This window comes from Mus caroli, chromosome 12 (assembly GCF_900094665.2).
Source record: "Mus caroli chromosome 12, CAROLI_EIJ_v1.1, whole genome shotgun sequence".
NCBI classification, from domain to species: domain Eukaryota; kingdom Metazoa; phylum Chordata; class Mammalia; order Rodentia; family Muridae; genus Mus; species Mus caroli.
This window is the reverse complement of record NC_034581.1, coordinates 109,138,275-109,206,692: the sequence shown is the minus strand read 5'-3', so window position 1 is coordinate 109,206,692 and position 68,418 is coordinate 109,138,275. Positions and strand designations below refer to the sequence as shown.

Genomic DNA, 68,418 nt, shown 5'->3' with positions numbered 1-68,418 from the left:
AGATCTGCAACCCTGTAGGTGCAACAACATTATGAACTAACCAGTACCCCGGAGCTCTTGACTCTAGCTGCATATGTATCAAAAGATGGCCTAGTCGGCTATCACTGGAAAGGCCCATTGGACTTGCAAACTTTATATGCCCCAGTACAGGGGAATGCCAGGGCCAAAAAGTGGGAATGGGTGGGTAGGGGAGTGGCGGGGGAGGGGGATTTTTGGGATAGCATTGGAAATGTAATTGAGGAAAATACATAATAAAAAATATTAAAAAAAAAGAGAGAGAGATGAGATGGATGGGGACGGTACTCTGTATAATCTGTGGTTTCTTTTCATAATTGTATTAACTGATCTGCCCGGCTTTGATTGACTTGTGATATCTCCATGCCCAAACACAGTAAAGATTCTTTATTAAACATTTCACAGTTTTATGTTTACTTGTTTTATTTGCTTTTTATAGCTTTTGAAAAAATACACGAAATGTATTCTAATAACTGATTCCCTTATCCCAAACTTATTCCAGATCCTTCCTACCTACCAACTCACTAAACTACACACATTTTATTCTTTCTGAAAAACCAAAAAATGAGAAATTAATTTAAAAGGGATTTAAAAGCAACGAAAAACTAAAGAAACTAAACTAAACATACACATACACACACACACACACACACACACACACACACAAACACACACATGGAAACCAGTAAAACCACAAATTTCTAGCCATCATATATATGCCAAACGTCAGTGAGGCAATCAGAATTGAAAATGATATTAGAAAAAAATGTCTGCAAAAATACCATTGTTTTGATTTTCTTTTGTGCTACCAACTGCTAAGCAGATTTTGCATGATTAATTGTGCTTAGTGCCCCCTATGATCTCCATTGGGGAAAACTAGTTTTTCCTTTGCGTGTGAGTATTGGATGCAGAACTTCTTGGTTAGCAGTGAGAGCCCTTGTTCATTTCCATCTACAATTTTATCTGAGTTGACTTGGATCATGCTCTGAGTCTGCAGTTACAGTCTCTGTGAATTCACATGTCAGCAACCGTCCAATTGTGTCTGGAGTACATTCATTCTGTGGAGTTATCCACACCCTCTGGATCTTATAATCTCAATCTAAAACTTTTTTTATTATTAATATCTCTGTTTTGCTTTATCATGTTTTTAAATTCCTCATACTTTACGGTTCCAATTCTAGTCTCTCTGCTTCTACAATTCAATATACCAAACAAAATATTTAAATCTTTGAACACATATAAGTGAGAGTGAAGCACTTGGTTTATAGATAGGAGTGATTTATTCAGTATATTTTTTCAGTTCCAATGAGACACTTATAGATTACATAATTCATTTTACAGCTGAGTGATATTCATTTTACTGTGTGTACCATTTTTTCAAGTTTATTTATGCTTTGTTGGAAATCTAGGATGATTCTTTCTTCTTTGTGCTGTAAGTTGAGCATGAATAACATGCTCAACTATTCACATCAATTTATGTGAATAAATATGGATGTATGAACCTCGGTATAATAATATGTAGTGCCATTTGAGTACATGTTTGGGAGGGTTTTGCTGGGACAAAGCAATTTTATTTATTAGTTTTTGGTGAACATTCCTAGGAAAGTCTTCATCCTAGGAAAGTGTGGTTTAAGAGGATATTTAGTGATGATATATGCCCTCGCTCTATTGCTAAGGGTCATGCTGTCAAACTTCCTTATAAATATTTACCTTTATATCCAGTAGACTGTCTGAGCCTTGATCACAGAGGTTCATATGTGCTGTGTGTAAAGATCAATGCAGCCAATCATGAGTGGTCAGAGTGCTGAGAATGATTGACAGAGTACTCAGGCACAGACGAGTAATAATACCAACCTCTCACCCAAAAATCAAAATCAAGAACCATCATAAAACAGGGAAAGAGATATAGAAAATGGGGTCAAAGGATATCAATCTATCTCTAGAGATTTAATTGTTTTATTGCATGTAAGAACTCTCAGTAGATATATTTAACAGTATAAGATACACAAATCAATCCAGTAAAAATTACCACATGTGAGACCTCTAAATAGCTGAGCAGGTAAAGATGTCTACTGGAAAGCTTAGGAATATCAGGTAAATCTCATGAAACTGAATTACATAAGTAGTCCTCTGAGGTTAATACATCCACTTTGATACACAGGTACCCTCTCCTCACCCAAAAATAATATAATTCATTTTTAATACCATTACAAAATTGATGGTGAAGAGCACTTGAAGGCCCACACCAAGCTGAAGGTCTTTTGGCATGTGATGCCTGATAGGCAAAATATATTTTTTTGGGGGTGGAATATTTCTGAAGATTTACTCTTTAGTTGTGATAAACCTATCAGTGCATGTAAATGTAGCACTAATTAAACTCACTGTGTTATTAGGTAATGAAACAGAGGAAATGGGATTTTGGGAAAGAGACTTTTGTAAGGTCCCAAGGGGAACCACAGGAACCTAGTAGTTGTAAATTGTGGTCTAAGCCCTGGAAGTCATTGTAGATCATAGCATATTTCATATGTGATCGAGAATTTCAAAGAATAGAAATCTTTATGAAATGTGGAAATAACATCTTTACAAATGTACAGTTTTCATACTTTAATTTTGTATAACTTGCATATTTCTCCTGTAATATTCTCTTGTCCCTACTATTGCCCCTTATTATACTAGAGAATTTCACTAATGCAATGAAACATAAAAAAGCTGATAATGAGGGTCTCTTTTAATATTTGTGATTTTGAGATTGTCTTAATTAATACATTTATCTCTAATTACACCCATTTTTCAAAAGCAATGTAAATTTCTTATTTGTTTCCCATCAAAACATACTGTTCTTTCACTCATGTTAATAAGTGATAGCTTTCACCTATCACTTAGAGTAGGCTTTGTCCATCTTAAAATTAAGGGACTAAAGCAAGTACAATATATTTAATATAAAATAAAATATATACAAAATAAAAAAAAAACCAAACCAAAAACCCCAAAATGTTCTCTGTATACACACACACACACACACACACACACACACACACACATATATATATATATATATATATATCCCTTAGTGATAAAATCCTTTCTTGACACATCTAAAGCTGTTGCTATAATTTAGTTATTAATGATCCTCCTGCAATGATCATTTATAAGTAAGTATTTTTGAAGCACATTTACTTTTAGTCCATTTATTGAGTTTTGAAGCAGTATAAAATCTGTTGGAAAGACAAATATTAATTGCATATATGCGAAAGAAGTCTATAAAACTAAAAAAATAATCGCTGTTTTTAGAAATTTCCATTATCATAATCTCCTCCTCCTCTTCCTCCTCCTCCTCCTTCTTTGCTTTCTCCTTCTTCTTCATCATCATCACCATCATCACACTACACCCTCTGTAAATCAACTTGTCAACATATCCCCAAATGGAACAACAGTCTCAGGACAAAATCTATTGAGAGATTTATCCCTGTAGTTATATCCACAGCATCTGTCTAGAGTTCACAGAAAGTTACGGAATGCATTTCCTCAGACAGGATTATGAGTTGGACTTGAGCATTCTGCTGCCTGATCCATTCACATTTTCAGTCCTTATTCTCCAGTACTTCTCCAGCTGGACTAGGTCCTTCTCTAAGAAATACCCTGCTAATGAATATGAAAATTGTGTCAATTGATTGTAGTAAATACAGGGAAGTTTGCATCCTGTAAACAACCTATGTTCAGTGTCCTCTCCACAGTGCCTGAACACACTGCCTCTAACCATGGGATGGAGCTGGGTCTTTCTCTTCCTCCTGTCAGTAACTGCAGGTAAAGGACTCACCCATACCAAATCTGAAAAGAAGATATGGCCTGAGATGACAATGTCATCCATTCTGTCTTTTTCTCCACAGCTGTCCACTGCCAGGTCCAGCTGCTGCAGTCTGCAGCTGAGCTGGTGAAGCCTGGGGCTCCAGTGAAGCTGTCCTGCAAAGCTTCTGGCTACACCGTCAATGACCACTATATGGAGCAGGTAAAGCAGAGGCCTGGACAGAGCATGGAATGGATTGGACAGATTCATTTTGTATATGGTGGTACTGAATACAATGAAAAGTTCGAGGGTAAGTCCACAATAACTGTAGAAAAATCCTCCAACACAGCCTACATGGAACTCAACAGCTCAACATCTGAAGACTCTGTGGTTTATTACTGTGCATGTCACAGTGTTATAACCATATCCTGTGTGTGTCAAAAACCCTGAAGGAACAGCAAACTGCTCTGGGACTGAGATGACAAAAAAGACTAAACTTTAGACCTGCTCAGAAATAGTATTTTTGAATGACCATGTATTGCCTCCTCCTCACAGTTTTATTGTGCCTTTGTTGTATTTATAAGAGGATTTCGATGAGGAAAGTGATGCTGATTAGGGTAATCCTACAGGACACTGTACACTGTCAATCTCTTCACCAGTGACCACCTCCATTTACATGCTTCTTTTTAATAAAACAATAAAGAGGGGAAACTGTGACGATGCACGATAAAAGTATCACTGGATTCAGAGGGACAAGAAGTTTCTTGAAATAGTTGCAAATAAAGTATGAAAGGAATTTGATCTATAAAATCCAAATCATCAACATTTGGGCAAACAAACTCTCCCTTCATAGTCTTAAGTATTATGTAAGGTATGTTGATAATTCTGGCTGTGTGTTCCATCAGAAGTTCCTGTCTCTTAGAATATGAGAAATATTTATATCAGAATGCACAGACATGTAAATATAATTCCCGTAGGTTAGTCAAAATATTATTAAATCTCTTTTCATTGAACTCCTTTACCAATACAACCATATATAATTGTTAATTGAAGTAGGTTCTGAGATTACACATAAGTGGTTGATCCCATAGTTACTTCCTTTTCAGTCTTAGTAATCATCCCTACAGTCAATAGCCTTTTTTATTATATGGGCATATACTGATACAGCATCACCTCTCATAGTTAATTGCATCCCTGTTGCCAAGCTTTGTTCTGTAGAGTATATGTTAACATGTGTCTTGCATCCTCATGTGTTTCTTATGTTTGTTTTTGGTGATTTTTTTCTCCTGTTTGTTTCATTCTATTCTCATTTGTTTGCTTTTCCTTTATCTTACATTGTTCTTCTTTTTCATTATGCTTAGGTTCTGTTTGTTTTCCAATTAGATAAAGAAACAGAAACAAGCAGGGATAAAATTTGGAGGTGTTGAGGAAGGGAAATAAATAATCAAAATGTATTGCATGAAGAAATCTATTTTCAATAGAAAATACCAATTAGAACTTTAAAAAGTTAATAACTAAACAATTAATTCTGGTAAAATCTTTGCTGTGCAAACTTCACATATGCTCAAGTGCTTACACTTTAAGTCTCATGTCTTTGTTTAAATTGTTCAAAGTGTAATCAGAAGCCAGGTCTGAAAAGATTTAAGGATAAGGACTTACTTATGTAACATGCATAATTCTAAGGCTTAGTGAAATACATAGGTAAAATGTTTGGGTTTAACCTCTCTCATTCTCTCTGTCTTTGTCTCTGTCTCTGTCTCTCTGTGTGTGTGTGTGTGTGAGTGTGTTTATGTGTGTATGGTTAGTAATGAACTTTTCTATTGTTAATCTCAAAGTGCACAGAGTAATTTCTACTAGGAAAACTTTAACTTTCTTGACTGCCTCTCGGCAGGTGTCATAGACTTTGATAATCTGTAACAGAATTTGGGGATTCAACGCACAGACAGTTTACTGTAGATATATTTCAATGCAATGGAATTTGGAAAAGGGTCTCCAGGCAACAATAATTTCCATAATCATTCCAGATCCTGTTTTACAATAAAGTTTAAGGTATGATGATACACAAGCCATTTTATGAAGTTCTTGTGATCATAAGAGTGGGTTCTTTTAGTAAGTCCAATTTCTAGTGTGCTCTATGACCAACAGCATACAGGCCAGCCGTCCATAAAATACATGTGACAGCTCCCCTAAAGATGGGTAATAGTCTAATGATGGAAGAGTCTGGCTTAATCATCCTGGGTAATTAGGGTGCAATCTGTCCCTATTTCCCCAGATTGACAACCTCCACTCTCACCTTTCTGGATGATATGCAGGTGTTTCATTTCATCTCCTCCCTCAAGGACACATCTCTGTGTGACAAAAATTCCTGGTTCTCTTAGTGCATGTCTGTGAGTACAAGTACAGAGCCCTCATGCTCTCTACAAACTTTATATCAATATCATGAATATTACTTATAATATATTTATAATATTTGTTGCCTTGTGTTTGTGAAAGAAGAATACCTCAATAAATTAACTGGGCAGAACCTAGAGGATGGTGCAGAGATAGGTGTTTTCTGACTCTGTGGAATATTTATTTTTCTCAGTTACATGTTCGAAAGCTGAGAAACCATCTCCTATGTTAGTTAGTTCTTGTCTTTAAGGATAAAAAATCTGAAGCACGTTACTGGTATTAGTTCCTAAAATCTATGTCTATCATCTGGAAATGCTACAGAAACATAAATGACAAAATTTGTAGGTTCTCTCTATCATCATGAAGCCAGGATATCTTATATTCAAATCAATCCCTCAATTGGAAAATTAGAACTTTCTTGGAACTTTAGCCAAGGAAATTTAAGACTGGTATGATAAAAACTTCAAGACTTTGTGGAAAAAAAATAAGAAGATATCAAAAGATGGAAATATGTGCCATCCCGGATTGGTAGCATTAACATAGTAAAAATGATCATCCTAAGAAAAGCAATCTACGGATTTAATATAACACAAAACAAAATTTCAGAACAATTTTTAAAGATCTTGTAGGACACCACTCAACTTCATGTAGAAAATCAGTAAAATCCTGGACAACTAAAAATCTCCTGTGCAATAAAGGAATATCTGGAGATTTCAGCATCCCCTATTTCAAAGTGTATTACAGAGCTATAGTAATAAAAACACCATGGTAATGGAATGAAGCAAGAATGGCTAAAAATCAGAATAAAATAAAAATTCTAGACACAAACCCACATATTTATGGACCCCTAGGTTTTTGATAAAGAAGTCAGAAGTCACAGTGGAAGAACAAAAGCATCTTTAGCAAATAGTCCTGGATATATGTTCCCATGCACAATACCCAAGACCAACAAGATCAAAGACCTCAATATGAATCCAGATATCTAAAGCCTAAAGGAGAGAATATAGGGAATAGCTTAGAACTCTGCCCAATGGTTGGGTGTAAATATTTGCATCTGACTCTCTCAGCTGTTTTTATTGGATCTCTCAAAGGGCAGTCATGATGGGCCCCTGTTTCTAAGCACACCATAGCATCAGTAATAGTGTCAGGTCTTGGAGCCACCCCTTGACCTGGAACACAATTTGGACATGTTACTGGACCTCCTTTTCCTCCGACATTTATCTTTTTGTGGCCCTGCAGTTCTTTTAGATAGGAACAATTCTGGGTCAGAGTTTTTGACTATGGGATGGCAACCCCATTCCTCCAAATGATGCCCTGACTTTGTACTGGAGGTGGACTCTACTAGTTCACTCTCCCCACTGTAGGGCGTTTCATCTAAGGTCCTTCCCTTTGAGTCCTCTTTTTAATTTCTTAATGACAGAGAGGCAGTTAAAGTAATGTTAAATGTTGTAAGTCAACAGTGAAATAAAAATCAATAGGAGTCTGCTAATGCTGGTGGGGATGTGGAGCAATGGGAATATTCATATGTTGCTGGTAGCACTGCATATATTTATATCCACACTGGCACACACATTTATATTAAAATTACCATTACAAGTAAATATAGTTTGTTAATTAGTATTGCACATATTTATTTCATTCATTACCTATGAACTTTGTTGAAACCATAAACATCAATTGTGTATCCATTTAAAAGAAAGCCACAAAATTTCAAATATGAGATGTTGAACTTCTACTTAACATCATTACCATCAGCAGCATACATAAATCTATCTGTGAATTTTTCCACTGAAAGGAGAGGTTCCTCAGATGGAAAATTTGATTTTGACTTGAGAGCTCAGTCCTCAATGTTCCATTCACAGGTCTGAGTCCATGCAGTTCTTCAGGTCAGGAGCTGTTGACCTGGTTCCAAGGTGTCCTCCAGTGCCATGTGAAGCCCTCAGTTCAAGAAATTAGTAGATGTAGAACCTGGGTATTTTCTATCATGTGGACCTCATTACATTTTTAGTCTCATCATTCTTTTTTGTTCATAATAAAATTTTAAGAGTTCAACGTTCAAATCTGTACTATTAAGCCCTTGTATGGTTTTGGTGACTCAGGATAAGTGATAAGAAGAAAGTAACTTAATTAAAGATTGTTTTTGTGGATACCCACAATTCAGAAGATAGAAAAGAAATGATGTCCTCACACCAACACATCACTGTGCCTTATATTTGAATTTAGACAACATTTACTACAAAGTCCTGAATTTGAAGTCAATCTTTATCTGTTCAGAAATTTGGGGACTTCCTTGTATGAGTTACATAATTGTCCTGTCTTGTGATTAGAGTATGAGAATCCTACAACTATGTGTGGTGTCCAAGGTTCATGAACCTCAACTATCCTAATTTTCAGATTTTCTTGCAGAAAATCTTCTGCCTCACTCTTCTGTCTTCCAGGATGCCCAGCATCTGATAGAACTTAACAAACAAGCAATATTTCTCTGATTTTTAGATTGTACCAAATAGAGGGCAGGAAAACGATTACAGCACAGGCCAGTGAATAAACAGGAATCAGAAAATGTGATCCAGGAAATTGACAGATGAATAAAGTCAATGAAACATGACTCGTTTCTGTGTAATTATAGCATTCATGTCTGACAGCTGGGGATGTCACTTAGTCTTACACTCTACAATAAGTCTAAACTATCCCTACATTTTATTTTATCTGTGTGTATTTGAAAGAAAACATATTCTGACAAGATTTACATAGGTAGCAATCTCAGGCACAGATGAAGACTAAGGCAGGTGATATTTCAATGCTTTGAGTTCTTCATGTGTCCTTTATGCAAAAATACAATGTAATGATCTCTGGATTAGTGAACAAGAACAACCTCATAAAGGCAACAAAGACCCTGACCTCTCTTGTTTACAGGTTATTACAAATGAGAACTGCTAGAGGTGGAACAAACTGCCATTACCAAAGAGGATTACTTTAAGAGCATCATTGATGATACTGTAGAAACTACTTAACTTCATATGCTAAGAAATTAGTCATCTTGTCCAGATAAACAAGTGCCATTTCTCCCTGCATCTGAGCCCTGCAAGCACACTAGTTGCAAGGATATGTTATTATTAAAGTCAGAATGGGCAACTTCAGTGTTAGAATGGGAAATCTATCTGCAGGTGTGCTCAGGGCCAGAAGCTGTGCCATCGGGTCCAAGAATCCCCAGCAGAAAAATGTGGTGGGTATGTGGGGGACTCTGTTTCTGCTGTGGTTTCCTTTCTTAACATAAATGTACCAATTATGATTGACATGTAACGTTTCCAAGCTCAAACACTGAAGATTCTGTGTCAAACACTTCAAAGATTTATAATTTCTTTTTTTTATGTATATAAACCCAGACTCCTGAGATTTCTCAGACTTTGAATCACATCCCAGTATGCATGCCTGAGCTGGACAGAGGTCCCAGACACATATATGGCAGAGGACTGCCTGGTCTGGGCTCAGTGGGAGAAAAAAATGCCTAACCATCTAGATACTTGTAGCCCCTGTGTGGGGAGGCCTGGTGGTGTTGGGGCATCCCCTTGAAGACTAGGGCAGAGAAGTAATGGGATGAGGAACCATAGGAGGGTGAACCAGGAGAGGGGGCATGAGTGAACTATAAAAATAAAAATTAAAATGTATAGAATGTATTCTGATAACAGTATTTTTCAAACTTATTCCTGGACCTTCAAAACTCACATAAAATATACAGCCTATAATTTTTCTCTATAGGAACTAAAAAAAAGAAAACACATGAAGAAGGGTTAAAAAAATTAAAATTCCATGACTAGAGATGACCTAGCCTTCTGTAGACCCTAGTCCTAGCTAAACCTAGCTGCATGGCTAATAGTCCAGTTGTTAAACTGCCTTATAATATTTATGCTTATATGCAGTAGATTATTGCTGCTCTCATTTTTGATCACAGAAGCTTCCTAGTTAAGTTTTGGGGAACTGTGAAAGGCAGCCTATTTTGGTTGAACAAGCCTTGTTCCAGAGACCCAGTAGGAAATTCTATACAGGATGGACAAGTGAGCCATTTTTAACCATCTAAGTATCTAGATCAGGATTAGAGTTAGGGTTAGGGTTAGGGTTAGGGTTAGGGTTAGGGTTAGGGTTAGGGTTAGGGTTAGGGTTAGGGTTAGGTCTAGGGCTAGGGATAGGGTTAGGGTTAGGGTTAGGGTTAGGGTAGTTACATAAGTGTCTGACACCACAGTGCCCCCAAATCCATAATTCTGTGACTATCAGTCATGCAGACAAAGCTCAAAGCCCTGGCATTCTGTCTAGACTCCACCCTCACAGTTATCTGACAATAGCCATGTATGCTTCTCCCCACAGTTATCTGACAACAACAAGGTGGCCATCCCACTCTAAAGGGGACTTCTTTGGACCCCCTCTCTCTCTTAAGCTCTCACATTTCTTACTCTCATCTATAGCTCTCCTTCTCTCCCTCACCACTTCGCTCCATGTGGCTATGGCAGGCCTCTCTCTCTTTTACCCTCTCTCTTTATCTCTATCTTTCTGTAATAAAGCTTTAAAACCATAGACCATCTCTGCCCATCAATGCCTGCCATACTTGAAGAATGGGAAAGTCTTTCCCCTAAAGAGTCCTGTCTAACCTCCCTCCAGAAGGCCTTCCTGTGCTCTAGCCGTGGACTGTACCAAGGAATCACCCAGCACCCCCTCTTTCTCTGTCTTCTCCTCTATTTGGCCCAGAGGTTGGCTGAACTGTCCATGGGTCCTCAATTTTGTTCTCATATCTTCTGTGGTGTCCAAAGTTCTCTGGGATACCCGAGACTGAAAGCCCATTATCTCAATCCTCTATGAGGCTCAGAGACCTCAGATTGCCCCCTGTCCATCTCCACAGACTGGGATCTGTGGCTTCCCATAGCCAGACAACAACCAGGTGGCATGTGAAAAGTGTGCAGCAGTCTTCCTTGTCTGCCTGCCCAGAGCCCCAGAACTCTGGTGGGACACAGGATTTCACCCACTCACTTTATACCCACATGCCTGCTGACCTACAAAGTTTTTAATAATTGATGTAGATACCCATCACTAGGCTACTTCAAAGAATGAATGCCTGAGTACTAAACCACAGATGAGCCATCTATATAAATGTTCCACCCCAAATCCAAAGACAATCACAAAACGTGGGTTGGAAATAACATAAGATAACATTGTGGCATGAATAGACATTGAATACAATCTCAGGACTTGACCTTGTCACATGAACTCTCAGCAGCTATAGTTACCAGCACAAGACCTGGACAAATCAAGACAATCAAAGTTACAGTCTGAGTGACTTTGAAAGAGCTGAATGGTGAAAAAAAAAGTCTTCTTGTCATCTCAGAGGAACTGTGATTATGTATGTAAAAATATCTCTGTATTCTGAGATACATCACAACTTTTGTTTGTATAGCTAGGATTAAAGTATAATACAAATCTGTCTTGTAACATCCAAGTAACCTCTGGGTAAAGACAAACTCTTTACAAAGTCTTAAGTCTTAAGTGACTCCCTACTGTGTTGCCAAATTTGGCTCTCTTTTCTATCAGAAGTTCCATTCTTGTAGAATATAACAGATTTTTATATCATAATGCATAGTCACATAAGGTAATTTTTGTAAGTTGGACAAAAGTATGGCTAAATTACTTTTTAACTACCCCATTTATCAATTCAGTGCATGTACATGGTAGCTATGTTAGGCTCTGGTGTTGTAGGATAATATTTGGTCTCATATATACTTCGCCAAGTCCCAGTAATCATCACAATAGCTGCTAGCCTTTACTGAACAAGAACCTATACTGGAACAGTATTAAATATCACAATAGGCTGCATACCTGGAGCTTAGTATTGTGCAACTGAGTATGACTACGTGTTTCTCTGCATCTACCTGTGTTCCATGTGCTTTGTCTGTGCTGCTTTTCCTTTTGCTTGTTTTCTTTGTGGTATTATAGAATTGCTATTCTGTTAGCTCATTTTGTTTTTCCTTTTTTATTATTTTTATGTTCTGTTTGTTTTCTAATTAGGTAAAAGAAGGTAGTTGAGAGGGGAAGATCAGGGAAGTGCTGGGGAAGGAAAAGCACTAATCAGAATACAGTGTATGAAAAAAAAACTATCTTTCAATAAAATATACAAAACAAAATATAAGATCTAAAGTGTGTCCTATCTACAAGAAACACAGGAACAACAATGGAACAGAGATTGAGAGAACTGGTAACCAATTATTGGCCCAATTTGAAATGCATCCCAAGGGCAAGCACCAATCCACCAGTCACTGACTGTATTAATGATACTTTGTTATGCTTGCAGATAGGAGCCTACCCTTACTGTCCTTTGAGAGGCTCCACCTAGCAGTTGACTGAAACAGAGTCAGGGACCCATAGCCAAACATTGGATGGAGCTACAGGACACTTATGGAAGAGACGGGAGAAGGACTGAGGCCCATGAAATGGACAAGAACTCCATAGGAAGTCCAACAGTCAATTAACTTGAACAATTGGCAGGCTATCAGATACAGAGCCACCGACTAAACAGCATATATTGGCTGGACCTAACCCTCTTGCACATATATAATAGATATTTAACTCTGTGTTGTCTTCATATGTGTGCCTCAGCAACTTTATCAGGGTCTAAAATATATAGTGCCTGACTGGAATCTGCTCAACTGGCTCGACTCCCTAGTCTGGCCTCAATGGGAGATGATGTACCTCCTGAGGCAGAAGCTTGATGTGCCAGGGTGGGCGATAACCATTCATGACCCACACTCTCAGAGGAACAATTGGTGGAGGAACTGCATGAGGGGAGACTGGGAGGGTGCAGCAACCAGGTTGTAAAGTGAATAAATAAAAATTAAAAATAAGCCAAAATTCCGATATTACTTTTGTGTAAATCTTACATAGGCTCAAGTTTGTCAATTTTATGTTTCTTGTCTCCGTTTAAATTGTTGAAAGTTTAATCAGAATCCAATAGTTAGTAAGGATTTAAGGCAAAGGTATATGTAAAATGCATAATGTTAATGTGTTATGAAGAGGTAAGTAAAATATTTGGGCTTTAAACTGTGTGTGTGTGTGTGTGTTTCCATGTTTCTGTATTTTCAGTAATTAATTTTCTGTTATCAAGCTCTAAGTGCATATAGTAATTTCTCCTTGTAAAATGTATTATTTCTTGAGGGCATCCCTGCAGATTTCAGAGAGGAAAGCAGCCCTTGTGAAGAGAGAGAATGGAACATTTTGCAGATTGACTTTGACTGTTTGGATCAGACTCAAAGAATCTAAGCACAGGCAATTTATTTTAGGAATATTTAAACATAGTGGAACTTGGAAAATATTTTCAGGGTAACACTGATTATCATAACAATTTTAATTCTAGGTACATAATAAATCTTAAAGTGTGCCTACTTAGATAACATTAAAAAAACTCCTCACCATCAGGTGGGTTCTACAACTAAAAGATGTAGAGCCTAATGTGTTCTCTGACCACATCATAGATGTCAGCAGGCCATACAGTGCATGTGACAAGTACCCTAACAAGGGGTAAGGGTGAAGGTAGTGAAAATACTGGAGTAATCATTTTGGGGTATTAGGATGAGGTCTGTCTTTATAGATAACAGAAGTGTTACCAGGTTGTTAAGAACTTCCCCTCTCAGCTTTCTGGATCTTGTACAAGTCTTTGATTTTATCTTCTCAGTTGAGGAGATACCCTTCTGTGATTAAAATTCCTGGTTTTCTTTGTGCTTCTCTGAGTTCCAGGCACATGGAATCTATATCACTATCTATGTAAATGTCAATAATATTGTAAAATACTCATTGCCATGAGTTCGTGAAAGAAAAACGTCTAAATGAGTTAGTCGTGCAGAACCAGAGGATCGGGTGATTTCTGAATCTATGCAGTGTATATCCTTCTCAGTTAACCAAATTTAAACCCAGGACAACATTTCCTATGCCAGTGAATCCTTGTAATGATGAACACTAGATCTGACAGAGCTCAGTGCAGATATTTTCTGAAATTTATATCATCTTCCTGGACCTGCTACAGAAACAGGAATGATACAATTCAGAAGCCCTTTCTGTCACCATGAAGATTATATCTCTTTTTAGCATGAATCCAACTGGAATATTAGAACCTGGTGTAAATCCAACCAATCAAGTGAAAAACTTGTATGAGAAAACTTCAAATATTTGAAGATAGAAATTGAAGAAGTTATCAGAAGATATATATATATATATCTTCTGATAACTTCTTCAATATATATATATGTATGTATATCTTTCATGCTTATGTATTGGTAGATTAAGATATGAAAAATGGTCTTCCTACAAAAATCAATCTAATGAATCAATTAAATCTCTATCAAAATTTCAAACACAATTCATTGCAGAACTTGAGTGGGTCACCTTAACTCATAATGAACATACAAAATGAACAAACGAAACAAAATAAGAATAACAAAAACAAAATCCAAGGACAGCCAAAAGAGTTTTATACATTTCAATCCCTCATTTTAAGCTGCAACAAAGTCCTATAGTAACATACCTAGCATGATATTGGCATTAAAACAGGCAAGTTGATCAGTGGAATTGAATCAAAGGCCCAGGAATACATCCAAACACCTGTAGTCACGGGGATTTTTAAAAAATTATTTTACTTTTTATACACCATATTTTATTCTCTCCCATTGACCATTCAACTGTTTTACATCCCTTACCTCCTCCCCACCCACTCCCTGTGTGTAGATGTAGGTACATCCACCTGACCTTTAAACTTCCTGGGTCCTCCAGTCTCTTGAGGCTTAAGTGCATCATCCCTGAATGAACTCAGACATGAAGTCCTCTACTGCATGTGTGTTTGGGGCCTCATATCAGCTGGTGTATGCTGTCTGTTTGGTGGTCCAGTGTGAACCACTCTGCCTCATTTCTATGCATTCTCTGCATTCATTTTATCTCTATTACACCATCTGTATTAATTCATGTGACCCTAGTGGCCCATTTCTACTTTCTAGGTTTCTACAAATTAAACATACTTAAAATAGTGAAATAAGTGATCATTATGAAAGAAAACATGAAGTATTTGTCTTATGGACATAGCTTATCCCATTCAGCCATATTTTAAAGGCACCTTTAAACTTCATAATTTGTGTTCAACTGTGAGTAGTTTTCTGTTGTCTGTACATCCCACATTGTCAGTATCTATTTGTCTTCTCTTATAAATCTACATGGATTCCATTTCCCACCTCCTGTAATGGAACAGCAATAAATATGGATGTGCAAGTGTCTCTGTAATAATATAGAGTCATTTGAGTACATGTTGGGAGGGATAGAGCTGGGACACAGGACAGGTTTGTTAATTATTTTTGGTGACATTTTAAAACTGATTTCCAAGGTCACTACACTAGTTACATTCACATAAAAAGCAAGCAAGGATTATGCTTTTTCCATATTTATGTCCTTATTTGGCATCATTTATATTCTTGCATGTCATCATCTTACTCAGATCAAATGGGACATTACATTTCTGTTTTTAATGCTAATTTTTATCAATTAATTTATTTATCCACTTTACAATTCCAGTTCCCTTCTCACACAGTCTCCTTTGACAGGGTGGGGTACCCCTCAGGTTATTCCCCTACCATGGCACATCAAGTCTCTTCAGGACTAGACACATTTTCTTCTATGAGGCTAGACAAGAAAGACAAATTACAGGAACAAGATCCATTGGAAGGTCACAACTTTAGATGTAGATCCCACTCAAGTTGATGGGGAACCCATATGAATTTTGCGCTACACTTATGCTACATATGTTCAAGAGCCAGGGTCCAGGGATTTATGTTTTTTGGTTCATGGTCAATTTCTGAGAGCCCCCAAGGTTCCAGCATACTTGACTCTATTGGTCTTCCTTTGTTGTTTCTATCCACTCTGGAGCCTTCTTCTACCTGTTCCATAAGCCTTCAAAAACAAAAAACAAAAAACAAAACAAAAACAAAAAAACCTTTAATTAATTAATAATTTATTCTAAACTCCAGATTTTATTCCCCTCCCCGTGTCCACTCTCTGACTGCTACATATCTGACAACTCATTGTCCACCCCTGTCTCCACAAGGATATCACCAACCCCCAACCCCACCCCACCAGACATATTAATATGAATACATACTGTGTGACTAGATTGGATAGATCTACCACTAGACTACCATCTTCTCCATCTGAGAGACACCTTAGAACTTGCAGTTTCTCAGTCCATGTGCTTCTGCTCCACTTTTCTTCTTCTTCCTCCTCCTACTCTGTGTCCTCTCCCTCTTCCATTTTCTCCTTCTCTTCTCCCCACCTTCTATTCCACCTTACAGTTTTTCATTCCAATCATCAGCTCTCCTTTATTTTACAAATTAAGGTGAGAATCAGGTTTATAGGAAATCACCTGAGTGCTGACTCATTCCTTGATTGCAACCACTCACAGGAGAACAGAATTAACATCAAATATAATTAGCCCCAGGGCTATCCATAACATCCCCCCCTTTCTGTCCAATTAAAAGACTATTTTATCTCAGATATAATTGAACATAACTATTACTATCTTGTAATTTATAAAGTACAAGTGACCTAATACCCAGTCCATCATGTTTGTTAATTAAACAGAAACTATGTCATCTATCCTTACTTAAAAGGCTTACAATTCTACATCTGGCTATGTATTGGCTTTAGATTGAATGCCATCTAAAAACCATCCTCTCAAAACTGTTCCTCTCCAAATGAAAAGCATGAGTTGGCTAGGAGACTATGTAGTTTTTCTTTTTTTTTTTAAGATTTATTTATTTATTATATGTAAGTACACTGTAGCTGTCTTCAGACACTCCAGAAGAGGGCGTCAGATCTTGTTACAGATGGTTGTGAGCCACCATGTGGTTGTGGGATTTGAACTCCGGACCATTCGGAAGAGCAGTTGGGTGCTCTTACCCACTGAGCCATCTCACTAGCCCGACTATGTAGTTTTCCCACCCTATCTGAAATCCAAGAATGACTGCTATTAATTGAAAATATATAGGAAGCTTAAAACAGCTCCCAAAACTTAGCCAATCCATAGAGACTGCTGATCACCTGGAAAGTCACTTATTTCAACAGGTTAGAGCATTGGTCTTCAGTCTACTGGCCAGAGTCATCTGACAGATTTAGAGAAACAGATATATTAAGGACTAGCCTACTCTGTCTCAGCAGAATCAAACTGTCCTAATATGTAATTCTGTCCTTTCTTTGGACAGTATTATGTCTGTAGATGAAATGAGGCAATTCTTGCCTAGTGGCTGTTTCACCAAAACTGGAGTAAGTCAAAGTTGTTCAGTTTCTTCTTTGAATCCAACACAGGAAAATCTGTCAGGAGCAGACTAGTCTCAACAACAAGTGAATAAATAATAAATAACAAATAATAAATAATAATTACATGTCACGTTCTGTGGACTTCTGATGTTTTTGAAAACCAACTATGTGAAGAAATCAAGACTGCTGTCTGTTAACTACTCTCAGCCATTTCTAATTAAAATTACTGAAAGCACCCTAATAGTAAACTCAGAGCCATGAATTTCCTATTTGTCCCTTAACTCACAGGCTTAAACATCGCAGATCTGTTTGTAATAGCAGCAATAGAAGGACGGGGTCTAAGCCCTATACTTTACAATTTTTAGTATCAAAGACAATCTATAATAACCACCCCCAGTCTCAAAGCCTAGGGAACTGGGACTACAACTCTTCATAATTTCTTTGAGCTGAATATGGCCATTGAGATATTATAAAGGGAGGGAAAGGGGTAGGAAAATGGAGAGTTGGTTGGCCTTAAGAAGGCCATACCAATGATTGTATTCTTCTCTGATATCTGTGTCCTGACTGGATCTGGGTGAAAATACAAGACATCAGTTCAGGCAGGTCAATTATGCATGTCTGATGATGAAATTCACCAGAATTTAAAAACAAAATTTTAATATCATCAAGATAACCTTTTTGTTTGATGGTAAATGCTTCTTTATTTTCTTGTGCCAACATTCTCTTGTGATTCAGAGTGGTACAGGTTTATATCAGAGAAAAAGAACTATAAAATCTCAAACATAAAAGTTTTGAAGCAAGCACAGTTTTTTTATATCTTCGGACCCCCAGTCTCCAGTGAGGTTGAGGGCAGCCATTATGTCAGTTACAAAGTCAACATCTTCCAGCCATATGTAAGATAGTATGGTTCCATAAAAGGACAGACATGAGATCATAAAGATAACCCTGCAGTCTTTGTAATTCTTCCTGGGCTAGACAAGTACATCATCCATTTAACTCTCCTGGCTGTTCTAATTTTCTATATTTTAATTCTTCTTGTAGATACTTATCTTTTCTTTGAGAATACAGTCCCATGTCAATGTGTTCCAAGGTGATGTTAAAATATATCAAAGGCACATTTCTTTGCCAGTATCCCTTTCTAGTACTGGCTCCCAAATCTAATCCCACAAGATCTCCAATCTGCATCAAACATTCAGGATTCCATCTCTCTGTCTACAAAATCAACCTCACTTAACTTATTTGGAGAGTTTTTATGGGTCTGCATACAGAAAATAAGGTTTATTTCTCAGAATAAAGTGTTATAGGTAAATATACAACAGAAAATTGGCCTATCCATATGTAAACCATTTGTGTCACTAGAAATGTGCAGTATGCATGTGAAAGGAGCCAGACTTTAAGGGCAATACCACTATCCTATAAGCACTGAGAGCAGGGAAACAATGGATGTTATGTGTCCTGAGAGAGGCAGGATATTATCAGGCACAGGACTGGAACATAAATTTTGTGGAAAGAAAATAATAGAGAAAGTATAAGGTAACCACATGTATAATGACAAAGTCATGAAAGCATGTGCAGTTTTTACTAAATCTTTAGATACAAACAAAAAAAAAAAACAAGATATAAAAAGATCAAGTAGAAATCTACAGTTTGTTGATGGACCTATGCCTTTGTTACTTCTATACAGAGTTTCATAATCTGTCCATAATTCTATCTCCATATCCCCTGATGTACAAAGACACACACATACACACAAACCACACATGCACATGCATGTTCATACACATACATACATATACCTAAACATAGGTACACGCTCATATACAAACACACACACACACACACACACACACACACACACACACACACACACACGTACATAAATACACATAAACTTATAGTATCTACACTTGCATCTTGTATATGTTTGGACTGAGTGGGAATTACTCTCTGTTGGGCAGGGGATCATGAGAGGAAGCCTCTAAGGTTGAGCTTGGCTTGAAGCCCCAGGGACACAGAAGGGACACTAGGAGCTTTGTCTGTTCCTGACACCAGCCCCATGTCAAATAGCCACAGATCCGCCATGAAGAGAGTTGTGGAGATCAGTCACACAGGGCCAGTGATCCCAAACCTCTCCACAAGTAGATGATCTCTCCTGTTTATACTTTATTACAAATGAGAAATGTTAGAGCTAGGTTCCACTGCTAATAGGAAAGCAGATGTCTTTGGGAACTTAATTGATAATTATGTACTAACAATATAGACTCAGAGTATGAGACTTCAGTCATCATCTCCCTGTAAAGGAGAGTCAATTCTCCCTGCATCTGAGCCCTGCAAGCACATTGGTTGCAAGGCTATGTATGTTATTGTTGAAGTCACACTGGGTAACTACAGTGTAAATGATGGAAAATCTACCTCCAGGTGAGTTAATGAACAGCAGGGGTCACAATGGGGCAAAGAATACCCAGCATAGAGATGTTGGTATGGGGTTAAGCTGTATCCTCTGTGGTTTCCTTTATTAACTTACACATACCTACTCTGATTGACATGTAACATTTCCATACTCAAACACTGTGAAAATTCTGTGTTAAACACTTCAAAGATGTATATTTTCTTCTTTTGTTATTATATATAAACCTAGACTCCTGAGATCTTTCAGACATTGAGCCACTATCACAGTATCATACAGGATCTGTTCCAAGGATCCTGACACATATATTCAGAGGACAGCCTGCTTTGGCCTCAGTGGGAAAAGTTGCACTCAAATCTGGAGATACAAGAAGCACCACAGAGTGGGGAAACCTTCTGAAGGGGGCAACCTATTGAAGATGGGGGCACGGTAATACTAAGTGGAACTGTCAAAGGATGGACCTGGAGGGGGACAATGACTGAGTTGTAAAAAAATAAAAGTAATAAAATATAAGTATTAAAATGTATACAGTGTTTTCTGATCACTGATATTCTTTCCAAACTTCTGCCAGAAAATGCACCACTCATTCAAATACAAACACTTCCATTTTCTCTATCGATGCAAAAAAAGAAAACAATATAAAAAGTTCTTAAAAAATAAAAATGTTGAAACACACATAACAACACACACACGCACACACACACACACACACACACACACACCAAGAGTACATTTGGAGGGACTCATGGCTCCAGCTGCATATGTATCAGAGGATTACCTTATCTGCCATCAAGGGCAAGGGAGGCTCATGGTACTGTGAAGACTCAATGACCCAGCATAGGAGAATGCTAGAGGGATGAAGCAGGAGTGAATATGTGGTTTGGTGAACAACCTCATAGAAGCAGGGGCTGGTGGGATGGGATAGTGAATTTTTGGAGGGGAGCCAGAGAAAGGAGATAACATTTGATATGTAAATAAATAAAATAACCAATAAAAAAGACATGGTCAGGATGTTGTGAGGGAGACATATTGGAAGGTCCCAAGGAAACCAGAGGAATAGAGAAGAAGTAGAATTGATCATAGTATATTATTCAAATCATGGAACTACACATAAATGAAAACATGAAGCATTTGTTTTTAAGGACCTTGATGAACTCATTGAGCATATTTCTTAGGTTCTTCCACACAGGTATACAATGCATAATTCATGTTTTAACAATGAAAAATATTTCATAGTCTATACCCACACATTGTCAGTATTTTTTGTCCTTTGTTTTAAATCTAGGTGAACTCTATTGACCAGCTGCTCTGAATGGAGCAGCAATAAGCATGGATGTGCAGTTGTCTCTGTAGTAATATAGAGTAATTTGAGTACAATATTGGGAAGGATGGAGCTCAGACACAGCACAATTTTATTTACTCTTTTGCTGATAAATTAAAACAGAATTTCAAAGTTAGTATGCTACACTAACTAGTATGCCCATAACAATAATAAGTAAAGATTAAACATTTTCCACATCACATCCATGTCATTAGTTTTCTCATTTGTCTTCTTCCTTATCAACATCTGAATGAGTTCTAATTAAGACATTAAATCTTTGTAAACTGCACTTAGCTAGCAGGCTTTTCCATCATTATCATCATCATTATCTTCTTCAACATCCTCTTCATCTTCAAAAATCATTATCTGTAAATTAAAATGTGAACATAGCCACAGAGTGGAGCAACAGACTTAGGCCAAATATAGATAGATTCCTTCCTGTTTTTACAAGCACATCAGCAGTGCAGGGCTCACATAAAGTATATGGGATGCATTTCCTCAGAGAGTGATTGGATTTGGACCATCCTGCTGCTTGTCCCAAGTACCTTTTCACTCCTTTCTCTCCAACTCTTTTCCAGTTGGACTAGTATCTTAAGTAAGAAGTCCCCTGCTAATGAATATGCAAATTAACCAAGTCTATGGTGGTTAAAAACAGGAAAGTCCAACACCCTGAAATCAACATATGTCCAATGTCCTCTCCACAGTCCCTGAAGACATTGACTCTAACCATGGGATGGAGCTGGATCTTTCTCTTCCTCCTGTCAGGAAGTACAGGTAAGAGGCTCACCAGTTCCAAATATGAAGAAAAGAAATGGCCTGGGATGTCACTGACATATACTCTGTCTTTCTCTTCACAGGTGTCCTCTCTGAAGTTCAGCTGCAACAGTCTGGACCTGAACTGGTGAAGCCAGGGTCTTCAGTGAAGATATCCTGCAAGGCTTCTGGTTACTCTTTCACTGGCTACTTCATGAACTGGGTGAAGCAGAGACATGGAAAGAGCCTTGACTGGATTGGACGCATTAATCCTTACAATGGTGATACTTTCTACAACCAGAAGTTCAAGGGCAAGGCCACATTAACTGTAGACAAATTCTCCAGCACAGCCTACATGGAGCTCCTCAGCCTGACATCTGAGGACTCTGCAGTCTATTATTGTGCAAGACACAGTGCTACAAACACATCCTGGGTGTGTCAGAAACCTTGGAGGTGCAGCAAGTTCCCTTGGAACTGACAAGACTTAGAGAAGGGTCACTTGTAGATTTGCTTAGAGGCAGTCATTTGGGGAGTGTGTTTTTGTGTCTATTTCTTAAAAACCCATTGTGCTTTTTCAGCTTTGCAGAAGGACATCCATGAATTACATGGATGATTAGGATGTCCCTAGAATACTGCATGCCTTTTCAATATGGATAACAGTGAACATTTTCAGTGACATACTTCTTCTTTCATAAAACAACAAAAAAGGGAAACTGGTTATGGATGATAGAAGTATGTTTGTGTTGTGTAAAACTCTTGAACTTTGAAATAGCTGGGAATAAAGTACAATATGACTTTGACCTGTAAAGTTCCACCAAGTTCTGAGCAAAGGAAAAGCTGTTTCAAAGTCTTAAGTCTTTACTTCCTATTCAGAACTCCCGATTTTATGAATTAAGACTGTCATTTACCTTCCTGAAAGACAAATTTCCTTGTAAACTTAGTTATAGTAGGGGTTCATGTGGACCCAGAGTTTTTAATAAGGCTTTGAAGCATCTCATCAGGACCAAGGCCACAGACAACACAAGATTCTGCAACAGAGTGGAAAAGTACAGAGTCTTAAGTTTTAAGTGAGTTTGAGGTGTTTTGGTAATTTGCTTATGTGGTCTGCAGATGTTCCAGGCTCTTAGAAAATAAGAGGTATTAATATCAGAATGCACAGCTACATCATTTCTGCCATTACCAAGTTGACCTGTCCTCTGAGGGTGGAGTGAATATGATTATAGTAGAGAGGGAAAGGAAGTCTCTGAGACAAAGGTTAGAAATAAGAGTGCTGTCCAGTAAATACTACTGCAACCCTGAATTAACTATTCATGTATGTCACATGCTGTGTTTGTGTTTAGGGTTTTACTGCTATGAAAGAGACCATTACCAAGCCACGTTTATGATGGACAACATTTAATTGGTGCCGACTTACAGGTGTAGAGTTTCAGTCGAGTATCATCAAGGCAGGAGAGCATGACAGAATCCAAACAGGCTTGGTTTAATCAAAGCTGAGAGCTCCACATCTTCATCAGAAGTATGCTTGCAGCATACTGGCTTACAATCAGCTGAGATTTTTATAGCCCACACCCAGAGTGACATACCTATTCCAACAAGACCTCCCCTTATAATAGAGACATTCTGGGCTGAGCATATACAAACCAACACATTGACTTCCTGGCCCCCATAGGCTTGTTCAAGAATTTGAGTCTTTGAGTGGCACGTGCACCAATATTTTCATAGAAGCCATATTAATAATAGCTGGAAGCTGAAAAACCCAGTAGTCCCTAAACAGAGGAGTGCAGAAACAAAATGTTGTACATTTATAGAATGGAATTGTATTCAGCTATTAACAACATTGAGTTCACGAAATTTTTAGGCAAATATATGGAACTTAAAAAAATATCCTGAGCAAGGTAATCTACTCACATACACACAAAAAAAGGACGCATGGTGTGTGCTCATTGTTAAGTGGATATTCACCCAAAAGTTCAGAATATCTTCAATACAATTCACAGACCATATGGAGCTAAGGAATAAAGACCAAAGTGTGGATGCCTCTGTGTCTTAGAAGATGGTACAGAATACTCACAGGATGAATTATGGGGACAAAATCTGAGCACAGACAAAAGGAAAGGCTATTCAGAGACTGCCCTACATGGAGATCCATCCCATATGCAGTTGTTTAACCCAGTACCTATAGCAGATGCTGGGAAGTTCTTGCTGATCAGGGTGTAATATGGCTGGCTCCTGAAAGTCTCTGCCAGAATCTAAAAACTGCAGAGGCAAATGATTACAGCCAACCAATGGTCTGAGTGAGGGGTCCTTGACAGAGGAGTTAGAGAAGGCACTGAAGGAGCTGAGGGTGTTTGTAGCCCCAGGGAGGGAGCTACAGTGTCAACCAGTCAGAACATCTCCCCCAAGCTCCAGGGGACTGGACTACCACCCAAATAATACACGTGGAGGGACCCATGTTTCCAGCCACATATGAGGCAGAGAATGTCCTTGTTAAACACCAGTGGGAGGAATGACCCTTGGACCTGAGTTGGTTCAATGTGTCAATTCAGTGGCATGCCAGGGTGGGAACGCATGTCTAGGTGGGTGGGTGGGGCACCCTCTTAAAGGCAGGGAGTGTGAGCAATGGTATGGAGGCTTCAGAAAGGAAACCTAGAAAGTGGATAATATTTGAAATACAAATAAATAAAATATCCAAGAAAAGGAACAGAAAGTCCAAAGTCTCTTCTGAGATACATCCAATTACTTAACTTTAATTTCCAAAGCAAGACTGGAAATCAGTTTGAAAAACTCTAAACTCTGTACTTCCATTGCTAATACCAAAGCTGCCTTTAGCTCTCCAACTACTTTTTTTCATCTTTGCTATCTACAACAAATTTCTTTCTCCTGGGTTGGCTACACATACAAACACACACACACACACACACACACACACACACACACACACACACATACACACCACACACACAAACACATACACTTACAAACATACATTCTTACACTTAAATACATAGATTTATAATATGTAGACTTGCATCTTGTATATGTTTGGACTGAGTGGGAATTACTTTCTGTTGGGCAGTGGTCCATGAGAAGAAGCCTCTAAGGTTTAGCTTGTCTTAAAGCCCCAGCGACACAGAAGGGACAGTAGGTGCTTTATTTGTTCCTGAGACCAGACCCCTGTCATGTAACCACAGTCCACCATAGAGAGAGTTATGGACATCAGTCACATAGGGGCAGGGGCCCCAAGCCCCTCCACATGTAGATGATCTTAGCTTTTACACCTAATTACAAATGAGAACTGTTAGAGCTAGGTTCCACTGCCAGTAGGAAAGCAGGTGACTTTGAGAGCTTCATGATGATAATGTATTAGCAACATAGATTCAGAGCCTGAGATTTCAGTCATCAACCCCCATAAATGAGAACTAATTCTCCCTGCATCTGAGCCCTGCAAGCACATTTATTGCAAGGATATGTTACACACTGGGTAACTACAGTGTAAAAGATGGAAAATCTACCTCCAGGTGAGATCATGACCGGCAGGGGTCACAAGGGATCCAAGAATCCTCAGCAAAGAGATGTGGGTATGGAATTACTCTGTATCCTCTGTGGTTTCCTTTCTTAACTTATGCATACCTATTGTGAGTGACATGTAATGATTCCATCCTTAAACACTGTGAAGATTCTCTATTAAACACTTCAAATGTCTATATTTTCTTGTTTTTATTATTATTATTATTATTATTATTATTTATTATTATATATAAACCTAGACTCCTGAGACATTTCAGTCACTGGGACACCATCCAAGCATCAAACAGGAGATGGTCTGAGGACCCTGACACATATATGCAGAGGACACCTTGGTTTGACCTCAGAGGGGGAAGATGCATCCAATCCTTGAAGCACCACAGAGTCGGGAAAGCCTTGGAAGGGGGGCATCCTACTGAAGAAGGCGGGGGGAGAAATATGAAGAGGAACTGTTAGATGGTGGACCAAGAGGAGGCAATGACTGAATTATCAACAAATAAAAGTATTTTTTAAAATTATTAAAATTTATACAATGTTTTCTTGTCACGGCACTCCAGTGGAGTCAGCCTATCAGGCAGAAATGCCTAAAAGCTGTTCACGAGGAAAAGAATTCCAAGGAGGCTCTCCTCCTGGGGTCTGACAAAAGCTAGTTCTCCAGTTGGGTCAGTTTGACAGGCAAAAGCCTGGAAGCTGCCCACAAGGAAAAAGAGTTCCATGGAAATTCCCTCCTGGAGTTTGGCGTTTCCCCTAAAATTAATTTTCCGCTCCCATGTTAGTCTAGTGTATGGATCCACGTGCTCTCTATTTAGTATTACCTTATTGTTAATGCCNTTTTAAGATTGTATTCTGAATTAGCTAATCCCATTCCCAGTGTTCCAAGATCCCAGATAGCAGCAGGGAGCTTAACCCATTCAATAACTAATTAAGCACTACAATAAAACAACAAAGCACCAGCCATTAACTCAGCTGTCTGCAGAAAGAGACTAAAAGTCTCACTGAGATAGAAATATTTACTACAAACTACAATCCACACCAGAGCAAGTTGATATACTATCCTGATAATGGGAATTCTCCAAANTAGATAAGAATTAACAAGGCCTAGAGAATTTCAGGATCAGTGACATTACATTACTCTTGAGGCCTGTCAAGAGTTAAACTCCCCAGAAGCTATTAACAATAAAGTGTGAAGCTCTTGCCTGGCACAGGGCTGATCCGAAGCAGGGTGATAATCTCTAGAGTAAACATTTATCTGGTTCCTTTTGAAGTCACTCCTCTTGCANCTGGAAAACTTCAATGTGCCCTATTCTGTTACTCTGTATTATAAAAATTCTGAGTCTCAACCAGAAAATTACAGTCAGATTCAACACCTCTCTTGCGTGTGTGTCTCTGTCTGTCACTTCATCCTAAGCTTTGCCCACCTACTCTAGAGACTTTTCCACTTAGGCACAGGGGCTCAGAGGGTCTGTGGCATTTTCTGATCACTAATATTCTTTCCAAACTTCTTCCAGAAACTTCTCCACTCACTCAAATACACACTCTTTCGTTTTCTCTATAGAAACAAACAAACAAACAAAACACATATAAAAGGGCTTAAAAAGATGAAACACACAAACAACACACACAAACACGCGAGCACACACACACACACACACACACACACACACAAAGCAACCCATAAGAAGGCAACTACAAGTGCAACAAAATTAATGCAGAAAACAATGAGAGTAAATATCTACAAAGCCATGTTGAGTTCACTTTGTTTTGGATTTCTACTGTTAGATATGCCTCCATCATTAAATGTGTTTAATAAGACCAGAATCCTCAGAGCTCCCAGGGACTAAACCACCAAACAAAGTGTACACATTGAGGGACTCATGGGTCCAGCTGCATAGGTATCAGAGGATTAACTTATCTGGCATGAATGGCAGGGGAGGCTCTTGGTCCTGTGAAGGCTTGATGACCCAGCATAGGAGAATGCTAGAATGATGAGGCAGGAGTGGATATGTGGGCTGGTGGAACACCTCATAGAAGCAGGGTCAGGTGTGATGGGATAGGGGATTTGTGGAGAGGAACCAGGGAAAGGAGATAACATTTGATATGTAAATAAATAAAACAACCAATAAAAAGAAGTGGTCAGGATATAGTGAGAGAGACATATTGGAAGATTCCAAGGGAAACCAGAGGGACAGAGGAGAGTTAGGATGGATCATAGTATATTATTCAAATCATGGAACCACACATAAATGAAAACATGAAGCATTTGTTTCTATGGATTTCGTTGAGTTCATTGAGATTTTTTTTCACGTTATTACAAATATGTACACAAAAAATATGTCATTGTTTTACACTGAGGAATATTTCATTGTCTATAACCCAAATATTTTCAAAACCTATTTTTCCTTTATTATAAATGTAAATGATTTCTGTGAATGGAGCATCAATAAACATGGATGTGTAACTGTTTCTGTAATAGAATATGGTTATTTGAGTACATACTTGGGAGGGATGGAGCTGGGACACAGCGCAGATTTATTTACTCTTTTTGGTAACATTTTAAACAGAATTCCAAAGTCAGTCTACTATACTAGTACACTCATATCAATTATGAGTAAAGATTCAACATTTTCCATATCTGTGTCATTATTTTTCTCATTTGCCTTCTTCCGTATCGACATCTGACTAAGTTCTAATTAAGACATAAAATCTTTTTAATGGTTATTTACATCATTAGTATTGAAAAAGTATAATGTAAAAACAAAATTCTAGGCCTTTAGGCCCAAGCTTGAGAATGTGACTTTTGTGATTCAATGCTCCAAGTCATGCTAATCATAGAACAGATATCGACATTCCTCCACCCACCAGCTTCCTGGGTTCAGGTGAAAGAATCTAGTGGGGAAACCCCCACCCAATTCACGATTCTGCGTGCACCCAAGAATCACGAACAGAACAGATTGCCTTTATGTAAAAACATGAGGTAGTTTAATGGCAGAGCACTGGGTCAAAACATTTCTCATGCAGGAGAGAGTGGATTTGACCAGGAGGCTTGGAAGCTAGGGGTTTTTATAGAAAAGGGGCTGGGGCTGGTGGAGGAATTGGTGCTGTTTCACATGATTGGTTCATTTAAACATCAGCAGACTATACATGCAGATATCATTTAACTTAGGTCAGAAGGGTGGGAGATAAGGAGGTGCGGGGCCAGTCAGACATGTCATTCTCTTTATCTTTATGGCCAAGCAGCCTCAGGAATGTCTTAACGATGGGCCTGCCTGGGCATGTCCTTGCCTGTTCTGCTATGTTCTCAGTCCAAGGTTTCAAAGCTCACAAACAACTCTTTGGACTATTTGCCATAAATTACATGAATCACAGGTCTCAAGTTTCATTTTCTTTCACAAGGAGTGTTTGTTCAAAGAAAGTCACCCTGACCCACCCTGACCCTTGCTGGAACCCACTATGCAAATGTGCTATTGTTAGAGGCTCCTAGAAAACTGTCTTGACTTTCCACTTCCTCTTACCTCTTAACTGGTATTTTTGCTATTTTTCAACAATGCCCTCCCCACCTCCTTGAATTGTAGTTTCTTCCTTTAAATACCCACTTACCATGGTCCTCTACCTCTAAGTGGTCTATGATTGTAGGCCTGAGAGTGCTCTTGAAATAAAAGTCCCTCACACTTTGAAGCAAGACTGATTCTCGTGATTGATTTGGGGTGTCACCTCTCCTGAGTCAGAATGTGGGGGAGTACTCACATTGTGCGTCTTTCATTTGGTGGGTTGGGTGGGAATCGCGACCACCACTCACACCTGAGATTCGACTTGGAGGTATGGGGATCCTCCAAGTTTGTTGTCGACTAAAACAAACTTCGTTCTCCTGGGTTGGCTACACACACACACACACACACACACACACACACACATACACACACAAACACACAACACACACCTCAAAATATCTAGAAAATCCAGGACACAATGAGAAGAACAAACCTACAGATAATAGGAGTAGATGAGAATGAAGCTTCTCAACTTAAAGGGCCAGCAAATATCTTCAACAAAACTATAGAAGAAAACTTCCCAAACCTAAACAAAGAGATGCTCATGAATATACAAAAAGCCTACAGAACTCCAAATAGACTGGACCAGAAAAGAAATTCCTCCTGACATACAATAATCAGAACAATAAATGCACTAAATAAATATAGACTATTAAAAGCAGTAAGGGAAAAAGGTCAAGTAACATATAAAGGCAGGCCTATTAGAATCAGACCAGACTTCTTACCACAGACTATGAAAGCCAGAAGATCCTGGACAGATGATACGCAGGCCAGAAGAGAACACAAATGCTAGCCTAGACTACTATAACCAGCAAAACTCTCAATTACCATAGATGGAGAAACCAAAGTATTCCATGATAAAACCAAATTCCATAAATCCAGCCCTTCAAAGGATAATAAAGGGAAAATACCAACACAAGGACAGAAACTACACCCTAGAAAAAGCAAGAAAATAATCCTTCCACAAAGCTAAAAGAAGACAGCCACAAGAACAGAATCCCAACTTTAACAACCAAAATAACAAGAAGAAATAATTACTTTTCTTTAATTTCTCTTAATATTAATAGACTCAATTCCCCAATAAAAAGACATAGACTAATAGACTGGTTACAAAAAAAGGACCCAACATTTTGTTGTTTACAGGAAACCCACCTCAGAGTAAAGGACAGACACTACCTCAGAGTGAAAGGCTGGAAACAAATTTCCAAGCAAATGGTCTGAAGAAACAAGCTGGAGTAGCCATTCTAATATTGGATAAAATTGACTTCCAACCCAAAGTTATCAAAAAACAAAACAAAACAAAACAAAACAAAACAAAAAACAAAAAACAAACAAACAAACAAAAAAGCCAAAAACAAGGAGGAGCACTTCATACTCATCAAAGGTAAAATCTACCAAGATGAACTCAAATTCTGAATATCTATACTTCAAATACAAGGGCAGCCAAATTTATTAATGAAACTTTACTAAAGCTCAAAGCCAACATTGCACCTCACACAAGAAATGTGGGAGACTTCAGCACCCCACTCTCACCAATGGACAGATCCTGGAAACAGAAACTAAACAGAGACACATGGACACTAACAGAGGTTATGAAACAAAGGGACTTAATTGATATCTACAGAACATTTTATCCTAAAACAAAAGAATATACCTTCTTCTCAGTACCACTGGTACCTCCTCTAAAATCAACCATACAATTGGTCACAAAACAGGACTCAACAGATAAAAAATATTGAAATTATCCCATGAATCCTATCTGATCACCACAGACTAAGGCTGATCTTCAATAACAACCTAAATAATAGAAAGCCAACATCCACGTGGAAAATGAACAACACTGTACTCAATGATTCCTTGGCCAAGGATGAAATAAAGAAAAAAATTAAGGACTTTTCAGAGTTTAATGAATATGAAGCCACAACATACCCAAACTTATGGGACACAATGAAGGCAGTCCTAAGAGGAAAACTTATAGCCCTGAGTGGCTCCAAAAAGAAACTAGACAGAGCATACACTAACGGATGGACAGCACAGTTAGAAGCTCTAGAACTAAAGGAAGCAAATTCAGCCAAGAGGAGTGGATGGCAGGAAATAATCAAACTCAGGGCTGAAATCAACAGAGTGGAAACACAAAGAACTATTCAAAGAATCAACCAAACCAGGAGCTCATTCTTTGAGAAAATCAACAGATAGATAAACCCAGACTAACTACAGGGCACACGGAGAGTATATTAATTAACAAAATCAAAAATGAAAAGGGAGACATAACAACATAACCTGAGGAAATCCAAAAGATCATCAGATCCTACTACAAAAGGCTANACTCAANAAAACTAGAAAACCTGGATGAAATGGACAACTTCCTAGACAGATACCATGTACCAAAGTTAAATCAGGATCGGATTAATGATCTAAACAGCCCGTTTTCCCCTAAAGAAATAGAAGGAATCATCAATAGTCTTCCAGACAAAAAAACCCAGGACCAGATGGGTTTAGTGCAGAGTTCTCTCAGAACTTCAAAGAAGACCTAATTCCAACTCTCCTCAAATTACTCCACAAAATATAAACAGAAGGTACTCTACCCAATTCATTCTATGAAGCCACAATTACTCTGATACCAAAACCACACAAAGATCAAACAAAGAAAGAGAATTTCAGACCAATCTCTTTTATGATTATCGATACAAAAATACTCAATAAAATCCTCCAAACCGAATCCAAAAACACATTAAATATGATCATCCATCGTGACCAAGTAGGTTTCATCCCAGGGATGCAGGGATGGTTTAATATACATAAACCCATCAACGTAATCCACTATATAAACAAACTCAAAGACAAAAACTACAGGATCATCTCATTAGATCATCATGCTGAGAAAGCATGTGACAAAATCCAATAACCCTTCATGATAAAAGTTTTGGAAAGATCAGGAATTAAAGGCCCATACTTAAGCATAATAAAATAAATCTAGAGCAAACCAGTAGCCAACATCAAATTAAATGGAGAGAAACTTGAAGCAACCCCACTAAAATCAGGGACTAGACTAGGATGTCCACTTTCTCCCTACCTATTCAATATAGTACTTGAAGTTCTAGCCAGAGCAATTCAACAACAAAAGGACATCAAGGGGATACAAATTGGAAAGGAAGAAGTCAAAATATCACTATTTGCAAATGATATGATAGCACATATATGTGACCCCCAAAATTCCACCAGAGAACTCCTATATCTGATAAACAGCTTCAGTGAAGTAGCTGGATATAAAATTAACTCAAATAAATCAATGGCCTTTCTCTACACAAAGGATAAACAGACTGAGAAGGAAATTAGGGAAACAACAATCTTCACAATAGTCACAAATAATACAAAATACCTTGGTGTGACAAAAAACCAAGGAAGTGAAAGGTCTGTATGATAAGAACTACAAGTATCTGAAGACAGAAATTGAAGTGGATCTCAGAAATTGGAAAGAACTCCCATACTCATGTATCGGCAGAATAAATATAGTAAAAATGGCTAACCTGCCAAAAGCAATCTATAGATTCAATGCAATCCCCATCAAAATTCTAACTGAATTATTCACTGAGATAGAAAGGGCAATTTGCAAATTCATCTGGAAAAATTAAAAAAAAATTAGGATAGCAAAACCTATTCTCAACAATAAAAGAAACACTGGTGGAATCACCATGCCTGACATTAAGCTGTACTACAGAGCAATTGTGATAAAAACTACATGGTACTGGTACAGTGACAGACAGGTAGATCAATGGAATAGAACTGAAGACCCAGAAATAAATCCTCACAGCTATGGTCACTTAATCTTTGATAAGGGAGCTAATACCATCCAGTGGAAAAAAAAAGACAGTATTTTCAATAAATGGTGCAAGCACAACTGGTGGTTATCATGTAGAAGCATGTGAATGGATCCATTCTTATTTTTTTGTAGAAAGCTCAAGTCTAAGTGGATCAAAGACTTTCACATAAGATCAGAGACACTGAAATTAATAGAGGAGAAATAATTGAAAAGCCTCGAAGACATGGGCACAGGGGAAAAATCCCTAAACACAATAGCAATGGCTTGCAAGGTAAGATCAAGAATTGACAAATGGCACCTCATAAAATTGCAAAGCTTCTGTAAGGCAAAAGACACTGTCAATAAGACAAAAAGGCCACCAACAGATTGGGAAAGGATTTTTACCAATCCTAAATCAGATAGGGGACTAATATCCAATATATATAATGAGTTCAAGAAGCTGGATTCCAGAACTTCAAATAACCCCATTAAAAATGGGGTTCAGAGCTAAACAAAGATTCTCACCTGAGGAATATCGAATGGCTGAGAAGCTCCTGAAAAAATGTTCAACATCCTTAATCATCAGGGAAATGCAAATCAAAACAAACCTGATTTCTCCTTCACACCAGTCAGAATGGCTAAGATCAAAAATTCAGGTGATAGCAGATGCTGGCGAGGATGTGGAGAAAGAGGAACACTCCTCCATTATTGGTGGGAATGCAAGCTTGTACAACCACTCTGGAAATCAGTCTGGAGGTTTCTCAGAAAATTGGACATAATACTATTGGAATATCCAGCAATATCTCTCCTGGGCATATACCCAGAAGAAGTTCCAAATGGTAATAAGAACACCTGCTCCACTGTGTTCATAGAAGCCATATTTATAATAGCCAGAACCTGGAAAGAACCCAGATGTACCTCAGCAGAAGAACAGATACAGAAAATGTGATACATTTACACAATGGAGTACTACTCAGCAATTAATAACAATGGATTTATGAAATTCTTGGAGCAATGGAGGTACCTAGATGATATCATCCTTAGTGATCACAGAAGAAGTCATTATATATGCACTCACTGATAAGTGGATATTAGCCCAGAAACATAGAACACCCAAGATACTATTTGCAAAACACAAGAAAATCAAGAAGAGGGAAGACCAATTGGTAGCTATATCATTTCTCCTTAGAATAGGGAACAAAATACCCATGTAAGGGGTCACAGAGATAAATTTTGGAGCTAAGAGAAAAGGGTGAACTATCCAGAGATGACCCCACCCAGGGATCCATTCCATAATCAGCGACCAAACCCATACACTATTACATAATGCCAGAAAAATTTTGTTGAAGGGACCCTGTTATAGCTGTCTCTTATGAGGCTATGCTAGTGTCTGGCAAATGCAGAAGTGGATGCTCACAGTCATCTAAAAAATGGAACACAGGGCCCGCAATGTAGAAGCTAGAGAAAGCACCCAAGTAGCTGAAGGGAGTCTAAAACCCTATAGGTGGAACAACAATATGAACTAACCAGTACCCCCAGAGCTCGTATCTCTAGCTGCATATGTAGCAGAAGATGATGTAGTGGGCCATCACTGGGAAGAGAGGCCCCCTTGGTATGGCAAACTTTATATTCCCCAATAGAGGGGAATGCCAGGCAAAAGAAGCTGGAGTGGATGGATGGGTAGGGGAGCAGGGCAGAGGGAGGGTATAGGGAACTTTCAGGATAGCATTTGAAATGTATATAAAGAAGATATCTAAATAAATAAATAAATAAATAAATAAATAAATAAATAAATAAATAAATGAATGAATAAAATAAATAGACTGGAAAACAGGTTGGCAAACTCCAAACTCTGCATCTCCATGGCTAATGTCAAAGCAGTCTTTAGCTCTCCAGTACTTTTTCATCTTTGTTGACTACAAAAACTCCTTATTCCTTGGTTGGCCACACACACACACACACACACACACACACACACACACACACTGATATAGTATCTAGACTTGCATCTTCTATATATTTTGACTGAGTGGGAATTACTTTCTGTTGGGCAGTGGACCATGAGAAGAAACCTCTAAGGTTGAGCATGGCTTGAAATTCCTGAGACACAAGAGGGACAGTAGGAGCTTTGTCTGTTCCTGAACCCAGGCCCCAGTCATGTAACCACAGCCCACCATAAAGAGACTTGTGGACATCAGTCACATAGGGGTAGTGGCACATTGCATTTCCACATGTAGATGATCTTTCCCCTTTACACCTAATTACAAATGAGAACTGTTATAGCCAAATTCCACTCCCAATAGGAAAGCAGGTGACTTTAAGAGCTTCATTGATGATAATGTACTAACAACATAGATTCAGAGTCTGAGACATTATTCACCGTCTCAATATAAAGGAGAGCTAATTTGCCCTGCATCTGTGCCCTTCAAACACATTATTTGGGAGGATATGTTACTGCTGAAGTCACCCTGGGCAGCAATAGTGTAAAAGACGGAAAATCTAACCTTCAGGTGAGTTCATGACCACCAGGGGTCACAAAGGAGCCACGAATCCCCAACAAAGGGATGTGGGTATGGGATTACTCTGTGTCCTCTGTGGTTTCCTTTCTTAACTTAGAGATACCTATTGTGATCGACATGTAACATTTCCATACCCAAACACAGTGAAGATTCTTTGTTAAACACTTCGAGAGTGTATATTTTCTTGTAATTTATTACATATAAACCTAGACTCCTGAGATCTTTTAGACATTGAGCCACCCTCCCAGTATCATGCAGGATCTGTTCCAAGGACTCTGACTCATATTAGGCAGAGGACAGCCTGCTTTGGCCTCAGTGGGAGGAGTTGCACCTACATCTTGAGATACATGAAGCCCCACAGAGTTAGGAAACCTTGTGAAAGCTGGCACCCTATTGAAGACAGAGGGGAGGAAAAATATGAAGAGGAACTGTCAGAGGATGGACCTGGAGGGGGGCAATGACTGAGTTGTAAAAAAAATAAAACTGATTAAATATAAATACTAAAAGTTACACTGTGTTTTCTGATCACTGATATTCTTTCCAAACTTCTGCCAGAAAATCCACCACTCACTCGAATGTAAACTCGCCCATTTTTTCTATAGATACAAAAAACCATAAAAGTTTATTTAAAAATATAAATGATGAAACACACACACAACACACCCAAACACACACACACACCTCAGAAACGCATAAAATGCAACTCTATACTCACAAAATATATTCAAAAGACAAGTCAGCAAAATTGATGTAGAAATTAATGGGAATAAATATGTAAAAAACCACTGAAGAGTTCATTTGCTTTTGAGTTTCTACTATTAGACATGTGTCCATCATTAAATGTTGTTAATAAGACCAGAATACCCACAGCTCCCAGGGACTAAACCACCAAACAACGAGTACATATGGAGGGACTCATGTCTCCAGCTGCATATGTATCAGAGGATTACCTTATCTGCTAACAATGGCAAGGGAGGCTCATGGTCCTGTAGGAATGCTCAATGACCCAGCATAGGAGAATGCATAGGAATGATGCAGGAGTGGACATGTGGATGGAGAGCAACCTAATAGAAGCAGGGACAGGTGGGAAGGGATAGCAGATTTGTGGAGGAGAAGCAGGGAAAGGAGATAACATTTGATATGTAAATAAATAAAATAACCAATAAAAAAAGACATGGTCAGGATGTCATGAGACAGATATATTGGAAGATCCCAAGGAAAATCAGAGGGACTGAGTGGAGGTTGGAATGATCATAGTGTATAATTCAAATCATGAAACCACACAAAAATGAAAACATGAAGCATTTGTTCTTAAGGACCTTGATGAACTCATTGAGCATATTTCTTAGGTTCTTCCACATATGTGTACCATCCATAGTTCATGTTTTACCAGTGAAGAATATTTCATAGTCTATACTCACACATTGTCAGTATTTTTGTCTATTTTTTGTTTTTTTGTAAATCTAGATGAACTCTACAAGCTCCTGTGAATGGAGCAGCAATAAGCATGTATATGCACTTGTCTCTGAAGTAATATAGACTAAACTGAGTATATTATTTGGAGCTTTGAAGGTGGGACACAACACAGTTGTATTTACTCTTTTGGTGACAATTTAAAACAGAATTTCAAAGTCAGTATGCTACAATGACTAGTATACTCATAATAATAAATAAAGATTAAACATTTTTCCACATCACATCCAGGTCATTACTTTTCTCATTTGCCTTCTTCCTTATCAACATCTGACTAAGCTCTAATTAAGACATTAAATCTTTTTAAACTGCACTTAGCTAATGGGTATTTCCATCATTATCATCATTATCTTCATCATCATCTTCATCTTCACAAATCATTATCTGTAAATTAAAATGTGAACATAGCCATAGTGTAGAGCAAAAGACTTAGGCCAAATACAGATTGAGAGATTTGTTCCTGTAGTTACAAGTATACCAGCAGTGCAAGGCTCACAGAAAATGTATGGTTTCCATTTCCTAAGAGAGTTATTGGATTTGGACTAGACCATCCTGCTGCTTGACCTATGTACCTTTAAGTCCTTCCTCTCCAGCTATTCTCCATTTGGATTGGTTATTATATACAAAGTCCCCTGGTCATGAATATGCAAATTACCTAAGTCTATGGAGGTTAAAAACAGGGATATCAACACCCTGAAAACAACATATGTCCATTGTCCTCTCCAGAGACACTGAACACACTGACTCTAATCATGGGATGGAGCTGGATCTTTCTCTTCCTCCTGTCAGGAACTGCAGGTAAGGGACTCACCAGTTCCAAATCTGAAGAAAAGAAATGGCTTGGTATGTCACTGACATCCACTCTGTCTTTCTCTTCACAGGTGTCCACTCTGAGGTCCAGCTGCAACAGTCTGGACCTGAGCTGGTGAAGCCTGGGGCTTCAGTGAAGATGTCCTGCAAGGCTTCTGGATACACATTCACTGACTACTACATGGACTGGGTGAAGCAGAGCCATGGAAAGAGTCTTGAGTGGATTGGAGATATTAATCCTTACAATGGTGGTACTAGCTACAACCAGAAGTTCAATGGCAAGGCCACATTGACTGTCGACAAGTCCTCCAGCACAGCCTACATGGAGCTCCACAGCCTGACATCTGAGGACTCTGCAGTCTATTACTGTGCAAGACACGGTGCTACAAACAAACCCTGAGTGAGTCAGAAACCCTAGAGTTGCAGCAAGCTCCCTTGGGATTGACAAGCCTTAGAGAAGGGTCGCTTGTAGAATTGCTTAGATGCAGTTTTTTGAATAGTGTGTTTTTGTGTCGATTTCTTAAAGACCTTTGTGCTTTTTTAGCTTTGCAAAAGGACATCCATGAATTACATGCAGTTTACTAGGATTACCCTAGAGTACCCCATGCCTTGTCAATATGGATAACAGTGAAGACTTTCATTGACATATTTCTTCTTTCATAAAACAACAAAAAAGGGAAAATGTGATTATGCATGATAAAAGTATATTTTTTATTTTGTAAAAGACTTGAACTTTGGAAAAGCTGGGAATAAAGTATAATATGAATTTGATCTCTAAAATTTCACCAAGTTCTGAGCAAAGAAAAAGCCCTTTCAAAGTCTTAAGTCTTTACATCCTATTCATAACTCCCGATTTTATAAATGAAGAGGGTCATTTACCTTCCTACAACACAAATTTCCTTGTAAACTTAGTTATAGTAGGGGTTCATGTGGACCCAGAGTTTTTAATAAGGCTTTGAAGCATCTCATCAGGACCAAGGCCACAGGCAACACAAGATTCTGCAACAGAGTGGAAAAGGACAGAGTCTTAAGTTTTAAGTGAGTTTTAGGTGTTCAGCTAAGTCGCTTATGTGGTCTCCAGAAGTTCCAGGATCTTATAAAATAAGAGGTATTAATATCAGAATGCACAGCTGCATCATTTCTGCCATTACCAAGTTGAACAGTCCTCTGAGGGTGGAGTGAATTTGATTATAGGAGAGAGGTAAAGGAAGTCTCTGAGACAAAGGTTAGAAATAAGAGTGCTGTCCAGTAAATACTACAGCAATCCTGAATTTACTATTCTTATAGTCACATGTCATGTTTAGGGTTTTACTGCTATGAAAGAGACCATTACCAAGCCAAGTTTAATGGACAACTTTTAATTGGTGCTGACTTACAGGTGTCAAAGTTCAGTCGAGTATCATCAAGGCAGGAGAGCATGACAGAATCCAAACAGGCTTGGTTTAAGAAAAGCTGAGAGCTCTACATCTTCATCTGAAGTATGCTTGAAGCATACTGGCTTCCAAGCAGCTGAACAAGCAGTTTTATAGCCCACACCCAGAGTGACACACCCATTCCAACAAGAACTCACCTTAAAATGAGCCATTCTGGGTTGAGCATATACAAACCATCACATTGACTCCCTGGACCCCATAGGCTTGTTCAAGAATTTGAGTCTTTGAGTGGCACATGCACCAATATTTTCATAGAAGCCATATTCATAATAGCTGGAAGTTGAAACAAACCCAATTGTCCCTCAACAGAGGAGTACATAATCAAAACATTGTACATATATAGAATGGAATTGTATTCACCTATTAAAAACATTGAGTTCATGAAATTTGTAGGCAAATGTATGGAACTTAAAAAATATCCTGAGAGAGGTAATCTAGTCACAAAAAAAGGACACATGGTGTGCGCTCATTGATAAGTGGATATTCACCCAAAAGTTCAGAATATCTTCGATACAATTCACAGACAATATGGAGCTAAGGAATAAAGACCAAAGTGTGGATGCCTCTGTGTCTTAGAAGATGGTACAGAATACTCACAGAATGAATTATGGGAACAAAATATGAGCATAGACAAAAGGAAAGGCTATCCAGAGACTGCCCTACCTGGATTTCCATCCCTTATGCCATTGTTTAACCCAGTACCTATAGCAAATTCTGGGAAGTTCTTGCTGATCAGAGCTTAATATGGCTGGCTCCTGAAATTTTCTGCCAGAATCTAAAAAATGCAGAGGCAAATGCTCACAGCCTGCCACTGGTCTGAGTGAGGGGTCCTTGACAGAGGAGTTAAAGAAGGCACTGAAGGAGCTGAGGGTGTTTGCAGCCCCAGGGAGGGAGCTACAGTGTCATCTAGCCAAAACATCCCCCTCAAGCTCCAGGGGACTGGTCTACCACCCAAATAATACACGTGGAGTGACCCATGTTTCCAGCCACATATGAGGCAGAGGAGGTCCTTGTTAAACACCAGTGGGAGGAATGGCCCTTGGACCTGATTTGGTTCAATGTGCCAATGCAGTGGCATGCCAGGGTGGGAAGGCAGGTCTGGGTGGGTGGGTGGGGCACCCTCTTAGAGGAAGGGAGTGTGGGCAATGGTATGGAGGCTTCAGAAAGGAAACCTGGAAAGTGGATAATATTTGAAATACAAATAAATAAAATATCCAAGAAAAGGAAAAGCAATTTCAAAGTTCAAAGTCTCTTCTGAGATACATCCAATTACTTACCTTTAATTTCCAAAGCAAGACTTGAAATCAGTTTGAAAAACTCTAAACTCTATACTTCCATTGCTAATGTCAAAGCAGCCTTTAGCTCTCTAAGTACTTTTTTCATCTTTGCTATCTACAACAAACTTCTTTCTCCTGGGTTGGCCACACACACACACACACACACACACACACACACACACACACACACAAACACATACATTTACAAACACAGTAATTACTGTCCAGTAAATACTGGACAGTACTGTACTTACTTACATGTACATACATAGACTTATAACATCTAGACTTGCATCTTGTATATATTTTGACTGAGTAGGAATTACTTTCTGTTGGGCAGTGGATCATAAGAAGAAGCCTCTAAGGTTTAGCTTGTCTTGAAGCCCCAGGGACACAGAATGGACAGTAGGCGCTTTATCTGTTCCTGAGACCAGACCCCTGTCATGTAACCACAGCCCACCTTAGAGAGAGTTATGAACATCAGTCACATAGGGGCAGTGTCCACAAGCCCCTCCACATGTAGACGATCTTTCCATTTTTATACCTAATAGCAAATGAGAACTGTTAGAGCTAGGTTCCACTGCCAATAGGAAAGCAGGTGACTTTGAGAGCTTTGTGATGATAATGTATTAGCAACATATATTCAGAGTCTGAAATGTCAATCATCAACCCCCATAAATGAGAGCTAATTCTCCCTGCATTTGAGCCCTGCAAGCACATTTGTTGCAAGGATATGTTACACACTGGGTAACTACAGTGTAAAAGATGGAAAATCTACCTCCAGGTGAGATCATGACTGGCAGGGGTCACAAGGGAGCCAAGAATCTCCAGCAAAGAGTTGTGGGTATGGGGTTACTCTGTATCATCTGTGGTTTTCTTTCTTAACTTATGCATACCTATTGTGATTGACATGTAATGATTCCATCCTTAAACACTGTGAAGATAGAATAGCTGGGAAAAAAGTAGGATATGAATTTGACTTGTAGAGTACTACCAACTTCTGAGTAAGAAGATGCACTTTCAAAGTCTGTTTTTCGGTGCTTCTCTGGTACATTAATTAATGCCATATTACAAATTGTAGTTTAATAAGTGTACAGTGATTTTTCTAACAAAGCTTGCCAAAATTAGCCAACATATTCATCTTGAGTGTACTCAGGGAACAGTTACTGATGGAAATGGGCAGGTGCAGGATTGGTGCCTTTCAGAGCTTTACTTCCTTTTTAGCACTGCTGATTTTATAAATGAAGAGAATCAATAACCTCACTCCTACCCAAATTTCCTTGTAAACATCTGTATAGTAGGGGTTCATGGGGATCCAGGCATTTTAATAAAGCTTTGAAGCATTTCTGCAGGGCCAAGGCCACAGGGAACACAAGATTCTGCAACAGTACAGGAAAGTACCCAGTCTTAAGTCTTAAGTGACTTCTAGGTGCTTTGCTAACTTGTTTATGTGGTCTACCAGAAGTTCCAGGCTCCTAGAATATAAGAGGTATTAATATCAGAATGCAGAGCTGCACCATTTCTGCCATTACCAAGTCGAGCAGTTCTCTGAGGGTGGAGTGAGGATTATTATAGAAGAGATGGAATAGAAAACTCTGAGTCAAGTGTTAGAAAAACGTGTGCTGTCCAGTAAATATTCTTGCAGTCCTGAATTTACTATTCATATATGTCGTATGTCATATTTAGGGTTTTACTTCTGTGAACAGAGACCATGACCAAGACAAGTTTATGAAGGACAACATTTAACTGGGGTCTGCTTAAAGGTTTTGAGATTAGGTCCAGTATCAGCAAGGCAGTAAGTATTGTATAGCAGCATTCAGGCAGGCATGGTGCAAGCAGAGCTGTGAGTTATACATCTTCATGGTGCTAGCAGAATACTGGCTTCCAAGTAGCTGAGTGTTTTATAGCCCACACCCAGAGTGACACACCTACTCCAAAAGGACCTTATCTTATAATAGTGCCACTCTCTGTTGAACATATACAAACCATAACATTCAACTCCCTGGCCCTCATAGGCTTGTTCAAACACTTGAGTCTGTAGGGGGCATACATAAACAAAGCATAATGCAAAATATATTTAATCTAACTTCCAATGTCCCCATAATATATAGCAGTCTCAATAATGTTGAAAGTCCTCTGGAAATTCCTCAAAAAATTAGACATAATACTACCTGAGGACCTAGCTATACCACTCCTGGGCATATACCCAGAACATGCTCCAACATGTAATAAGGACACATGCTCTAATATCTTCATAGAAGTCATATTCATAATAACTAGAAGCTGGAAACAATGTCCCAGATGCCCCTCAAGAGTGGAATTCATACAGAAAGTGTGGTACATTTATACAATGGATTACTACTCAGCTATTAAAAACAATGGGCTTCATGAAATTCACAGGCAAATGGGTGGAACTTGAAAATATCATCCGGAGGGAGGGAACCCATTCACAAAAGAACACACATCAGTGTGCACTCACTGTTGAGTGGTTATTAGTAAAAAAGTTCAGAATACCCAAGATAAAATTCACAGACTATTTGAAGGTAAAGAAGGAAGATTAAAGTGTGGATATTTCTGTGCATCTTAGAAGGAGGAGCAAAATACATACAGGAGGAATTATGGAAACAAAATGTGGAGCACAGACAAAAGAAAAGGCCATCCAGAGACTTCCCTACCTGGGGATCCATCCTGTATACAGTTGCCAAACCCAGACACTATTGCAGATGGTGGCAAGTTCTTGCTAATGGGAGCCTGATATGGTTATCTCCTGAAAGTTCTACCAGAACCTGAAAAATACAGAGGCAGATGCTTGAAGCCAACCACTGGTCTGATCGCAGGGTCTTTGCCATAGGAATTGAAGAAGGGACTAATGGAGCTGAGATGGTTTGCAGCTCCATGGTGGGTGCAAGAGTGTCAACTGGTCATAACTGCACCATTCCTCAAGATCCTAGGGACTGGACCACAAACCAAATAGTGAACATGGAGGGTCCCATGGCTCCAGCCACACATGAGGCAAAGGATGTCATTCTTGGACATCAGTGGGAGGAATGACCCTTGGGCTTGAAGGGGTTCGATGTTCCAATGTAGGGGAATGCTAGGGTGGGAAGGTGGGTGGGGGTAGGTGGGTAGGCAACTACCCTCTTAGAGGGAGGGGTTGGGGTGATGGGATGGGGCCTTCCAGAAGGGAGACCTGGAAAGGGAATAAACTTGGTATTCATCTGTGTCTTAGAATGGAGCTGAATGTCACAATTCCTGATATGGTGGTTTTGAAATAACAGCAACCATTTGCACCTGACATTCTCACGATTTCAATATTCTAAGACAATTTCTCTGACAGCTGCAGAACAACACTAGTAATGGTGAAGTCATGACTGTAGGATCCCAGGACATCCCAAACAAAAGTTTTTAGCACAAAGATGTCTTATTTTTCCCAGAGGGAGAGAAGTCGTGGAATAAAAGCAAAGACAGGAGATAAAGGATGAGGGAGAAGAGGAAGAGAACAAGAGAAAGGGAGGATAAGTCCTGGAGTTGGACAAAGGAAGAACTTCCTTTTGATAGGGAGAAAACAGATGCAGCACATAGGAAAATGATGATTTATGAAGGTAGAATTGGATAATCCATGTTAGTATGAGAGGTTCAATTTTAATTTAACATGTTAATTAGGATATCCAAAAGGGGTGTTTGTTGGTTTGTTTCTTTGTTTATTCATCTTTACATTACAATAACAAGTAAATCTTTTTTTGAGGAGAGTTTGTTTTAATGTATTACTTTAAATTCCAGAAATTATAAAAGGTGACATTATTATTCCCTTCCCTTCTCCTCTTTGAGGATGGTGACCCCATGGGATATCCCCAAACCCTAGCCCATCAAGTCTCTGACCTTTTAGGAGCATCCTCTCCCACTGAGGCAAGGCAAAGCAGTCCAGTTAGGGGAATATTTTCAACAAACAGGTAAAACATTTAGAGACAGAATGTACATCTGTTGTTGGGAGTCCCACATGAAGACTGGCCTACCTATCTGCTATATATTTGATCGGGGCGTTGGTCCAGCCCATGTATGCTTTTTGGTTGGTTTCTCAGTTCTGAGAGCCACTGTAATTATGGAGTGATTCTAATTTCATAACTCTAAAATTAAGACCTTTTATATGGGTGTTCCTTTTCCCATTTTTAAAGCAGAGTTTTTACTAATTATCCATTCTCATTTATACAGATCTATTTCAGAACTAAGTTCAAAAGTGTTTGACCTCAGCATCAGCCATGTCCTGAATTGATTCAACATTTCAGTTATTTATATCAACTGCCTCATTTATATGTATAATCATTGTGTAAGTCTTTCTACTTAGTCTATTAAACAATGTAGGGAGAGTGATTTACCCTCACAACACAGATGCACTTCTGCATGTATAGCCTGATGAAGAAAGACAAACAGCTGTTATCTCCTGTCATTAACATTATGGAATGGGAATAAGACGAGCTGGGTCAAATTGCCACTAAAGAGGAATATGTCTTTTTAGAGGGATATTATAGTAATACTGGCACAACTTAAAATCTCAGAAACATAAATTATTATCCCTGGGTAAACTGAGCCATTTCTCCCTTCAGCTGAGCTGGGTGAACACTGAAGTTACAGGGGTAAGTTATTTCTTAAGCCACACTATTTAACTTCAGTTGAACCATGATAATTCTTCATTCATGGTAACTTATGAGTGGCAGGGGGTGCAAGGAAGCCAAGAATCCCCAGAAAGAGATCAGCATTGTGTTCAAGGGACTCATCTCTGTGGTTTCCTTAAGTGTATTAACTGATATGGCCGTGGTGTGACTGACATGTGATACTGCAATGCTCAAACACAGTAAATATTCTTTGTTAACACTTCACAGAGTTATATTTACTTGTTTTGATATACTTTTTTATTTTTTGAAAAAATCATATAATGTATTCTAATAAGTCATTCCCTCTTCCTCAACTTATTCTAGAGCCTTCCTATGTACTAACTCCTACATACCTTTTATTTTTCTCTCTTAAAAATCAAAATATAAGAAAGAAATTTAAAAGGGTCTACAAAAACAATACTAAACTAAACAAAATAAAAACAAGGCACACATACAGACTCAAAGACACACACACACACACACACAAAGAAACAATTAAAGCAACAACTCTGTAGCCATGATACATAGACAAAAGTTAAGTGAGACAAAAAAAATTGAAGAAGGTGGTCTTAGGAAAAATATCTGAATAAATACCATTGAATACATTTATTTTTGGCTACCAACTACTAAGTATGTTTTCATAATTAATTGTGCTTAGCATCTCCTGTGAGACTTTACTGGAATATAAAGGAAAACAAAATATTCCTTTACATTTGCTTGTGAATCTCAATGTTTCTTGGTCAGAGTTGAGAGCATGAGTTCATTTCCTTCTTCCAACTTGGGAAATTTTGAGGGTTGATGTGGTTCAGGTTCTGTGTCAATAGCCAAAGTCTCTGTGAATTCATATGTGCATCAGTCCAATTTTGTCTGGACGACACTCTATTCTTGGAGTCAGCCAGCACCTCTGGTTCTTATAATATTCTCAATCTTAAAACTTTTCTTGCTAATTTTATCTCCATTTTACATTATCATGTTTGTAAATTCCTCATACTTTACTGTTCCAATTCTAGTCTCTCTACTTCTACAGTTCCATATACCAAACAAAATATTCAAATCTTAGAACACATATGAGAGAAGACATGAAGCATTTGCTTTATGGATATGGTTAATCTATTCAGTATATTTTTCCAGTTCCATGGAGACATTAATGTATTACATAACTCGTTTAACCACTGAGTATTATTTATTTTTCTATATATACCACTTTGTCATATTTTATTTATGCTTTGTTGGAACTCTGGGATGATTCTTTCCTTTATATGCTGTGAATAAATAAGTATGTTAAAGTGTCTCTATAATAAGGTGTAGAGTCCTTTGAGTACATGTTTGGGAGGGTTACTGCTGTGACACAACATAATTTTATTTATTATTTTTGGTCAAGATTCATATGAAAGTCTTCATCTCAGGTAAGTGTAGTTGAAGCCCATGTTTAGAGATATTATAGGACCCAGTAGACCTCAGTTGTATTGCTAATTGTCATGTTGTCAAGCTGCCTTTTAAATATTTATGTTTATACCCCATAGACTGCCTGAGCCTTCGTCATAGAGGCTCATATGTACAGTGCGTAAGGACTGATGCAGAAATTCGTGAGTGGTCAGAATGCTGAGAATGATTTACAAAGAACTCAGCCACAGATGATAATGATATCCATCTCTTACCCCAAAATCAAGAGCCAACATATTCCTAGAAAGAAAAAGATATAAGATACAAAGAATGGGGTTACAGGAGATCAAATTCTGTCTCCAGGAACTGAACTATTTTTAGAGCACACATGAACTCTCAGTAGCAGTATTTATCAGCACAAGACACATTTAAATCAAACCAGTGACAATTACAACATGAAAAAACTCAAAATGACTGAGCAGGTAAGGATGTCTACTGGCAAGCTGAGCAATATCAGTTAAATCCTTTAGAACTGAATTACATAAGTCATCCTCTGAGGGTAATATATCCAAATTGGTGCAGGTGTACCCTGTTATCACTACTAAGAATGAAATTACAAATAAAAAATTTAAAACGTAGATGGATAGGAACTCAGTGTTCACACCAATGTGATGGTTTTTGGCATTTGATTATTGATGGGCAAAATATAATCTCATTTTTGGAAAAGATTTCTGGAGATTCCTTCTTTACTAGTGATGATCCTATCTATGTGCATATAGGCAGTACTAACTAAACTCACTGTGTTTTTTATTTACTGAAACAGAAGAGGAAAGGGTGTTTGGAAAGAGACTTATTGGAATGTCCCAAGGGTAACCATAGGGAACTAGTGGTGGTAGATTGTGGTGAGAGTCCTTAGAGTGGTGGTAGATCATAATATATTTTCTATGTGATTTAAAAAATTTAAGAATAAAAATCCTTAAGGAATATAAAGTAACAAGTTTATACATGTATAGACTATGCATACAATTATATTTTGTACACTTTGCATATTTCTCCAGTAACCCCTTGTCACTCCAATTTTATCTTTATTCTACTAGACAATTTCAGTTATAAAATATCATGTATTTGTATACATACCTGTATACAACTATGAAATAAATATGAACTGTAAATACACACAGACATACATATGTGTGTATATATACATACACACACACACACACACACACACACACACACATTTATGATGTATATAACCATGCCTTAGTGATAAAATCCTTTGAGACACATCTATAATTTAGTTATTCATGGTAGTCCTGCAATAATCATTGATATGTAAATATTTTAAGATATTTACTTTAAGTCATTTAGTTAGTTTTGAATCATATAACCTGTTGTAATGCAAATGTTAAATGCATATATTAATTTGCAAAACACATGAAACTCAAGATGAAGGAAGACCAAAGTGTGAATACTTCATTCCTTCTTAGAATGGGGAACAAAATACCCATGGAATGAGTTACAGAGGCAAAGTTCGGAGCTGAGACAGAAGAAAGGACTGTCCCACCTGGGGATCCACCCCATATACAACCACCAAATGAAGATACTATTGCATATGCCAGCAAGAATTTGCTGAAAGTTCCCTGATATAGCTATCTCTTGTGAGGGTATGCCAGTGCCAGGCAAATACAGAAGTGAATTATCACAGTCATCTATGGGATGGAACACAGGGCCCATAAAAAAGGAGCTAGAGAAAGTACCCAAGGAGCTAAAGGGGTCTGCAACTCCATAGGAGGATGAACAATATGAACTAACCAATAACCCCCAGAATTGTGCCTCTAGTTGAGTATGTAGCAGAGGATGGCCTAGTCGGTAATCAATGGGAGGAGAAGCCCTTGGTCTTGCGAAGATCATATGACCCAGTACAGGGAATCCCAGGGCCAGGAAGCAGGAGTGGGTGAGTTGGGGAGCAGGGCATGGGGAGGGTATAGGGGACTTTCCGGATAGCATTTGAAATGTAAATGAAGAAAATATCTAATAATAAAAATTAAAAAAAAGAAGAATCTAAATTCTCAAAAGTTTGTCATTCTTGGGATTATCCACTAACATTATCATCATCATCATCATCATCATCATCATCATCATAATCATCATCATAATCGTCATCACCACAAAGCACCAAGTGTAAATTAATGTCCTAAAATTGTCCCAAAGTGGAGCAAAAGACTTAGGTCAAAAATATTTTGTATGTATTTCCTCAGAGAATATTAGGACTTGGACCTCAGTATCCTGCTGCCTGCTCCATGTACATTTTCAGTCCTATCCCTACAGTACTTCTCTAGCTGGACAAGGTACTTATCTAAGAAGCCCCCACTCATAAATATGCAAATTACTTGAGTCTGTGTCCACACCCTAAAAACATCCTACGATCAGTGTCCTCTCCACAGTCCCTGAACACACTGATTCTAGCCATGGAATGGAGTTGGGTCTTTCTCTTCCTCCTGTCAGTAACTGCAGGTAAGGGGCTAACCATTTCCAAATCTGAAGTGGAGACAGGGCCTGAGGTAACAATGACATCCACTCTACATTATTCTTCATAGGTGTCCAATCCCAGATTCAACTGCAGCAGTCTGGGGCTGAGCTGGTGAGGCCTGGGGCTTCAGTGAAGCTGTCCTGCATGGCTTCTGGATACACATTTACTGACTATGGAATGGACTGGGTGAAGCAGACACCTGTGCATGGCCTGGAATGGATTGGAGCTATTGATCCTGGAACTGGTGGTACTGCCTACAATCAGAAGTTCAAGGGCAAGGCCACACTGACTGCAGACAAATCCTCCAGCACAGCCTACATGGAGCTCAGCAGCCTGACATCTGAGGATTCTGCCGTGTATTACTGTACAAGACACAGTGTTGAAACCACATCCTGACTGTGTCAGAAACCCTGAAAGTTCAGGAAACAGTTCTGGGACTGAGATGACAGAAAGAATAATCTTTAGATTTGCCCAGAAATAGTCCTTTTTGAATGTTCTTTTATGGCCTCCACCTCACAGTCCTATAGTACCTTTGTCATCTTTGTAAAAGGACATCTGTGAATAAAGTGATGCTGATTTAGGATACAACTACAGTTCACCATAGATTGTCAGTCTCTTTACCAGTGACCACCTCCACTGAGAGGTTTCTTAGTCAGTAAAATAATAACAAGGGAAAGGAGTGATGACACATGATAAAATGTTCCTTGATCCTGAGAGTCCAGAAGTTTAATATGAATTGTTGGGAATAATGCAGAATATGTGTTTGTCTTATGAAATTCAAATCACCAACATTTAGGCCAAGAAACATCCCTTCATAGGCTTAAGTAATAAGTGACCTCATTTGTGTTTTTATCTTTTACTCTGTGTTCCAGCAGAAGAACTTTTCTCTTAAAAGAGAAATATTTATATCAGAATGCACAGGTATGTAAGTATAACACTTTGTGGTTAGTCAAAATATTATTAAGGCACTTTTCATAGAACTCCTGTTCAACCACAATGTACATACCTGTTAGTTGAGGTAGGTTCTGAGATTATAGATGTTTTTGATCCCCTATTTCCTTTCTTCTTAATCTCAGTAATCATCACTAGTGTTTCTACCCTATTTAGAACATGACCCTACACTGATACAATATCAACTCTCATAGTCCATTGCACACCCACTGATCAGCTTTGTTGTATAGATTATTTGTGAAGCTGTGTCTCTGCATCCACATGGGTTTCTTGTGCTTTATTTTTGGTGAATTTTCTTCTGTTTATTTGTTTTGTCCTATTCCCATTAATTTGCCTCTCCTTCATTTCACTTTTCTTTTCTTTTTTGTGTTTAGGTTCTGTTTGTTTTCTAATTAGATAAATAAACAAAATCAAGCTGGGAGAAGATTAGGAAGGTGTTGAGGAAAGGAAATCAGAATTCAGAATATATTGCAGTGTTGGGCAGTGGTTGCACGCCTTTAATCCCAGCATTTGGAAAGCAGAGTCAGGCGGATTTCTGAATTCAAGTCAAGCCTGGTCTACAAAGTAAGTTCCAGGACAGCCAGGCCTACACAGGAAAACCCTGTCTCTGGAAAATACAAACAAAAAAACAAAAAAACAAAAAAAACAAATCAAAACAAAAAAACAAATCAAAACAAAAAACCCAGAATATATTGCTGGAAGAAAAAATGTATTTTCAATAAAAAACAGAAGAAAATCTTTCAAAAAAACTAAAAAATAAATAATCTTGATAATAATTTTGTTGTGTAAATATCCCATATAGACAAGTGCCTATTTTTTTTTAGGTCTCATGACTTTGTTTAATATTTTCAAAGTAAATCAGATGCCAAGTCTGAAAGGAAGTAAGGATAAAGCAAATGTGAAGTATGTGTTAAATGCACAATTGTCCCCCCTCTCTGTACTTTTAGTAATGAACGTTTCCATTATTAATCTCTAACTGCACAGAAGAGTTTCTACTAGGATATTCTTTTTATTTCTTGAGGGTGACCCTGCAGGTGTCCTAGTAGGAAACAGAGCATGGGAAGAGATGAAAATTTGAACATTGTAAAAATCCACTTTGTCAACCTGGATCAGACTTTGGGAAGTCTAAGCACAGCTTACTGTAAGTATATTTCAACACAATAGAAGACGAAAAATGGTCTCCAGTCAATATTAATGGCCATAATCATTCCAAATCTTATTGCACAATAAAGCTTAAGGTTTGGTTACATAAACTCTGTTTTAGAAAGTTCTTTGAAGCATGAAGTTGGGTTCTTTTGCTAAAGTCCAGAATCTAGTGTGCTCTCTGACCAACAGAATACAGATCAGAAGTCTTTAAATATATGTAACTCATTCCCTAAGAATTGCTAATATTCTAATGATGGAAGAGTCTGTGATAATTGCTCTGGGTAATTAGGGACTGTTCTATGATTAATGTTTCATAGATTTTCCTTAAATTTATTTTTTTATAAAAAAATTGTATCAGAAGATCCATAAGTGCTTATGATAATCTGAACATAAAATTACACCATCAACATATGATATTTCAAAACACAACAAAATAATTATATTAAAATAAAGCAAAACCTATCATGTTGAAATTGGACATAGAAACCAAACAAGAGGAAAAATGTCCAAGATCAGCCAGAGGAGTCAGGAACCCTCTAAATTTCACAGTAATGGTAAGGAATCATAAAAAATCCTAAGCTAATCATATATATATATATATAATATATATATATTATATATATTATATATATATATTTTATATATATATAAATATATATATATATTTATATATATATTATAATATATAATATATATATAAATTATATATATATATATAATTTAAATGTATATATATTATATATATGTATAACTTTCTTGGCTTCTACAAATTAAGCACACTATTAAAATATTCAAATAAACAAAATATAAGAGACAAAATATGAAGCATTTTTAATATGGACTCAGGTGACCCAATACAGCATCTTTTTCCAGGTCCATTCAGTACTTTTAGATTTCATAATTTATACTTTACTATGACTAATATTCCATTGTCTATACATCCCACATTGTCAACATCTACTTGTCTTTTGTTACAAATCTAGGTGAATTCCTTTTCCCAGCTGGTATGAATGGAGCAGCATTAAATAAATGCATGTAAGTATCTCTGTAGTAATATATAGAATCATTTGAATACATCTTTGGGAAGTATATACCTGGGACACTGCACCATATTGTTTACTATTCTTGGTGTCATTTTCAAACTGATTTCCAAAATCATTACAACAGTGTATACTCGTATCAAAAGCAATCAAGTATTGCATTTTTCCATACCCATGTTCCCATTTGTTATCATTTATATTCCTGCTTATAATCATCTCAACAAAGTCAAATTGGAACATTACTTTTCTAGGCTTTTTGATTAAATTTTTCATTCATTATTTAATTTATTCACTTTACATCGTTCTGGTCCCCCCTCAAATATCATCTCCCCTGTTCCCTTCTTCTTTGAGAGGTAGAACCCTCCAGCCCTGGGTATAGGCACATCAAATCTCTGCACTACTAAGCACATTCTCTCCCAATCCATCCAGACAACGCAGAGAAGTTAGGGGAACAGGTTCTACAGGAAGGCAACAGAGTTAGGAAGAGACCACATTCTAGTTTTGGGAGGATCTGCAGAAAGACTGTGTTGCAAATCTGTTACATATGTTTGTGGCTCCTAGTTCCAGACTGTATGCTCTTTGATTGGTGGTTTTCCCTCTGAGAATCCCCAAGTGTACAGGTTAGTTGACTCTGAGAGTTTTCTCTCGAGTTCCAACCCCCTCCATATCCATCAATCTTTCTCCCAATTCTTCTGTAAGTCTCTCATAGTTCTGTCAAATGTTTGTCTGACAAATTTTGAGTTTCACATTTTGTGGGTGGGTTGGTGTCTCTATACTCAACTGTTTTTTTTTTGTTGTTGTTGTTTTTGTTTTTTGTTTTTGTTTTGTTTTTTTTTTTTTGTCTGAATACAGGAGTTGGCCTCTTCAGGATCCATATACCCAAAATAGTGTGTCCCTGATAAAGTCACCCCCATACAGGGGACCATACATTTTCCTGCTACATCTCTGCCCACATTCATTGGGTATGAGGTTCCTGAATCATACAGAACTGCAGGTATGTAAACAGATACCCCAATGTTATACATAAGAGTCCTCATAACAGGACCATTGAGGTTCATCTTCCTCCCAATACCAACTACAACAAGAACATCCAGGGAAACATGGCACCTCCAAAGAATAGCTACCCAACTACAGCATGCATTGGTTATCCTAAAACAATCAAAACACAAGAAAATTACCTTAAATACAGTCTTATAAAGATGATGGAAGCCTTTAAATAGGAAATGGATAAATCCCTTAAGAAATGCAGAAGAATACAATTGAACAGATAGAGGCATTTAGGTGGAAATAAATAAATCCCTAAAAGACATGCAAGAAAAGACAGCTAAATAGGTGAAGGTAATAAATAAAATGGTATCAGACCTAAAAATTGAAATAAAAGAAAATACAAACTGATGTTTTCCTGAAGATGGAAAACCTAGTTTAGAGAACAGGAACACAAGATGCAAAGATGATACTTTCTAGTTCCATTCACTTACATGCAAAATTCATTATGTTCTTGCTTTTAATAGCTAAGCAGAACTACATTGTGTAAGTGAACCACATTTTTTTAATCCATTCTCTGGATGAGGGGTGACTAAGTTTTTCCAGATTCTGTATCTATGACCATCTTAGAATACACATCCTTGTGTAAGTTGGAAGTTTTGGGATATATGTCCAGCATTTTTATAGCTGGCTCTTCAGGTAGAACTATTTTTAATTTCCTGAGAAATCCCAAGATTGATTTCCAGAGTGGCTGTAAAATTTTCATTCCCACCATCAGTGGAGGTTTTTTTTTAATTTTGTCAGCATGTGCTGTCTCTTCAGTTTTTTATCTTAGCCATTTTATTCTGAATTTCACTCTTAGCTAGGGACTTGGTATAGGACATAGAGAAAGCAAACTTCTACTGTCCAGCATAATCTACCTGACGCCATTTTTGGTGGAGAACAGTATCATGCAGTTCAGAAGAAGTTCAAAGACATTAATGATATTATACCATGCCTAACCTTGCAGTCTACATTATGAGCCTTAAGGTAAAATGTACTGATTAGTGAATGACTGTTATATGGTGAGCAGCTGCTTTCTAATTCGGTTTGTAGACTATTGCATTGGAACCTCCTACCAAGTAAACATTCTCAAGCCCTGTGTACAGTTATTGTGTAAGCCTTTTCACTGTGTCTATTATACAATGCAGGGTGAATGATTCATACTCTTGAACACAGGTTCTCTGCCCCAGATGTAGCCTGATGAAGACAGGAAAAAGTTGTTATCTCCTGTCACTACCTATTTAGAAATGCAAACTGCAATAGCTGGATCCAACTGCCACCAAGGAGAAGCCTAGCTGTGAGAGGTACATTACAGTAACATTGGTACAACTTAAAATTTCTGATGCATAAGTCATTATCCCCATGTAAACTCCATCCATTTTTTCCTTCAGCTAAGTCCCATGAACACTGAAGTTAAAGGGAGAAAATATTTCTGAAGCCAGACTTCAGTGCAACTTCAATATAAGCCATGACAAACTTACCTGCATGGAAGCTCATGGACGGCATGTGTCACAATGAGGCAAACAATCTCCATAGAGATATGAGGAGGTGTGTGCAGGGGACTCTGTGTCCTCTGTGGTTTACTTTCTTAAGTGTATTAACTGATCTGGCCAGCTGTGATTGACATGCGATGTCTCCATGCACAAAGAGTGTAAATACTGTTTTTATAACATTTCACAGATATCTATTTACTTGTTTCTGTGTGCTCTTTATATCTTTTAAATAAAAGTCATGCAATATATTCTAATAACTGATTTCCCAACCAACAACATTTTCCAGATGCTTCCCACCTTCAAAATCACCCAACTCCACACCTTTGTTCTTGCTGAAAAGTGGAAAAAAGGGGAAAAATAAATAAAAAACCAAAAAAGAAAGAAATTTGAAGGGGAATTACAAGTGAATAAATAAACAAACGAAAAACAGTATACACACACATACAAACACACAGACACATAGACACCCACACACACACATACACATAGAGAGACACACATGAAAACCATGTAACTGGACCTCTATAGCCCTAATATATAAGCAAAAGTTCAATAAGACAAAGAGACCTTATCAAGGTGATAATGGAATAAATATATGCAGAAATAACATTGACTTCACATTTTTGTTGGCTATCAGCTGGTAGGCATGTCTTCCATGATTAATTCTGTTTAATATCTCCTAAGAGGCTCCACTGAAGAAAACAAATTATGGAGTTATTCTCAGTGGCAGATCTCTAGGATTCAGATCTTTCACCTCGTTGGTCTTTTTCATTTTCTCTAGTCAGAATTTTCACTAATTATGCATTCTTGTAACTGCAGGCCTATTTCAGCACTAAGAACAAAACTGTTTCAGCTTCTAAGAGTCAGGTGCTGCAGCATTTCAGTTATTTATGTCAACATAATTAGTACTGTGTACAGTAATCAATTGTGTAAGTCTTTTTACTTTGTCTAATATGCAATATAAGGTGAGTGATTTATCCTGTGAACACAAGTGCGCTGCCCCTGCTGTTGCCAGATGAAGACAGGAAAGAAGATGTTATCTACTGTCATTTCCTTTTTATAAATGGGAACTGCAAGAGCTGGATCCAGCTGCCACCAAAGCAGAAGCTAGCTTTGAGAGGGACATCACAATAATTCTGGCATAACTTAAAGACTCTGAGGCATATGTCATTATTCCCATGTAAAGTAGATCCATTTCTCACTTCATCTGATCTCTGTGAACACTGAAATTACTTGAGTGAATTATTTCTGTAAACAGACTGTTCAATTTCACTGTAAGATATGGAAAACCTAACTCCATGGGAGCTCATGACCAGCAGGGGGCACAATGAGACCAATAATCCCCATAGAGAGATGAGGAGGGTATGAAAGGGACTCTTCATCCTCTTTGGTTTTTTATTCTTATGTGTATTAACTGATCTGGCATGCTGTGATTAACAGTGATATCTCCATACTCAAAGCATGTAAAGATTCTTTCCTATAGAGTTAACAGATTTTATGTTGATATTTTTAATCTGTTTTTTATAATTTTTGAATAAATGTGATACAATGTATTCTAATAACTGACTTCCCCACTCCCACCTATTTGCGGATCCTTCCTACCCTGAATTCAGACAAATACACATCTTTTTTTTTTTCTTTCTAAAAATAAGCAAAGAAAGAATGAAACTTAACATAAAAATAAAAAACAAAAAACATACAAACACATAAAATCAAACACACAAATCTACAGACAAAGCGAGCGAGCAAGAGAGAGAGAGAGAGAGAGAGAGAGAGAGAGAGAGAGAGAGAGAGAGAATCACAACTCTGTAGCCATGATATATGGGCAAACCATAAATGAGACAAAAGGAGTTGAACAAGGCAATATTAGGAAGAATGTATGCAAAAATCCCATTGAGTTCATTTTTTGTCTATCAACTGCTAAGCATATCTTCATGATTAACTGTGCTTAACATCCCCTGTGAGACTCCACTGGAGAAAACTAATTATTTATTTACACGTGATTGTCAATCACAGTGTTTTTTTAGGGCATAGGTCCTGTGTCCATTTCCTTCTTCTAACTTGGGAATTTTATCTGGGTTGAAATGGTTCTGGCTCTGTGCCTGCACCTAGAGTCTCTGTGAATTAATATGTGTATCAGTCCAATTGTGTCTTGAAGATGCTCTTTCCTTGGAGTCATGCAACTGCTCTGGCCCTTGTAAATCTGCTCAATTTTAAAATAGTTTACTCTCTATTATAAACTCTATTTTACTATATCACATTTGTAAATCCCTCATACTGTAACGGCCCCATTCTATGCGTTCAGGTTCTACAATTCAATACACTAAACAAAATACTCAAATCTTGGAACATGTATGAATGAGTACATGGAGTACCTGCCTAATGGACATGGATGACCTATTCAGTGTATATTTTCCAGTTATATATGATATTTATAGTTCAGATAGATCTTGTTTTATCACTGAGTAATATATATATATAAACTATGACTTTTTTATTTGTGCTTTTTTGGAAATTTGGGACGATTTCTTCCTCTATATGATGTGAAAAGACCATGAGTAACATACTATGAATAAACATGAACGTATGAGCATCTCTACAATAAGATGTAGAGTCATTTGAGTAGATGTGTAAGAGGGTTACTGATGGGTAACAGCATAATTTTATTTATTATTTTTGGGCAATTTTCATAGGAAATTCTTCATTCCAGGTAAGTGTGGTTTTTAAAGCTCATTTTTAAAGATGATATAGGCCCTAGTAAACCTTAGGTGAAATGCTAATAATCAGGTTGTCAAATTGCCTTATAAATATTTGTGCTTATTCCCAGTAGATTTCTGAGCTTTGATCCCAGAGGCTCATATGTGCTGTGCGTAAAGATTGATGCAGACATTCATGAGTGGTCAGAGTGCTGAGAATGACTGACAGAATACTCATCCACAGAGGAGTTATTTAACCAACCTCTCATCCAAAATCAAGGACCATCATAAAACAGGGAGAAGAAAGGATGTAAGAAACAGAGAATGGGGTCAAAGGACATAAAATATATATCGAGTGATTTAACTGTTCTTAGTGTACATATAAACTCTCAGTAGCTATACTTACCAGGACATGACACATACATAAATCAAACCAGTGAACATGACCACATGAGAGACTTCATAATGCCGGAACAGGTAAAGCTGTCTACTGGCAAGCTTAGCAATATCAGGTAAATGTCATAGAATTGAATGACAGAAGTCATCCTCTGAGGTTAATATGATAATTTTAAAAAATAAACACAGATTGGGATGAATAATTGAGGGCCCACACCAGGCTGAAAGTCTTTTGTAATTTGATGACTTATGAACAAAACATATTCATCTTTTTTGGGGAAGCTTTCTTGAGGTTCACTCTTTACTAGTGATGACTATATTTATGTGTATATAGCTAGTACTAATTAATCTCTCTGCATTATTAGTTAATGAAACAGAGGATGTAGGATGTTGGGGGAAAAAGTTATTGGAATCTTCCAAGGGGAACCATAGGAACCTAGTAGTGTTAGATAGTGAAGAGAGTCCTGAGAGTGGTGGTAGATTATAGCATATTCCATATATGAAAATCTTTGTGAAATATTGAAATAACAGCTTTACTTATGTACAGATTTTTCATATGTGTATTTTGTACACTGTGCATATTTTTCTATCACCTCTTGTCCATCCTATATTTCCTTTATTCCATTTATTACTAGAGAATTTCACTGATACAATATCATGTATGTGCACAAATAGTAGTATATGATTATGAAATATGTAAGAGCTGCTATGAGAGACTCATTTAATATCTGTGATTTTGAGATTCTCTTCATTAATACAGTTATCTCTATATTCATTTTTCTAAAATCAGTGCAAATTTATTATTTATTTCTGGTCAAGAAATGTGTGTGTGTAATTTATTATATATATATTATCCATACCTTGTTGATAAAGTCATTTTTACATACATATAGATTATTCCTATAATTTATTGATGATTCTCCTGAAATAAACATTGATAGGTAAACTCTTTTGAAGTAATACATTTACTTTTAGTCATTTTATTCAGTTTTGAAGCATATAACAGGTTAGAAAGGTAAATATTAATTGAGTATATGAGAGATAAGACTCTAAGACTCTAAAACTATAAAAGTTAGCTGTTATTTTTTGAGTTTTCCATTATTATCATCATCCATATCATCATCATCATCACTTCTTCTTCTTCTTCTTCTTCTTCTTCTTCTTCTTCTTCTTCTTCTTCTTCTTCTTCTTCTTCTTCTTCTTCTTCTTCTCAAAGCTTTATCTGTAAATCAACATGCTAACATATTCCAGAATAGAGCAACAGACTTAGGCCAAATATCAACTGAGAGATTTGTCCCTCTAGTTACAACCATATCAGCAGTCCAGGGCTCATAGAAAGTGTATTGTATGCATTTCCTGAGAGAGGAATTGAATTTAGACTTGAGCTTCCTGATGCCTGACCCACGTGCCTTTTCAGTCCAATGGACCATGTGTCTTTTCAGTCTTTCCTCTCCAGTTCTTCTCCAGCTGGACTAGGTTCTTATGTAAGAAGTCCCCTGTTCATCATTATGCAAATTACCTGTGTCTATAGTGATTAAAACAGGGATGTCCACACCCTGAAATCAACCCACAATAAGTTTCCTCTCCACAGTCCCTGAACACACTGACTCTAAACATGGAATGGAGCTGGATCTTTCTCTTCCTCCTGTCAGGAACTGCAGGTAAGGGGCTCACCAGTTCACAATCTGAAGTGGAGACAGGGCCTGAGGTGACAACGACATCTACTCTGACTTTCTCTCCACAGGTGTCCACTCCCAGGTCCAGCTACAACAATCTGGACCTGAGCTTGTAAAGCCTGGGGCTTCAGTGAAGATGTCCTGCAAGGCTTCTGGATACACCTTCACTGACTATGCTACGCACTGGGTGAAGCAGAAGCCTGGGCAGGGCCTTGAGTGGATTGGATATATTATTCCTTACAATGATGGTACAAAGTACAATGAGAAGTTCAAAGGCAAGGCCACACTGACTTCAGACAAATCCTCCAGCACTGCCTACATGCAGCTCAGCAGCCTGACATCTCAGGACTCTGCGGTCTATTACTGTGCAAGACACAGTGTTGTAACCACATCCCGAATGTGTCAGAAACCCCCAACGTGTAGGAACCTGCCCTGGGACTTAGATAACAGAAAGCCTGACTTTTAGACTTGCTCAGAAATAGAAATTTTGAGTGTCCATTTATTGCCTTCTCTTCAAAATCCTATAGTGCCTTTGAAATCTTTGTAAAAGGACTTCTATGAATAAAGTGATGCTGATTTAGGATAAACCCACAATTCACTGTACCTTGTCATTCTCTTCACCAGTGATCACCTCCCTTGGCATGTTTCTTATTCAATAAAACTAAAAAAAAATCACATATGGTGATCCATAATAAAACAACACTAGATCCTAAGAGACCAGAACGTTTCTTAATTGTTGGGAATAATGTATAATATGAATTTGATCTATAAACTCCAAACCAGCAACATCTGGAAAAACAAACACTCCTTCACAGCCTTAAGAAATAAGTGATCTTGGGAATGCTGTTAAATCTGGCTGTGTTTTCCAACAGAATTTCCAGTCTCATGGGATGTAAGAAATATTTGTCTCAGAATGCAAAGTCATGTGAATATAATTCCTGTAATTTGATAAAAATATTATTAAAACATTTTTTATGAAATTCACTCACCAACACAATGTATGTGCTTGTTAAATTATGTAGGTTCTGATATTATACGTAAGTGTTTGATTCCATAATTACTTCCCCCGGTAATCAACCCTACAGTACCTACCCCTTTTTTTTTAAATTTTAGGTTTATTTATTTATTTTTATTTTTGCCATGCATCTTTTTTCTTTGTGTTTCTTTTTCATTATGTTTATGTTCTGTTTGTTTTTTAATTTGATATAGAAACACAATCAAAATCTGGGAGAAGATTAGGGAGGTGTTGAGAAAAGGAAATCAGAATTCAGAATATATTTAAGGAATAAATGTATTTTCAGTAAAAAATAGAAAAAAGAACTCTAAAAGATCAATAAATAAATAATTCTGATAATGTATTTGTTTTGTAAGTAACCCATATGCACAAATGTCCATTTTTAGGTCTCATTTCCTTTTAAATTGTTCAAAGTAAATAAAAATCAAGGTCTAAAAACATGTGAGAATAAAGCATATGTAATATGCATAATAATAAGGTGTATTGAAATATACACAAATAAATAAAATATCTTGATTTTAATTCTCTCTCTCTCTCTCTCTCTCTCTCTCTCTCTCTCTCTCTCTCTGTGTGTGTGTATGTGAGGGTGTGTGTGTGTGAGGGTGTGTGTGTATGATTGTATTTTTACTAAAGAAACATTTCCATTATTAATCTCTAAGTTCACACAACAGTTTCTACTAGGATATCTTTTATTTCTTGAGGGTGTCTCTGTAGGAGCATGGAAAGAGATGTGATGAAAAGAGATGTGAACGTTAACATGGTACAAATTGACTTTGTCAACTTGGATAAGACTCTGGGGAATCTAAGGATAAGGAGTTTATTATAGGTACATTTCAACACAATATAAACTGAAAAAGGATATCCAGACAAAAATCATTTTTATAATCATTTCAAATTCCTTTGCAAAATAAACCTTAAAGTGTGGCTATATAGACCCTATTTTATGCATTTCTTGTAACCATGAGGTTGGGTTCTTTTACCAAAGTACAGTGCCTAGTGTGCTCTCAGACCAACAGCATACAGATTAGGAGGCCATAAATATATGTGATACCTCCCCTAACGATGGTTAATAGGCTAATTATGAAAGAGTCTGCAATAATCATTCTGGGTAATTCTGCGTTCTGTCCCTAGAGATAGCAAAAGGATGAACAAGTTGTTAAGAACCTCCACTCTCAGCTTTCTGGATGGAGTTAAAGTATTTGATTTTATCTCCTTCCTTGATGAGATATTCCTGTGTGATTACAGTTTCAGGTTCTCTCAGTGCTTCTCTGTGAGTACAAGGACATTATGCCCTCTAGAGTCTTTTTGTCAACATTATTGATAATAATGACAAATATTTGTTTTCCTGTGTCAGTGAAATAAAAACATCAAATAAAGTAGTAGTGTAGAACGTGAGGGATGGTACATAGAGCTGTGTTCCTTGACTCTACGAAGTATACATATTTCTCAGTTACCATTTTGAGAGCTAAGAAACCATCTCTTATGCTATTTAGTCCTTGTCTTTAAAGACACTAAACCTGAAGCAGATTGCTTGTGTTAGTTCCTAAAGTCTATGTCATTCTCCTGGAAATGCTATAGAAACATAAATGATAAAATTTGAAGGTTCTTTAAATCATCATGAAGATCAGTTATCTTGTAGTTGAATAAGACCCTCAGCTGGAAAGTTAGAACTTTCTTTTAATTATAACCAAGCAAGTGAAAGACCTGGATGATAAAAAACTTGAAGTCTTTAAAACAAAAACTTAAGATATCAAAAGATAGAAATATCTGCCATGCTCCTGGGTTGATAGAAGTCACATAGTAAAAATGGACATTCTCTCAAAAGCAAACTACAGAGTCATTATAACATACATTAAAATTTCTATATAGGCTTACGTGAGCAAAAGTAGTTCTGGTCGTTGTCTATCGTCTCGCTAAAGCCGTTTGAGGGAAGAAGAAGGAAAATTCTCCGGTCTCGTTGGAGTCCTGCAAACATTTTTAAAGTATTTCTGTCGACCAGATACCTGAAAGAAACTCTAACAGGGTCAAAGGCCACATTGAATTTGCATTGAGCCAAGCTTGCCACCAAGAGTCCATCAGTCACCATGATGCTGAGCACAGAGGGGAGGGAGGGGTTCGTGGTGAAGGTCAGGGGCCTACCCTGGTCCTGCTCAGCCGAGGAAGTGATGCACTTCTTCTCTGATTGCAAAATCCAAAATGGCACATCAGGTGTTCGTTTCATCTACACCAGAGAAGGCAGACCGAGTGGTGAAGCATTTGTCGAACTTGAATCTGAAGATGAAGTGAAATTGGCTTTAAAGAAAGACAGAGAAACCATGGGACACAGATATGTTGAAGTATTCAAATCCAACAGTGTTGAAATGGATTGGGTGTTAAAGCATACAGGTCCAAATAGTCCTGATACTGCCAATGATGGCTTTGTACGACTCAGAGGACTCCCATTTGGCTGTAGCAAGGAAGAAATTGTTCAGTTCTTTTCAGGGTTGGAAATTGTGCCAAATGGGATGACACTGCCAGTGGACTTTCAGGGGCGGAGCACAGGGGAAGCTTTTGTGCAGTTTGCTTCACAGGAGATAGCTGAGAAGGCCTTAAAGAAACACAAGGAAAGAATAGGGCATAGGTACATCGAAATCTTCAAGAGTAGCCGAGCTGAAGTCCGAACCCACTATGATCCACCTAGAAAGCTCATGACTATGCAGCGCAGGGGTCCTTATGATAGGCCAGGGGCTGGAAGAGGGTATAATAGCATTGGCAGAGGAGCCGGGTTTGAAAGAATGAGGCGGTGCCTAAGGTGGAGGGTATGGAGGCTATGATGACTATGGAGGTTATAATGACGGGTATGGTTTTGGGTCTGATAGATTTGGAAGAGACCTAAACTACGGTTTCTCAGGAATGTCTGATCATAGATATGGAGATGGTGGGTCCAGTTTCCAGAGCACCACCGGGCACTGTGTACATATGAGGGGATTACCATACAGAGCCACCGAGAATGATATTTACAATTTTTTCTCACCTCTTAATCCCATGAGAGTGCACATTGAAATAGGACCTGATGGAAGAGTTACTGGTGAGGCAGATGTTGAGTTTGCTACTCATGAAGACGCTGTGGCAGCTATGGCAAAAGATAAAGCAAATATGCAACACAGATATGTGGAGCTCTTCTTGAATTCTACAGCAGGGGCAAGTGGTGGTGCTTACGGTAGCCAGATGATGGGAGGGATGGGTTTATCCAACCAATCTAGTTACGGAGGTCCGGCCAGCCAGCAGCTGAGTGGTGGCTACGGAGGGGGTTATGGCGGTCAGAGCAGCATGCGTGGCTATGACCAAGTTCTTCAGGAAAACTCAAGTGACTATCAGTCAAACCTTGCTTCGGAAGCAAGGGACCATCCAATAGCATCTACAGCTACCTTTATAGGAACTGGATAGAGTAGGGAGGGTGTCTTCATATCCAGTATGATTGGTAAATGGGAAGTACAACTGCTTCTGATCACTAGTGGTCAGCTTCTTTCTTTCTTCTTTTTCCTTTTTTTTTTTTTTTAAAAAAGAACAAAAATTTAAGTTTTAACAGTTTCGCATTACAAGCTTGTGATTCATGCTTACTGTAAAGTGAAAGTTAAGATTGTTTTCAAACTTTAAGCTCAGCAATTTTGAACACTGAAAATATTCATCTAGGATCTAATAACAAGTACAGTATTGACCATAACTGTCAAATCCCCTTTCAGCTTTCCTCAAGTTAGTTATGGTGTAGGAGTGAACTTAAGCAGCAAGCACATTTAGGTTTAAAGCAGATTCACTTACGTTAAATGTTGCTCTTATACCGCAATACATCGAAAAATTCAGATGCATGTTGAGAAACATGCTTTTCTGTAAAATATATATATATATATATATATATATATATATATATAGGAGCTGTGTCTATGATTCAAAGTGACAACATTTGGCATGTTTGTTAATTCTAGCTTTTTTGTTTAATATCCTGTAAGGCACGTGAGTGTACACTTTCACTTTTTTTTTTTTTTTTTTTTTTTAAAGATCCGGGACAATTTTGAGATGTGATACCAATNCATTAGGAGTTTGGTCATGTTATTTGTATGGAATTCTGGGGCTTTGATTTAAACCTTACCTTGTATTGTGAATTCCATTTAGATGTATTGTACTAAGTGAAACTTGTTAAATAAATCTTCCTTTTAAAAACTGAAAAAAAAAATAAAATAAAAAAAATTTCTATATAGTTCTTTACAGATCTTGAAAGGACAACACTTATCTTCACATAGAAAATCTGCAAAATCCTGGACAGCTAAACCTGTCCTGTGCAATAAAGGAACATGTGGAGATATCAGCATCCTTTATTTGAAAGTTTCCCACAGAGCTATAAAAAATCAAGGTAATGAAATAAAATAAGCATGGTTAATAGACAGAATCAAATAAAAAAATCCAGAAACAAATCCACAAATTTATGGACACCTACTTTTTGATAAAGTCAGAAATACCCAATGAAAGAACAAGAGCATCAGCAAATGGTGCTGGTCTAACTAAATATGTATACATACATGAATGCACATAGATCCATATCTGCTCTCATGCACAATAATCAAAACGAACTGGATCACAGACCTCAATATGAATCAAGATATCTTGATCCTACAGCAGAGAAGGCGGGGAAGTGCTTAGACGTCATTGGCACAGGAGACAACATCCCGAAGAGAACACCAATAGTAAAGGTGCTAAGAGCCACAATCAATAAGTGGAATTTAATGAAATAGAGAATATTCTGTAAGGCAAATACCACCATCTACAAGACAAAATAGTTGCCTAAAATATTCTCAACAACTCTACAAATGACAGAAGGCTGAAAACCAAAAATCATACTCAAGAACCTAGATGTCACCAAACAAAATAATCCAACTTAAAATGGGTTGTAGGTCTAACAGAATTCTTACAAAGAAATCACTGTTGGAAAAGAAGCATTTATAAATGTTCAACTTCTTTACTCAACAGTGAAATGCAAATCAAAATGAGTCTGGGATTTGTTCTTCTAGTTGTCCGAATGGCTAAGATCAAAACCACAATGACAGCTAATGCTGGTGAGGATGTGCTCACCATTGCTGGGTGAAGTGCATACTTTTATAGCCACTCTGCAGCACACATTTATTTTTAAATATCCATTACAAGTATCCTTTGTTAATTTATATTACACATATGTATTTTATTCATAACCTATGAAGTTTATTGAAACATAGATTTATATCCATTTAAAAGGATGCTACAAAGTTTCAAAGAAGTGGTTTCAAACATCCACATATAATCATTACAATCAACAGCATATGTTAATCTATCTGTAAATTCTTGCACTGACAGGAGGGTTTCTTCAGCTGGAAAATCTGATTTTTGATGTGGGAACATATTTCTTGATGCTCCATTCACAGGGCTGAGCCAATGCAGCTCTTCAGAGCAAGTGTTGGTTCCATGGTTCCATGGTATACCCCAGTTCCATGTGAAGCCCTTAGTTCAGGCAATGGAAAGAGGGAGAAACTCAGCATTTTGCATTGCCTGGCCTTCATTACATTTTGGGTTTTATTATTCTTTTTCTGTACAGTATAAATGTTTTAATCAAATTTGAATATCATGACGCTGTGTGATTTTTGTGACTTGGGATAAGAAATACTAAGAAAGTAACTTAAAGAATGACCTTGTTAATATACAGAATACTGAATAAGGTGAATAAATGATGTCCTCATACTAACACCATACCACTGCTCCTTACATATAAATTTAGATAAAGTTTACCACAATGTCCTGGATTTGAATGCCATTATCTGTTACCTCCTTCCCCTCAGACCATCCACCACTGAGGTGGAGCAACCTGCTGTGCTGCTTCTCATCCCTCTCCTTTGATATGCCACCTGCCTCCTGCCTGAGGCCAAACTGGCTCGCCAAGATCTTCTGGAGCCTACACTGCTCACTTCCAGCTGGACTCCAAGGATGATTTGGTGGGAATGGGCCCCCCTTCTTTATAAGTGAGTGTTCCCCGATATTAAAATTGAGCTTTGATCAAAATGTCTCGACTTAGCTCCATTCTTTTTCTCATCGCCTAGATTCTCTCTTTTCTTCCAGATTCCAAGATGCCTTCCAGGCTCGAACTCGGACATGTGAGTCACTGGCCGGCCTCAACAATTATCTGTTCACAAATTTATGGACCCCACCTGGGATTAGTTTCATTCTCCTCGACTTACGCTCTCACTTTTTTGCATTGTAGCATGGTCCTTGAAATCCCATCTTATGTATGCCCATGACATGACCATCATGAAGTCAGTATGTGTTAACTGCCCTCCTCTGATGTAAAGGATCCTGTAGTGCCTTTGAAAGGATACATAATCTCTGTGATAATTCTTCTCCAAGTATATCTCTATGAACCTTGAACCAGATGGGTGGAAGCCTTAAGAAGACAGAGATTGCCCTTCTAGTCTGCACCAGCACCGGGTCACCTTGGGCACAGAGTTGGCTGACACCCCCAAGGTCCCCTAGAGGACTCTCCATGAGATCTTAGGCCCACCGGTGAATGCAACACAACTTCTGTTCCAATCCAGTCATGTGGGACCTGAGGCAGCATTAGGGAAGCAGAAAACCCGGCCTGACCAGGGTCACAAGTCCCTTCTGGTTGGTGCCAGCACTGGGTCACCTGGGCGCAGAGACAGCAGACAAACCCAAGGTCCCTAGAGGACAGCTTCTGAGGCAAAAGCCATTTCAGGCAACAGACATCTGGGCACCTTCCCTGACAGAGGAGAGGTGTCTGCCCTGCCTGGGAGAGCTTTGCCAGAGCACCTGGGGGAGCCATCTTGGTTCCTGGATCCCTCTGAGACTAGTCTGTGCAGGTGAGAGAAGCCAAAAAAACACAGCTTCTGGACAGGTCCTGTTTCAGGCCTTCATCTTCTGCCAGGAGGCAGGTCTGAATGCCAGATATCTGTGCACCTTCCCTGTAAGAGGAGAGCTTGCCTACAGAGAGTGCTCTGACCACTGAAACTCAAAGGAGAGAACTAGTCTCCCAGATCTGCTGATAGAGGCTAAAAAAATCAAGAGAGGAACAATCTCTAACCAGAGACAACTATAACAACTTACTCCAGAGATTACCAGATGGAGAAAGGCAAACGTAATAATCTTACTAACAGAAACCAAGACCACTCACCATTATCAGAACACAGAACTCCACCTCGCCTAGTCCTGGGCACCCCAACATACCCTAAAAGCAAGATGCGGATTCAAAAGCATATCTAATGATGATGGTAGAGGATATCAAGAAGGACTTTAATAACTCACTTTAAGAAATACAGGAGAACAATGCTAAAGAGTTACAAGTCCTTAAAGAAAAACAGGAAAAAACAATCAAACAGGTAGAAGCCCTTACAGAAAAACAGGAAAACACATCCAAACAGGTGATGGAAATGAACAAAACAATACTAGACCTAAAAAGGAAAGTAGACACAATAAAGAAAACACAAAGTGAGGCAACACTGGAGATAGAACCCCTAGGAAAGAAATCTGGAACCATAGATGTGAGTATGGGAATACAAGATGCGAATACAAGAGATGGAAGAGAGAATCTCAGGTGCAGAAGTTTCCATAGAGAACATCTTAACAACAATGAATGAAAATGCAAAATACAAAAATATCCTAACTCAAAACGTCCAGAAAATCCAGGACACAATGAGAAGACCAAACCTACAGATAATAGGAGTAGATGAGATTGAAGATTTTCAACTTAAAGGGCCAGCAAATATCTTCAACAGAATTATAGAAGAAAACTTCCCAAACCAAGAGAAAGAAATGCCCATGATCATACAAGAAGCCTAGAGAACTCCAAATAAACTGGACCAGAAAAGAAATTTCTCCCTACAGATAACAATTAGAACAACAAATGCACTAAATAAAGATAGAATATTAAAAGCAGTAAGGGAAAAGGGTCAAGTAACATATAAAGGCAGGCCTATCAGAATTACACCAGACTTTTCACCAAAGACTATGAAAGCCAGAAGA

General features: G+C 38.0%; 1 protein-coding gene and 5 gene segments (V, D, J or C); all 6 read left to right on the top strand.

The window, feature by feature from the left end:
- Window positions 1–3,773: 3,773 nt before the first annotated feature.
- On the top strand, window positions 3,774–4,249 carry LOC110306640. The segment is given in 2 exon segments: window positions 3,774–3,819; window positions 3,903–4,249. Coding segments are annotated over 2 exon segments (393 nt in total).
- Window positions 4,250–21,971: 17,722 nt separating this feature from the next.
- On the top strand, window positions 21,972–22,474 carry LOC110306638. The segment is given in 2 exon segments: window positions 21,972–22,017; window positions 22,101–22,474. Coding segments are annotated over 2 exon segments (420 nt in total).
- Window positions 22,475–37,581: 15,107 nt separating this feature from the next.
- Window positions 37,582–38,070, top strand: LOC110306637. The segment is given in 2 exon segments: window positions 37,582–37,658; window positions 37,742–38,070. Coding segments are annotated over 2 exon segments (375 nt in total).
- Window positions 38,071–48,883: 10,813 nt separating this feature from the next.
- Window positions 48,884–49,341, top strand: LOC110306636. The segment is given in 2 exon segments: window positions 48,884–48,929; window positions 49,013–49,341. Coding segments are annotated over 2 exon segments (375 nt in total).
- A 9,934-nt stretch (window positions 49,342–59,275) lies between these two features.
- LOC110306635 lies at window positions 59,276–59,835 on the top strand. The segment is given in 2 exon segments: window positions 59,276–59,354; window positions 59,438–59,835. Coding segments are annotated over 2 exon segments (444 nt in total).
- Window positions 59,836–62,380: 2,545 nt separating this feature from the next.
- LOC110306634 (heterogeneous nuclear ribonucleoprotein H2-like) lies at window positions 62,381–63,810 on the top strand. The gene is given in 2 exon segments (XM_029484407.1): window positions 62,381–63,176; window positions 63,178–63,810. Coding segments are annotated over 2 exon segments (1,341 nt in total). The 5' UTR covers window positions 62,381–62,468.
- Window positions 63,811–68,418: the final 4,608 nt, after the last annotated feature.